Source organism: Leptinotarsa decemlineata, unplaced genomic scaffold, assembly GCF_025532065.1.
Source record: "Leptinotarsa decemlineata unplaced genomic scaffold, Ldec_3_MD MMD2_tig00000576_RagTag_RagTag, whole genome shotgun sequence".
NCBI classification, from domain to species: domain Eukaryota; kingdom Metazoa; phylum Arthropoda; class Insecta; order Coleoptera; family Chrysomelidae; genus Leptinotarsa; species Leptinotarsa decemlineata.
The window spans coordinates 6910275-6982363 of NW_027412551.1; the positions used below are offsets into that span (position 1 = coordinate 6910275).

The 72089-nt window shown below is 36.7% G+C and overlaps 1 protein-coding gene across 5 annotated transcripts; it reads left to right on the forward strand.

Annotated features, from left to right (window-relative positions):
• Positions 1-9765: 9765 nt before the first annotated feature.
• LOC111511444 (fatty acyl-CoA reductase wat) lies at positions 9766-57068 on the forward strand. 5 transcript variants are annotated; one of them, XM_023167488.2, is made up of 9 exons: positions 9766-9893; positions 28062-28272; positions 31944-32192; positions 43335-43477; positions 43768-43877; positions 50170-50374; positions 50430-50672; positions 55330-55587; positions 56797-57068. In XM_023167488.2, the coding sequence occupies exons 2-9, from the start codon at positions 28081-28083 to the stop codon at positions 56894-56896; spliced, it is 1500 nt and encodes a 499-aa protein (XP_023023256.2). In that variant the 5' UTR covers positions 9766-9893; positions 28062-28080; the 3' UTR covers positions 56897-57068. The 5 variants fall into 5 exon arrangements, with proteins under 5 accessions (XP_023023256.2, XP_074030417.1, XP_074030418.1 ...); XM_074174316.1 differs by lacking the exon at positions 9766-9893 and adding an exon at positions 18134-18668; XM_074174315.1 differs by lacking the exon at positions 9766-9893 and adding an exon at positions 18137-18675.
• The last annotated feature ends 15021 nt before the right edge of the window (positions 57069-72089 follow it).

Here is a 72089-nt window from a genome sequence, read left to right on the forward strand (position 1 = left end):
TCCAGTGATCAGATTAAAACGTCTTTGGTAATGGCTAGGTCAAGAGTCACTTCCTTGAAACCCATCACAGTACCTAGAATTGAACTACAAGCAACTCTTTTAGGATAAAGATTGGCTAAAAATCTATCCAAAAAGGGCCACAGCATGAAAATAGAAAAAAAATCTTTCTGGATTGATTCTATAGAGATTTAACATACTCTTATAGTTGAAATTGAATATACAGTGAACAGCGATCCCTTAAATTATGTGTCTTGTGATCATCAAGATGCGGAAGCTTTGACGCCCAACCACTTCCTTATTAGAAACTCCAATGAAGTGAATCCACTGATCCGCTGGGTATTTCTGCTGATACAAATTTACATCTTAGAAAACAACGGCGAGTGGCACAAAGATATGCGTACCTTTCTTGGAAACGGTGGATACGGGAATATGTACCCTCGCTGATAAAGAGACGCAAGTGCCAGTTCAACAGCAGGGATGTTGCAGAAGAAGACATCGTCATTATTGCGGATAATAGTTTTCCCAGAAACTCATGGTCAAGAGGCCATGGCAGATTACTAGTTGGAGGTGACTACAGCAACAGGAGTTTATCGTCGTCCCGTCACAAAAATCATTTTGTTGAAGCTAAAGGAGTAATTTGCGAGCCCCGGAGGATGTTGTGAATTATTTTCAGATCTAGTATTGAAGTTGAGATTGTTTATTGTTTTATATAGTTACCATTAGTATTGTCAGTTTTGTTTTTGAATGAAAAGCAGAAAGTCAAATAAAATCTAATTCTGCCGAAAATGAGCAGTTTGCCCAAACACGTATGTATCATCTACATGAATGTTTTCATGACTTCCGACTCACGATTCAAGACTGGGTGCATGAATACATCCTAAACATGATGCACTTTTGTATATTTTGATAATTCCATTTTTTTGTCGATTTTTTCTGTTTGATTATTAGTGAAATTGATACGCAATAATGAAATACGGAATTAATTCTAGAGATTTATTGAAAAGTTACATTGACGACATAAATACACAATGACAAAATTCATTCGTTGTGAAATATTCTGAAAACTAAGTGATAAGTCTTCAACTCGTTCCGACTCTAGTGATAGCAATAAAACGAAAACATACTCAATTTCGAAACTGTATAACAATTATTATATACGATGTTATAGTTGACAAAAAAGCAGGTATTAAACGTTGATTGATGCGGAAAAATCCAAGCACTGTAAGCTGCGGTGATAACTCTGTGACAAATTCTACAAGGCGACGAAGTTCCTGTCTGAAATATTTATCCTCAGTACCTGCATAAAGATAGTTGATACTTTTTGCTAGCTTAGCAGCACTTTTCTCCACTCCGTCACATGACATGATCAAAATTATACTCATAACCTACAAAAAATGAGAATATTTTAATAACAATGAAATATCTACAGTGGGAACGTAAAACGTTCCTTTCCCCTTTTTATTTCCAAACGGGGCAAATTATCAAAGTCGAAAAAAAATTACGTAGAGACATCATTTTCAGTTTTTCCCAATTAGATAACCAATAGTATAACATCACCGAGTGGATGCAATTAACTTTCATCTCAAATAGAATTTTGGATCTGATGATGACTCGTTTATGAGGTATTTTACTACTCTTCATCCAACATTAATACACTATTCATAAATTTGTAAACAAACGATATATATCATGATTTTGAAAAAAAAAGTACTCTACATCATCGCCATAAATTTTCAAAATGACTTAGATGTCTCATGAATTTTATCTTCCAACATCCAAAAAAAATTTTTTTTCGATATATATATTCTACTAACGCAGTTGTCGGTTGATTGGTCGAACCACCAACAATGACATAAAATCTTGGCACTTAATTTTATTAAGTACTTTTCTTGGTCATTCACATTTGGTCTTCAATCGAGGACCGCCTGCCCGGTACTGACGATGCCCAATAGGCTGAGACAGCTGTCTACCGGTGGCTCTTGAATTGAAATCGATATGGGAATGATCGGCATAGTACTTATCTATTTATTTTTTTATTTTCATGAAATTATTTTCTAGTAGCTTGACAGCATTAACCTTTCTCGATTTCATATCATTTCTAGAAACATGTGGATTCGTGTTCCGATGGCATTCTAGGTTAGCTTTCTAAATTTCTGCTACCGCAGTTGTCGGTTGATTGGTCGTCGAACCACCAACACTGACATAAAAACTTGGCAAGTTGACTTGGGAGTCAAACCAATAGGTGGTTCTACTTATGTCTCGCTTGCGTTTATGCAGTTATTTTTATTGAGTACTTTTCTTAAGTACTTTCTTGTCACAAAGCCTTTGCTGACACGATGGAACGTCAGTTCCAGCTTAACGTTGACGACGATGACGACATCGACCGCGATATGCTGAAGATCGGGTTCACCGAATCCTCAGGAAGGATGACGATGATGACATCCGTCCAGATTCTGTGGAAGAGCTGAAGGGATACATCAGGGCCGCAAAGGCCAAGAAAGCTACGGGGGTCGACTCAATAACTAACAGGTTATTGAAGAGGCTTCCGGAAAACTGCGTTGAATGACTGCTGAACATAATGAACAGTTCGTTGGCCCTCAGGCACTTCCCTAGAAGGTGGGAGCATGCGATCATCGTCATGATCCCAAAACAGAGTCAGAACCCGCTGTTCCCACAGATTTATTGCCCGATCAGTCTACTCTCGTCGGCGGCTAATCTGGCTCCTGCTGAACATAATAAACAGTTCGTTGGCCCTCAGGCACTTCCCTAGAAGGTGGAAGCATGCGATCGTCGTCATGATCCCAAAACAGTGTCAGAAACCGCTGTTCCCACAGAATTATTGCCCGATCAGTCTACTCTCATCGGCGGCTAAGCTGGCTGAAAGAGTTGTTCTCCAAAGGCTCAACGAAGAAGTGGAGGACCGAAATGTTCTGCCTGATGAACAATTTGGCTTCAGGAGAGAACACTCCACTGAATTACAGGCTCTAAGGCTGGTCGAAAATACCATCCATGAGCTTAACAACAATAAAAAAGTGCATATTGTGTTACTTGACATCTCGAAGGCCTCCTACCGTGTTTGGCACGAAGGCCTTCTGCACAAATTGAACGCTTTCGACCTGCCTTGGGGCCTGATCCGGTGCCACAGGGGGCTGTGCTCTCTCCGACGCTGTATTCTCTTTACACCAGTGACCTCCCAAGGCCCGAGCGTGTGCGGATATCCCTGTATCCGATGACACAGCTCTTCTCTCATCTTCCATGGGTCGAGAGCTCGGCGTCATCTACATGCAACGTGTATTGGATGAGCTCGAGCGCTGGTACCTCGATTCGAAGATCCGAGTGAACCTGGACAAGACTCAGGCGATAACCATGGGAAGATTGCTATCTTCTCCGGCCAGAAAAGTGAGAATCTGTGGAAGGTAGATTGAATGGCAAGCCCGGTTGAAGTACCTCGGCCTTCTAATAGACCGTAGGCTCACTTGGAACCCGCACATGATGTACGTCAAATCTGAGTTCGAGGGTCAGATCGTAAGTCTGTACCCTCTGATCAATAGAAAATTAAAAATGAATCTGAAAAACAAGATTACCATCTTCAACACGATGTTCAAGCCTGTCATCATGTATGCTTCAGGCGTCTGGGGACAAGCGTCTAAATATAATATCTCCATTCTGGAGGTATTGCAAAATGAACTAATGAGGATGATTGTGAATGCTCCTTGGTTCGTGCAGAATGAAGCCATCCGTAGAGATTTCCAGCTGCCTTTCATTCGGCAGTTCATTCAGTCGAGGAATCGATGAGTTTTTGAAGCTGCGGAAACTCACGAAAATCCGTTAGTTAGGACAGCTACAGACTATTCTGTAGACGACCCCTCCCGATATAGAAGGCCCCGACACTCTGTCGAATGAGGCCCTCATGTCCCCCGTTAACGGACGAATAGTTTTTCATCCATCCCACCCCAGCCAGCTGGGGGCATCCCTTGAAGGGCTGTACTGATGTCTGAGGACTTCATACCGCCATCCCCTCAGTTATGAACCCATTTGTCTTTCATCGACAAAAATCAGCCGGGCTCCATCCCGATTGAACTGAAGACGTTGGTCAGTTCTTGTCACAAAAAGGATTTGAAGCTTCATAACTTCCATCCATCATATGCGAGCGGTTTCGATAGGTGGCTGTGCTATCATCTTCTTAGCTCTTCTCAAATCATAAATCATGAGATAATTTGACAAAACTTTCAGACAGGTTTTGGAATCAGGTCAGAAACAAACCACAAACTAAAACAAAATGGAATTCAATGAGAATGGTGAAGACACCATTGTTATAACAGTGAATAAAAAATTGAAATGAACTTTTTTTTCGTAACTTCATGATATTTAGCTAATAGTGATCACCCTGCACCAGGAGGCATTAAAATACTCCCGCTGAAAAAGGTGTCATCTATGGGGCTGCCACCTGTGGAGTGTCACCCATTCTGATGTGTGTACGGGTATACCCGTATCGAGAAAATGCATGATTCTGTGCCCACTCCTCTATGCTACTAACAAAACCTCCGAAATACCATCAGGCGCTCTCTCGTTGTATGAATTGCCTTTTTTGTGATGCTGGGACCTTCTGTCATATACCTAGTCTTTCTAACTGTGAGATCCGGTTCCTTACTAATACAAAACTGAAACATTCGAACCTGAAGAGAATGACATGGATTAAGCGACTCCCATTGTCCTCACTGTAACATTGGATCAAAAGAAAGATCTTAGTTCCCATCTTAGAACAAACCCAGTAGGCTAAGTGGTGCAGTCAGGAAACGACTTGTCGCTTCTTCAGCAGAACATCTTGCCAATCTGCCTTTCACCAAATTATTTTGCAGCAGAAACTGAATATGCATTGGAAGATGATTCACCCTAAAACGTGATGAAAAAACCTGCATAACTGAATCTTATATCATCAGGTATATCTGATGTAAATATGCTCTCATGTGGAAGGTTCACTATGGCCTTCAAGTTGAGAATTTCGCACCTTGAACATCCGATAATTTCAATCTGGACCAATCAACAGGAACCTCTTCAGTATTATATTATTGGTGCTTTAGATAATATTTCAGGTGATCCACAGGTTCGATTTAAGAGCTATACACTTAAGCCTGCATGACCTCTTGATACCTTGGATGATCAGGAGAGTGTTTTTAGGCTGGAAAGTCCAGCGTTCTCTTGAAATGCTCCACTGATAACCATTGGGTCCACACTAGATCAAGGAAAATGTACAATGGTCAGTGAACCTTGGAAGAGATTATCCTTCTCGAAAAAGAGCACGTACTAGGTGTAACCCCCACCGCGGACCCGTTCAATATTTGAAAGAGTCCAACTCTAGCCAGCTGGCCTGAAAGATCATTCCCCAATTGAAGTTATCGGCTTTTTTAGGAAGCTGGTTTCATTTGTTCAAGTTTGAATATATTTGAGCCACAATGAACCTTCGGGAGTGGCGGTGAGTGTTTGAATAGACCCTTTATGCACTGCAATGTCGAAAAATTACATAGTAGCTTTCTTCCGCCTTAAAATTTCGTATATAGTGATTTTGGGAAAAATAGAAAGAAAACTTTTCATTTTGCTTTTGCTTTTGAAATATTTTCACTTCTCAACGACCAATTTCTCTATTTTTATGTTCTATTAGTTTCCTAATTAATATTTTAATGACATCGAATCATACAAAAAACAGAAATTGCAGCAATTATTTCTACAATCACTCAAGTGCTTCGATAATTTTTTCTTGCCATTTTCATAACTTTTTCTTGCTCGGAGAAATCTACAGCGTTTTTATGAGACGCATGTCAATGCCGACACGCGAGATCATATTTGGTGACACGCATCTTCAGAGATAAAAAAAATTATAGTATTATATTACAGTTAGTAGGTATTTTATATAGTATATATTAAAGTAATTATATTAAAGTATTCGTCTCTCATAACGGCAAAAGTTGGTCTACAATGATGATATTATCAATAATATTATTGATAATTATTATTTCAATTCTGTTATATAATTATAATGAACTCATTAATTCAAACAATTGAAAATAAAACTTTTCCGTCTACAATGTTTCTTTCATATCCACCTTCGTTTCCGAAAAAAAAAACCATCTATGGAAAACATGCACACCAAAATAAAAAATGAAAAATTTTGTGTTCGAAGTAAATGAACAAAATCTCCACCATCTTATAATATACACCACTGCAAATGATTTGTCATTGATTGTCTGACATTGCATTTTGTACATTATTCAATTCTTCAAGTTGATGCATGAGAGCCGGTAAATAAAAATCTAGAGGAATCATACCAGAGCTGCGAGCTGGCCAATTTTGAAATCCTGTATGTCCCAGCAGCGATCAGAAAAGTGATTTCGAAATGCTGATGAGCAAGAACACTGGAATAAGCTGGAGCTCCGTCGTGTATGAACCACATGTACAAGTGCGGGTGCTCTCGATGATATGGATGTCCGGTCTCACAAAAAGTGCATTTTAGATTCATCCGTTCAACTTGCTGGTAGAAAAATCTGCCAATTAGATAGTCACCAATGATTTCTTTCCAAACGTTCAGTGAAAATTGTTGGTGAAATTGATTTTCTGTCGTAACGGTGAGGATTTAATTGGCCCAAAAATAGTCATTGTAGAAGATGATCGTGAGAAAAATCAATAGCTTTGGCTGAAAATCCGAAGGCAGGAGAGGGTAGACCCGCTGTTTGTGATATAGGTATTAGAGGTTACTTTTTATAACTTTCCGAATGATTTTTGGGCTGATATCAAGTTGCAGAATAATCTTCCTGCTGTTGAAGAATTTTCTTCTATAGCAATAATTTTAGTTCAGACCTCATTACAATTTCTGATTTTCCAACACCGGCATTTTCAACCAAATTCCCAGTTTCACATAATCTTGCATGTATTGTTTCAAATGTAGCACTTGCAATAACTCTTTGAAGATATGTGTCCTGGTAAATTATCAGTGCTTCTTTTGCATTTCCATTTGCTAATACATCAATGAAGTGCTTGTCAGCCATTTCAGTGTTAGTGGAGTTATTCATGATGAAATCACTGCTAATTGTCAACTCTGATTTCACTGGCATGCTCTTTGCTGGTCTGCAAAGCAATTGAGTAATTACTTGTTTTGCAATAATTTTTCATGAAGAGTAGATGAATGTTCCGATAGCAAAACTATTGAAATCAGTGGCGTTACAGATTTTAACCCAGTTGCTTTCCAACACTCCCCTGAACTGAATAAATAAAATTTACTTATTGATTCGAAATAAAAAAACAATGAAGTGGGTACCAAGTTTGAGACAAGAGGGCGAAAAGTGTTTTCCTTATCAATGAAAAATCAAATTTTTTCATGTTTATATGCCATAGAGTGGCTTCAAAATTTTTCCTCGAAACTGAGGCGAGACATAATGAAAATATAGTTGAACAGAAAATTGTATTTTCAGCTGTTATATCCGAAAACGTAAAAAATTACGGATAACAAAGCAGTGGTCTACTTTTTTCCTCTATATTATTGACTGTGGTGCTCACTGAGACGCCAAGGTTGAAGAAAACAAAATCTGGGCTGGTAGGCCATGATTGAATGGAGCCTGTAGTACCAAACGTTTCGTTTGCTACTGCGACAGACATCATCAGTGGTACATTTTTTATTTATTTATTTATTTGAAAATAGGAAATCCTAATATAAATACAAGTCCGAAAAGTGAAAATGATATATAAAAAATATCGAAATAACATAAAAATTCTTCTAACAATAAAATACATTCAAATAATATATAAATACAAGAAGCTAAAATGCTTAAAATAGATATGTGTTCCTGAGAATGTTGTCTCATAACACAGAATAAATCAGGAGTATTCAGAATAGTTAGTTCCATATTACATTTATACTAGGGCATAAAAACAATAATTCGAGTGGGTAGGTAATGAAATATTTAATATATCACAATTTAACACGATGTAACACAGTGTATACAGAACACATAAAAGCTCGAACCAATAAAACAATTCGATGATGTGAAACATAAAAATTAAAAAAAATCAGAAAATTCATAGAATACGTGATGTAATATATATTTTCAACTGAGCCTTGAATGAATATAAAGTAACAGAATCTTCAATGTGGTATGGTAATTGGTTGAAATCATTCAATCCTCTGAAAAACAACGATTGTACAGATTGCTTTATTCTTGTCCTGGAAATGTGGAATTGATTGGTGGTTCTTGTGTTGTAGACATTCTACGTAATGAAGGAATCAAAATATTTTGGTAATAAATTTCTGGTTATTTTATAAATAAATATCATACTTGAGTAAAACAGTCTATCTGCCACATCATACCACTTGTGGACACTCAGCATGCATTGAATGGGAGTACATAATAATAATAATAATGTTCATTTCATAAGATTGAATACATTTACATATAAACAAAAAAAATATGCAGGAATAAACATGGCAAGCCACTGAAGCTCATAGAGCTTGTGTATGACAAAAAAAATGAAGAAATTAAAAGGAAATAATAAATTAAGTTGACACGTTTTGTGTGTGATGTCAATTGAAAGGGAAAAATAAATGAAGATATCATGAACATGAATCAGTGAACAAACATTACAAACTAAACTATCGGTCATAACATTCATCATTCATACACCATATACGAATATCAAATGAAAGTCATCTATCTTATATTTCATTCACTGTTCTGTTCTTAATATGTTCATTGTTCACTACACTTCTGTAGAGTCGCTGTCTATTCTATAAGGTAAGTCCTATTACATCTATTACATTTTTAGATGATACTCAAACCTCGATTTTGCAGTTTCTGTAACTTTGGTATATTGTTTTTACTTATGATGCACTGTTTGGAACCTTTGGTGTAGTAGTGAATAGTACTGGAGTTTTTTCCCAACACCAAATCGTTATTTTTAACACCTCGACACGTGTTTCGATCACCAAGTTATCATCTTGAAAGAGGAAGATTGAAATTTTTTTAATTTTTTTAATTTTTCTCTTTGCAGATGATCACTTGGTGATCGAAACACGTGTCGAAGTGTTAAAAATAACGATTTGGTGATGGGAAAAAACTCCAGTGATATTCATTATATTGTTTTTATCTAAAAGATAAAGCAGAGCGGAACAATAATCAAAATGGGGCTGTATAATGGTTCTGTATATTGTTATTTTCGAAAACATGGAAACTTCCAATGAAATTTTTTGATATCTTTTTACAAATATAGTCATAGTGTGCATTGAGTGTTAGTGATTCATCCAACACGAAGCCTAAATACTTGAATTCTGACAACCATTCAATTTTGTCTCCCTCTACTTCGAGTTGAAGCTTTTCATAGTCAATTGATTTCAGTTAATGTTTCTTACTAATTATCATTGATTTGGTTTTATTCGTATTGATTTTCCGTTCATTTTCATTTAAATATATTTCAATTTTTTTCAACAATGTGTCATGCGTTAACTATGAGGACAAAGATTATATTTTGAAGTTCCAGAGATTTAGTTATTGCTGAGACTTGGGGAGATGAACTTCGCCCTCGCAGTCAACGCATATATCACTGATGGTGTCTGTCGTAGGAATAAACGAACGTTTGGTTTCATTAGATCAAGGCCTACCTTCCCTGACATTCTCTTTAATAATATGTATGCAAATTTATTGATATAAAAATATTAAAATGAGTTCATTATATTGACGATTATGGAAATGTCTATAAAAAAGTAGTTAGTGGATGTAATGATTGTCAGTAGTAAATAGAAACCAGCAAATAAATAATCGGGAACTCAAACATAGCCCAATCGCAAGTTACTTGTGAATTGTGTATAGCAAAAGTGATATGTATAGTTTCATTTTATTCTAATACAAAAGGTATGTAGGGTTTGAATAGGATTCTTATCTGCATCAGTTGAATTTGAGAATCAGAACACTGAAGCAACAGTTGGTAATAATCAATTTTATTGATCATTTCCTAAATTATTTAGACTTTGATTCATATTGTACTCATCAATTAGCTGTTTAGTTGAAACTGTTAGTTGAAGAGCTGAAACAGTCAAAGACGTCGATGAATGCTCATCGTTTTGAGGTTCAACTCAGTATACCTCGAACATCATTGTTCAAGAACTCTCTTGCCGAGAACGTTTTCCGAATAGATTCAATTTCCAGCGATTCAAATTCAATGTAAATTACTACTTTTGCACAGGCACCGCTCTCGGAGCGCCTAGGGGATTTTCCTGTTGTGCTTGTGTTTTTTTTTTAATCGAAATAATGTCTTTTCAAAATTATATCATCAGCAATGTTAATATGTCCCTCACTCTCATTTAAAACAATCAATCTCAAGTTCAGAATTGAATTTTCCAGACGATTAGTATTGTTCGTTTCTGAATTTGCATTACACAACTGAAATATATTTTCCAGTCTTTCGATTGAAAACCTGGCCTTCAAAAGGGTCCAAATTGAACCCTGCTAAAGTTTTTTGCCCGCTCCACTATCACAACTCCAAAACACAACACAACAAAGTTTTTGTTTCGGGGTTGAGATTAGATGATTTTAATGTATTTCCACGTGTTAAAACCAAAAGTGACCATAAAAATTATATATTAGCTCTTGTTTTCAAGATATAGTATCATTATTATATATATATATATATATATATATATATATATATATATATATATATATATATTTATATATATATATATATATATATATATTTATATATATATATTTATATATATATATATATATATATATATATATATATATATATATATATATATATATATATATATATATATATATATATTGAGTTTTCAACAAATGAAATATTTCATCACCAACAGTTGGTACACATGTTTGTTTACATAACACCCCTCTCATCAGCTGTTCTTAAGTAGTAAACATAACCTATGTGAGTTTGTCAATTGTACGCACGTGGTTGCTATTGAAATTATCGTGTGAAGTTGATTTTTAAATTAATTTAAGTGCTGATCTGAAATGCCTCGAAAGTGTGTGAATTCTGTTTGCTATATATGTGGTGAAATAACATTTAAGGCTCAGAAACGTAAAATGACACCTATCGTTAAGACAGCCTATGAACATTATTTTGGTGTGAAAGTTGGACCAAGATAAATCATGGGCTCCTCATATATGTTGTAATTCTTGTTCCGTCATATTGCGAGAGTGGCTGAAAAATAAAAACCGGGCAATGGCTTTTGCAGTACCTATGGTTTGGCGTGAGCCTACCAATCATACAGACGACTGTTATTTCTGCTTAACTCCTCCCATTAAGCAAGGTTTATCTATGAAGAAAAGAGGAACGGTTAAATATCATAATCTCCCATCTGCTCTTCGGCCTGTACCACACTCAGACAATTTGCCAGTCCCTTCTCCACCCCAAAACTATGAAATTTTAGAGGAAGGTGATGAAGACTGTTTAGAAGGAGCAACTCATCCTTCTACATCCTATGACCCTGATTTTGAGGTAAGCGATAGGTCTAGTGATCCGCACAGAATTAGTCAAGCAGAGTTGAGTGACCTTATAAGAGATCTTCGCTTGTCTAAGGAAAAGGCTGAGCTGTTAGGGTCAAGACTACAACAGTGGAATCTTCTAAAACATGATGTGAAAATATCTCAGTACAGACAGCGTCAAAAAGATTTGCTTCCTTTTTTTGAGAAAAAAGAAAACCTTGTAGTTTGTTCTGATGTTAATGGTTTGATGGACTGCTTGAATTTGGATCACACTCCATCTGAATGGAGACTGTTTATAGACTCCTCAAAACTAAGCTTAAAAGCTGTACTTCTGCATAATGGAAATCAGCTACCATATATTCCTATAGGTCATGCAGTTCACATGAAGGAAACGTATATAAATATGAAAACACTTCTCCAATCAATCAAATATGAACAACACAAGTGGCACATCTGTGGTGATCTGAAAGTCATTGCTATACTCCTAGGAATGCAATTAGGGTTCACCAAGTACTGTTGTTTTTTGTGTCTGTGGGACAGTCGGGATAGAAAATCTCACTATAAAAAAATGAACTGGCCTACACGAGACCTAAACCCTAATGAGAAAAATGTAGTTCACGAGCCTCTTGTAGATCCTAAGGATGTTCTCCTTCCCCCATTACATATTAAGTTGGGACAAATGAAAAACTTTGTGAAGGCCATGGACCAGGAAGGACAAGCTTTTAAGTACTTGAGAGCAAAGTTTCCCAGGTTGAGTGATGCTGGGAAGCCTTTAAGGGGGTTGTACATGGGTTTTTAGGTAACAAAAGAGATGATAACTTCACAGCATTGGTTAAAGAGCTTCTTCAAGCTTACCACCAACTTGGATGCAACATGTCCTTAAAAATTCATTTTCTTCACTCTCATCTTAATTTCTTCCCACAAAACTGTGGAGCTGTGAGTGACGAACATGGAGAAAGATTCCATCAAGACATTGCCTTAATGGAACAGAGATATCAGGGCCGTTGGAATGAAGCAATGCTGGCAGACTACTGCTGGTCTGTGTGTAGGGATGCTCCAGAAGTGTTTTATAAAAGACAAGCTAAACGACAGCGATCTTACAATGAATCGGATGGACTTAATTGAAATTTGGTGGTACAAACTTCTTTTATTTGTCAAAACACTAAGAAAAATGTTTTTTTTATTAATTTTGTACTTAAAATATTCTAAAAGAAACATAACAATATTGTGTTATGTACTTTCACTTTTCACGTATAGTATAACTACTCTTTAAGATTAAGTACTGTGTATCTCAAAAACCAGAGGTAATAAAATTTTTTCATTGTTATTTTCGTTTTCATCACCCCAAAATTAGTAGAAATTGACTAATTTAGTGTAGGAAACATTCAAAAAATATTTTTTTGTTGTGTTGTGAAATTAGAAGGAAATAGACGTTCTTCAAAAATCTACAACAAAACTCACGCAGGACTGATGAATTACTTCTGAATCATAACCATTTCATACTCGAAAAACATTTGATATTACCTTCAAGCCAACCAGATGATGAATTGTAAGCTATATCTACTTATGAGAACAAAATCTCAGAAAGAAGGAGATATTCAACTCGGTTTGGTATTTTTCATAGATATTTCAAATCTTGATTTCCATACGTTACAGAAAATTGAGAAATTGTTAATGAAGAGTTTCTGATTCAAGATTAAACTTCCTCTGTAAGGTGATGAGTGGCATTCGTTAAATTCATCATGTCATGTCAGAGACTGAAAAATCATCAAACATTGATTCATTCGGGATAAAGATGGAACGGTAGCCTGGTGGGTTTGCTACATTCTCTCAATCGACCGCTGTGCGAATTGGTAGTTCGTACCTCAAGGCTGGACGATCGATTTTCATTTCCTATTGTCCAACCCCTGTTAGCTCGCATAATTTTTGACTTCTAAGAGTTATCGTTTGTGGGGGGCGGAAAAACATATTTCAACAGAATTTCTCAAGAAATTGTCGTGTGGTACATGTCCAATATTTTATATAAGTTAAACTGCCAGAAAAGAGCATATTAACAAATTTCAGGAAGAAAAAAATATTTCAACAAATGATATTCACTTTCTTTCAGAGGGACATGAGTTCAATAATCAATTCCTGGATAAGTGTTCGAAACTCAAACTTCTGGAAAGTATGGAAATTATTAAATTCAGATAATTCCAATTTCTAATGAACGAACGCATAGATTTGAATAACCTTCTGTTGCAGAATTTGTGTCATCCGATAATAATACTCAATTAACCTGCAGCAATGCGGTGTTGCTGCTATTAGAAAGTAGTTGCAACTTTTATTTTTCAACTGGAACATTCTATACCTAAATAATAACATTTTTGGAATCTACAACAATCATCCGACAACTTTTCTTGATATTTCCCTATGCCTATCTATTACCGTTTTATAAAGAATTTTAGGACCCAGTGGCATCTACTGCCTGATGACTTCGACAATTGCGGAACTAGCCAAATTTTACACCCATGCTCAATCCCTAAAGAAATGGGAGGGAATCAAAGGATGCCATTTTGCCAGGATCACCTTGGGTGACCCTGCGAAGCTGGCGCCGAAGAAATATCTGGCGATGACCAGAAAAAATCTATTCTTAACAGTAGGATTTCTGACTGGCCACTTTCAACTAAGGAAACACCTCCATAATGTGGGGATAGTGGATACACCTCTATGCAGGATGAGTGCATGTCCTATGCGAGTGCCCGGAGTTATTTATTTATTTATTTATTTATTCATCCAAACAGGCTGATTAGCCTAATTACATGGATATAACAAAAAAAACAAAAATTTTAGTTCAATACTAATACATATACAATAAAATTAATACTAAAAATAGCAATATAATGTTTACACAACCTTAAGTGCCAATATACCAGAATGACAGGGAGACGTTATTCAGAAATACTAACCAAATAATTTAATATCAATTGGCGAAAACTGTTTTGCGATAAAGTCCAGTCCAATGATATTAAAACACCTGTTTGATTAGCCAATCGAAGCATGTATACAAGAGAAGATCTAGATCCATATAAATTTACAGGATAGTTAAATTCAAATGATGAACGCGTGCGTCGCAGCGGTACATTGAAAGGTATTAACGATAGAATTTCCGGACAATTTATTCTATTGTTTAAGATTTTATACAAAAATATCATAATATTCAAACAACGTCTTTGCTGTAGAGATAATATTTTAAATTCTGCTCTAAGTGTTGATATTCGCACCGTTCTATAATCCGGCCATTTATGATATTTTTTGAAATACAGATATCTCAGCAATTTATTTTGCACTTTTTCTATATCACCTAATAGCGTTGCATTCTCGTTTGACCAAACTTCGGATGCATACTCAAGTTTGGGCCGAACTAAGGTATAATAAAGTAATTTAATAGTTTTAATACTGTTGAAATGTCTACTTTCTCTAATTATATATCCTAACATTCGATTAGCAGATTTGATGACATTGTAGATATGGTTGGCAAAGGAAAATGTGTTATTATAGGTTACCCCCAAATCTTTAACTTCCTCTACACGCTCCAATGCTTCATTGTCCATTGTGTAATCAAAGATAACTGGGTGCTTGATCCTATGTATAGTTAAGACATGGCATTTATTTATGTTGAATGAATGTTTGTTGTCGTTACTCCATTTCACTATATTGTTTACATCTTTCTGTAGGAGTATACAGTCCCTCACCGTTTTTACATTTTTAAAAACTCTAAAATCGTCTGCGAAAAGCGAACCGGATGAATAATTCAGCACTGAAGATAGATCATTAATAAACAATGAAAACAATAGAGGCCCCAAATTAGAGCCTTGTGGGACTCCGGAAGTTATAGGAAACTTTGAAGATATATTTTGATTGTGCTTAACCATGAAGAATCTATTTTGTAGGTAATTTGATAATAACTGCAATATCCCTCCTATTACTCCATACTTTCCCAATTTATACAGTGATACATCGTGATTCACCTGATCAAATGCTTTCCTGAAATCAGTATACACTATATCCAATTGAGACTTGTTTCCAAAACATTCAGAGACAAAATTACTGAACAGAAATAGATTAGATCTAATTGATTTATTAGCCATAAAACCATGCTGCTCTGGAACAATATATTTATTGGCATATTGATTTAACTTTGTATGAATAATTTGTTCAAATAGTTTTGCTGGGGAACATAGTATTGAAATAGGCCTGTAGTTCTCTATATCCTTTTTATCGTTCGATTTATGTATGGGAGTAACTATAGATGTTATAGATGGAAAAGTTTTGCTAGCTATTATTAGGTTGAAAATATAAAGCAATGGTGTTCTGAGCCATTCATGACAGCCTTTAAGTATATATGGCGGTATACCATCCACTCCAGATGACTTTTTTGGTTTAATTTTTTTGCCGCATTATCGAAATCAGATTCATCTAAACGATTTATTACAAATGTATCATTACAATAAACATCAGAATCTTCAGAGTTTACAGTATATGAGGCTTGTTGTTGGCAAAACGTGGAAGAGAAAAATGTTGCAAAGTATTCTGTAGTTTTATTAGCTAATACTTCATTTCCCTGGTAGTAGAAAGAATTTAGATTCGGAGAATTATTTTGTTTATTATCAACATAATTCCAGAAGGAGTTAATATCAGTATCTATATTATCCTCCAATCTCTTGAAGTACTTTTGTTCCTCTTTTTTTATTGAATTTTTCAACTCTTTCCTAATATTTTTATACTTTTCATTGAATTGATTGGACAAAAATCTCAATTTGAAACATCGGTTTTTTTCCTTTAGTAATAATTTGATTTCTTTTGAAAACCAGGAAGGGTATTTGCTCATTTTACTAGTATTAGTACAGTACGTTGGAACACATTTCGCAACAATTGCCCCCCATGTACTGTAAAATTTGTGTAAAGCTGTTTCTACATTATTATCATTCAAAACCTCGTACCAATCTGTATTTCTGACATTCGTACTTAAAGCAAAGAAATCTGCATTTTTGTAATTATATTTCACCTCGTTACACTTTTGTGTAGATTTCTTAATATTAAAACTTTTTGAAACATTGATATTTATATTCAAGGAAGGGTGATAGTTATCCTCTTTTACAAACGGTAATGAATCTCTTTCAACTGAACATTTACCTATAGAACTTTCCGGACCTAGTACCAAGTCTAATATTTTCCCTTGTGTATTCTGAATGTTATTCAACTGTGAAAAGTTATTAAAGTCTAAGAAATCTCGTAACATATTGTATTTTTGTAAATTACTATCATGTATATTGAATTCACCAATAACATAAACTTTTTCGTTATCATAAATTTGGTCTTGTATAAAATTAAATGCCGTTTCAACTATTTGAACTGTACTACTGGGAGATAAATAAATTACACATAAGGTATATTTCTGATTACTTACTTTGAAAGTGATTGATATTGCTTCAAAATCTCTCCGATATCTGTTAACATGCAGAACTGTATATGATTTTTTGAGCGCAATAAAAACTCCCCCACCAGTAGTCAAATTAGTGTATTGTAAATTTCTTTCAGATCTTATCAAATTGTACCGCTGTACGTCAACTATTTCACCATCTTGTATGTTCTCCTGTAACCATGACTCAACAGCTATAATGATATCAAAATCCTCGACAAGACTTCTCCCAAAAAACTCATTACTCTTTGTATTTAGTCCCCTGCAATTCTGGTAATAAACATTCAGGTCATATGTACCTATTCTGCTACGATTTTTATTGCATTGGAGAGCTCTAAATATCAAATTAAACTATTTCAAATTGAATTTGGATTCAACAGTTTGGATTCAACAGTTGGAATCAACAGTGTTACAGATATTTGAATTTCCATAATACCAAATTGAGTGCTACTTAATAAAATAAATGAAGAATAAAATAAAAAAAAATATTTCCGTTTAGAAATTCTAACTTCAAAGCAAATCAATAACAACTTTAAATTCCAGCGTGAAGAAATGCAAACATTTTTATCAATGACTTTTTACTCTACACAAAAAGTCCTATTCCATGTCTACTTCTCGGTTTATCAGTTTAACAGTGTTGTCAACTCTAGCATATATTTTGCCATTCCTAGACCATACGTTTCTGACTCCATATTTCGATTTGGCTTTTCCTTGGATTTTGTAGCGTGCATCAGACAGATCTTCGTTTATGAACATTGACGTTCCTTTCAGATATTTCTTGGCTGAGAATATCTCATTCCGTTTTAGACACGACACAAAGGTAAGCAGTACCACTCTAGGACTGGGCTTATTATGAGAATTAGTAATTTTTCCCATGCGAAATACATTACTTATATCATTCACCGTAGTTTCAACTTTCAGTACACTATTCAACAAATTGAGTACCTTGGTAAGTGAATTTTCTCTCATTTCTTCCTCTAATCCAATTATCCTCAGAGAATTTAGCTTCAATTTTTGTTCGATCCTATCAATTCTATCATTTAAGGACACATTTCATTTTTATTCGCTTCGACTGTCTGTTCCAGTGATGAAAATTTGTCGAATAGGGTATTTAACTTTTTGCCTATTTTCTCGAATTGTTTTTCAAATTGTTTCTCTAGATGTTCCTCAATCATGTTTGATGAAATCTGGGTGATAATTTATTTAGGATAGCATCCACCATACAATCGTCCACTTGTCCACTTCTTGTTTTGGACATTTTCTTGGAGATATGACAACAATGTACAGGTAATTCAAACCAAAATTTCAAATTGCGTTCTAATGTTATTCTTTTTTACACTGCAGTGCACTTTTAAAGGCTACACCAATGATATTCTATTCACAACAGAGGGTCAATTGAAAGTCACAAAAACAAACCACTAACTATTGAAAATCTCTGGAGCTCACCTTGATAGGTGTTCACAGCAGCACAGTCATAGCACAGCATAGTTAATAAGAGATTGTGTGTTCGGCGAGTCTTGGCCTACACCTGCCAATATAAAGGAGATGCCTCCCAGTGACCTGTCCACCTTACATTATTCGATTGCTGACCATCGAAGACTGCAGACGTGTCTTAGCGATATAGCGTGCGGATTTCTCAATGAATGACCAGTCGTGCTGTAGTGTTTCTGGCTCAGTGTAGTTCGTGCGTTCTGTTGTTTTGCGCAAGCGAAAACGTTTCTGGTGAGTACGTTTAAATATTTCTTTTCCGTTACTTTGGTGCTCAGAGCTAGTGGTTGTTTCAATACAGTGTTTCAAGTCACGGCAGTATGGAGGAACTGCTATGCAGCCTGGCTGGGAAGGAGAAGGGCGAGATTATTGGCCTTATAAGCCAACTGATCTCGGCTCTTGTTCTGACCCAGTCGGACTTGCTTGGCAAAGCATTGCCAAGCCCTGGGAACGACCGCCACGTGTTGGCGGACCGCGAACAGGGAGTGGCTAATGCTCCACCTACTCGTGACTATTTCTCCGAACGCGAGTTCAGTGATGCTGACAACGACAACATGAGCGTACTTTCCTTCGCTTCCTCCGCCTCCAAAAAGAGGCGACTCAATGACGGCTTTCCACCGCTGCCTGACGTCTCGAGACGTAGAATTGACGAATGGACCAAAAAAGTCATCACAGATCAACCAAAGCCAGCTGGGTGAAAAAGAAAGCGGCCTTGAATAACGTCAGAGACGAGGCTCGGAAATATTATTCAGAATCCGAGACTTCCTCTCATCAAATAGCCAAAAATCGGGCTAACGAGGTGGCCACTTCGAGCAAACCAAGTACTGGTGATGCAGAGATGGACACAAATGCCAAAGAATCAATCGACAGTGCCTCCGAAAAATCGGAAAACACCGTCAAAACTCTACATGATGAGGAACCCACCCCCCCTACCCCTCTGAAGCAAGACATCCCGTCTTCAGCTTCAAAGGCTAGAATTCCACCCATTCTTGTCCGACAGAAGGACAAATGGGTACCGCTGCTGAAACTGACGGCTCAAGAGAAGATCAAGTTTTCGAAAGCCGTCAATCTACATGATGGTATCAAAGTCCAGTCGGAGTCTCCTGACGACTATCGGCGTCTGGCAAGGCTTTTGGTGAAGGAAAAAATCCCTCACCATACTTATTCGCTCCCCGAAGAGCGGCAACTACGTGCCGTTATCAGGGGAGTGCCAGAGCACTTGGCAGTCACTGATGTGCGCGAGGAGCTCGAAGCAAAAGGCTTTGACCTCACCAGCGTCACGCGCTTGAAGCGCGCTGGCAAACCTATGCCTCTGGTCCTTGTCTTGGTAGACAGAGACCAGAAACATATTTTTGAGTTCAAAGACCTCTTAAGCGTGAAGGTTCAGGTCGAACCCCAGCCCGGAAAAACTTCGGTGGGTCAATGCCACCGATGTCAGCGCTTTGGTCACTGCCAACGCAATTGCTTGGCAGTGCCCATCTGCGTCAAATGCGCTGGCAGGCACTTAACCAGTGCCTGCAAAAAGGCTAAGACTGACCCCCCGAAGTGCAATAACTGCAAGGGGGCACATACAGCCAACTATCGCGGCTGCCCCGCGTACCCTAAGGTATAAAGAAAAGGACAGGCTACACCTAAATAACCAGCCTCCTCAGGGAGACCTGCGGGGTCTGGACGCGTCCAGGAGGGGGTCAGCTTTGCAAAAGCTGCATCCAAGGGCGCAAGTACTTCTGCAAGTACTTCTGCAAAGCCCACCTCCCCTCGACCTGAACCCTCACCTCAGCCTCAGGGGGTTTCAGACATATGTGCCGCACTGGACCTGATGAAAAAGTTATTTGTTAAATTCCCCGTGTTACAGACAATGTTCACGGTGAATACTAACGTGATGACCGGAACTGCCAATGTCTAGACAACCAACGTTGCCTAGATCTCTGAAGATAGTTTTTTGGAATGCTAATGGCATTCGTTCAAAGAAGCTGGACTTCGAAAACTTTTTAATTGAGAACAACATAGATGTGGCTCTAGTCCAAGAGACACATCTAAGGAACGAATCTATTGTCAATCCAAACTACAGATTCTTTCACAGAGAACGTGTTGGACGTGCTGGAGGGGGAGTTGGCATTTTTGTCAAGCGATCCCTGCAGTGTGTCCAATACGGCATTGACAGTGCTCGATTGCACGGTACTGAGGCCGTGGGGGTCGAAATTCAACTGAGAAGGGGTTGTCACAGAATAATCTCGGTATACAACCCTCCGAACATTCGTCTACTCCCAGAATCTCTGGATGAACTGCTGATGGGAAGCAACATCCCGACAATTGCTGCTGGCGACTTCAATGCCAAGCACAGACCTTGGAGCAGAGCCACAAATCGAAACGGCCAAGCGCTCCATGCACATGTTGACAGACATGAATATCTTGTGCTGGGACCAGATGAGCCTACGTACTATCGCGGGCAGACTAGGCCTGACGTACTAGACATTGCGCTTCTCAGAAACGTCTCTCTGACTAGCGAAATCTACGTTCTGTTGGAACTGGATTCTGATCATAATCCAGTAATCCTGGTACTGGTCGATGATCTGAGTATCGCGTGAGATCTAAGACGGACTGGGATGTCTTCACAGCCCAGTTCGAAGAGATGCACGCCCCTCCTGAGGTACTCGACTCTCCCGACGAACTCGACGCGGCAGTTGAGCGTTTCGAGCTTTCTGTGAATGATGCGTTTCGAGCGGCCACCTCCAGGGAGGAGTGTCCGCTGAAGAGCTACAACGAGTTTCCCCCTCGTATCAAAGCCTTGATACGAGAGAGAAATCGCCTGAGAAGGCTCTATCAGCGAACCCTTTTCCCAGGGGACAAAACAGCTGCGAACAGGATGGCCAACCGAGTCAAACAGGCCATCATTGAGCATCGAAACGAAAGGTGGGAAGAGCTCTTGGAATCCTTCGAACCTGGGAGTGACGAGCTTTGGCGAGTCACTCGTAGGCTCAGGGGGAAGAAGACTGCTCTCTCACCCATTCACGGAGAGCGCGGAGTGTGCTACTCCCCGCCGATAAGGCGTTAGCCTTTGCAAACACGATGGAACATCAGTTTCAACTTAACGTTGACGACGATGACGATATCGATCGCGATATGCTGCTGGAAGACCGGGTTCACCGACTCCTCAGGGAAGATGACAACGACGACATCCGTCCGGCTTCTATGGAGGAGCTGAAGGGTCATATCAAGGCTGCAAAGGCCAAGAAGGCTCCGGGGGCCGATTCAATAACCAACAAGTTGTTGAAGAGACTCCCGGAGAACTGCGTCGAATTTCTCTTGAGCTTAATTAACAGTTCGTTGGCCCTCAGACACATCCCTAGAAGGTGGAAGCATGCGAACGTCGTCATGCTCCAAAAATAGTCAGAAACAGCTGTTCCCGCAGAACTATCGCCCGATCAGTCTACTCTCGTCGGCGGCTAAGCTGGCTGAAAGAGTTGTACTGCAAAGACACAACGAAGAAGTTGAGGACCGAAATGTTCTGCCTAATGAACAATTCGGCTTCAGGAGATAACACTCCACTGAACTACAGGCTCTAAGGTTGGTCGAAAATACCATCAGCGAGCTCAACACAAATAAAAAGGTGCATATTGTGCTTTTAGACATCTCGAAGGCCTTCGACCGAGTATGGCACGAAGGCCTTCTGCACAAGCTAAACGCGTTCGACCTACCTCGGGGCCTGATCCGGTGGATCGGGTCTTTCCTGAAAGGCAGAACTTTTCAGGTCAGAGTAGAGGGCTCTCTGTCTGACAACAGAGAGATCCTCGCTGGAGTGCCACAGGGGGCCGTGCTCTCTCCGACGCTGTATTCGCTCTATACCAGCGACCTACCTAGGTCCGAACGAGTGAAGATATCCCTGTACGCCGATGACACGGCTCTTCTCTCATCTTCCATGGGACGAGAGCTCGGCGTCGTCTACATGCAACGAGCATTGGACGACCTCGAGCGCTGGTACCTCGATTGGAAGATCCGAGTAAACCCGGAAAAGACTCAGGCGATAACCATGGGAAGATTACTATCTTCTTCGGCCAGAAAAGTGAGAATCTCTGGAAGGGAGATTGACTGGCAAGCGCGGGTAAAGTACCTCGGCCTTTTAATAGACCGTAGGCTCACTTGGAACCCGCACATTATGTACGTTAAATCTAAGATCGAGGGTCGGATAGCCAGTCTGTACCCTCTGATCAATAGAAAATCCAAAATGAGTTTAAAAAACAAAATTACGATCTACAACACGATGTTCAAGCCTGTCATCATGTACGCTTCAGGCGTCTGGGGACAAGCGGCTCCGTCCAACATTTCCATTTTGGAAAGGTTGCAAAATAAGTTAATCAGGATGATTGTGAATGCTCCTTGGTTCGTGCGAAATGAAGTTATCCGCAGAGATTTGCAGCTGCCTTCCATTCGGCAGTTCATTCAGTCGAGGAATCGGCGAGTTTTTGAAGCTGCGGAAAATCCGTTAGTTAGGAAAGCTATAGACTATACTGTAGACGACCCCTCTCGATATTCTCTCTATCGAATGAGGCCCCCGTTAACGGACGAATAACTTTTTCATCCACCCCACCCCAGCCAGGTAGGGGTATCCCGTGAAGGGCGGCACTGATGTCTTAGGACTTCATGCCGTCATCTATCAGTTGTGTACCCATTGGTCCCTCTCGAGGCCAATAACAGCCAAAAGGGTAGGGGAGCTGGTCTCCAAACCTGGAAGAAGTGACGATGATGGCATTCTGACCTGTCCAAGGACAAGATGGACGATGACCAAGGAGTGAAACTCCTCGGGAGGATGTACAATGGGTCACATGTGGCCTGAGTGCCGTTGGCTTACCCTACAGATACAGATACCGTTTTCTGAATTTGAAATAGTTTCAGTTTTTTTCTTCGGAAATCATGACGTCTAAAAAGGCTGATAGCTTTGAGTTGAGGAATATTATGGATCGAAATTTGGTTTTAGAGTTAGGTCATACTCAAAGGCTTACCACACTTTAGCATAATCTTCGTTATTTCGTTACAAGTTGGTAAAAAATGCAGTTTTTTCGTTTGCTTGAAAACGTGACTGAGAGTTGATTATTTCAAATGAAGCACCCTATGTATTATAACAAATAAAAAAGTTAAAATTTTCTTCCTTTCTATGTATATCATGCGTATACTCAACCAGTCAAGTTCCAGACTTTAAGGCATTTATTTATAAAAATCTCCCTTCAGGTATTTCCATTCCCTATTACTTAAGGAGGCCATGATTATCTATTATCTGACAGTACCGTTGTGATATTCTCCTAATTTGTAATAATATACACGGTGTTCTATTTGAAATAATCAACTTTCAGTCACTTTTTCAAGCTAACAAAAAACTATATTTTTTTACCACCCTGTATTGAAGTAACGGAGTTTACGCTGAAATGTGGGAAGCCTCCAAGTATCACCCTAACTCCAAACATATTTTGCTGTACCATAGTATTCCTCAACTCATTTTTAGAGGTCATGATTTCCGAAGAAAAAATTGAAATTAATTCATAAAGGAAAATACCAAAAAAATTTGTTGAGTAATTGTTGTAGATTTCAAAAATAATATCATATACAGGGTGTTCTATCTAGAAAATCAAAGTCGCTACTACTTTCTAATAGAAGTGACAACACCGCATTATCCAAAATATTTTAGTAAGGTGTAGAATTTCGGAATATGTAATTACCGATACGTAATTATTTTATTGTGAGATTTTTACCGTTTAGTGGAAATCTCACAATGAAGTGTTTTTTTAATATGACATGTTTCAATCTGTTTTCAAAAGTGAATTTGGGATCATGAACGTTCTTCAAAGGTTGTTGAATCTAGCCTAGAATCAATTATAAGATTGGATCTTGAGTAATAAACCATGATGATGAAAAAACAGTGCCTGCAGAAAGATATCACCATATCAATATTAAATTCTACAAAAAGGATTTGAAGCTTTATATCTTCTATTAATTATCTGCGAGCGCTTTCGACAGTTGGTAGTACTGTCATCAATAAAGGAAAATTAGTTGCCTCAATCAAATATATATATATATATATATATATATATATATATATATATATATATATATATATATATTATATGATAATTATTCATTTCAAATAATGGTGGACGAGCGGGTTTGATGTCGTCGAGTGAAACTACATTTTTATCAAGACTCGTTGCTCCGATCGACTTTCCACACGAGTACTTTTATTCATAAAGTTGTCCAAGTGACCTTATTTTGTTGAAAAATATTGAAAAATATCTGTCATTTCAAAGTTTTGGGGTGTGGACCATCGGGGGTAGTCCGTTCCTGACTTTGTAGCAAAACAACTGACTCCTGCATGAAAGCTCATCGAAGGAATCCATTTGTTCAGTCAATTTCCAAAATTTGGATGATTTTGAATATTCACTTGAAAAGTTATCAAAGAAAAACATTTTTCATTTTGTAACTTCGAGGGCCCGTAACTTGGTTACGAAGACTTTTAGGAAAAAAAGTTATATGAAGTACTGGTGATATTTTGACCCCATCTATACATTCACGAGAGGAAAAGAGGAAGTCCAGGGACACCCTGTATATATATATATTATATATATATATATATATATATATATATATATATATATATATATATATATATATATATATATATATATATATATATATACTCTTAGATATATCAGGTTTCTTCACTTCATTTGCCAACGACACTACCGTTCTATGGCACTCTGAAGATGTGAACTTGCTTCAAAAAATGTTACAAGCTACCTACTAAAAATCAAGTCGTGGTGCAATGCAAATTTTCTATGTTTGAATTTCAATAAAACAGAATTCCTCATATTGGAATGTCTTGTTCCGGATATAGAATTAGGTGCTGACTTTTCATCATCTGACAACAATATAGAATTCTTGGAACTAAACATACCAATTTGGAATTCACAAATCATATAAATATGCTAAATAAAGCGTTATCATCCGGCTGTTTTGCCCTCAGGTTTAGGTTATGCTGCGGCAAATAACATCTATTTTGCTCTCATTGACTCAAACCACAGTTCTGGGGTTTGTTTGGTAATGAACTCTTCGAGAGTGTATTTTTGCTGCAAAAAAGCGAGCGGTGCGGTGAAACACAGATTACCGACACTAACCTCGTTCTACGTTTTGGAAGCTTTATGTATCATCTACAAGAATAAATCTCTTTATGAAAATAACAATCGCACTGCACGGAATGCAATGAATTCATCATTATTTATCTCGAAATCCACACTGATCAAAGACACAATAATTTACGTCGGTGTCAAAATGTATAATGAACTTCCTGAAGATATAAAGAACATGGACTCTCTTGAAACGTTTGTGAAAAAGTTACATGAAAGCCTACAATCTGACAGAATATTTTAATGACGAAACGATATGAAATTGACGGTGCTTATATGTAATTATACAGTGCTAGTCAAAAGTCCCCTCCCCCCCTCGAATCTTTGGAACGGGTATACTTATAATAATGAAATTCGGAGGGTGGAAATAAACGGATGTAGGCTTCTTAACTGGTCATAACAGGTGACGCAATAGTCATAAATGACGTCACAAGGCCACTGTGACCAAAAATTTTGAATGGGACCCTATGGCAAGTGACAGCTCGTTTGAAAGGTATTGAAAATACCTATTCAGTCATACCAATTTTGTTTGGGTTTCGGCTGATTTTGATTGATAAATTGAAGAAATACGAAAATTATTGTTTCGCATTTAATTAATAAAGATTTTAAAGTACGCCTCTGGTTCATTGTCAAAAAGGTTGACGTGTTTGAATTATCTACTTGTCAAAAGTGTTTATACCTTGAAAATTTACCTAAGCTATTGTTTAACGAGACGTTTAAGTGTTTACATAGGCAAAATGGTACGTACTGTAGCCGAAAAAGTAGCAGCTATCTTAATAATTGGTGAATGTAGAAACAATTTCCATGCAGCGGAACGACTGTTTAATGAGAGGTACCCCGATCGTCCTATATCGAGGGTTTATTTGAGGGAGCTTCTTCGGAAGTTTGAAGCATCAGGTAGTGTTCAAGATGCCAAACGATCTGGTCGACCAACAATTAGTGATGACAAAAAAATTAACATACTTGGAGAAATGGTAGTGAACCCTACTCCTTCCACAGCCCAAGTTGCGTCTATCTGTGAAGTCAGTCAAAGGACAGTACATAGGGTGTTGGCTAAAAACAAATTTCATCCATACAAATTAAAAATGGTGCACCAACTTTCAGATGATGACCCCGACCGAAGACTAGAATTCTGTGAAACTATGTCCGATAAAATGAACCAACAACCAGGCTACATACAGACACTTTGTTTTAGTGACGAAAGTACTTTCTTTCTCAATGGAAATGTTAACACTCAAAATGTGAGGTATTGGAGTGACACAAATCCTCACATCTTTCGTGAAAAACATACTCAATTTCCAGAAAAAGTAAATGTTTGGGCAGGTATTTTGGGAAACCACATAGTTGGGCCTCTTTTTCTCAATGCTAACTTAACCGGTGAATTGTATCTGGAGATGTTACAAAGTGATATTGAGGCGTTAATTCTTGAAATTGTAGAAGATAATCCAGATGAATTCGACAACTTGGAAATAACGTTTCAACAAGATGGTGCTCCTGCACACTATTACGGTGCAGTAAGACGTTACCTAGATGAAGAATATCGTGGTAGATGGATTGGACGACGAGGTTCGATCGAATGGCCAGCTCGGTCACCGGACCTTACACCATTAGATTTGTTTCTATGGGGGTACTTGAAATCTAAGGTTTACGCTACAGCACCTGACAGTATTGCCATTCTGAAACAACGAATTGTTGAAGAATGTAGGGCAATTTCCGCTGACACACTGGGACGAGTACGACAAGAGTTTAGCAATAGGATGCATTACTGCCAGGAAGTAGATGGAGCACATTTTGAACACTTATTATAAGAACTGGTTCTTAAATTTTTAATAATTAAATGCGAAACTATAATTTTCGTATTTCTTCAATTTATCAATCAAAATCAGCCGAAACCCAAACAAAATTGGTATGACTGAATAGGCATTTTCTATACCTTTCAAACGAGCTGTCACTTGCCATAGGGTCCCATTTAAAATTTTTGATCACAGTGGCCTTGTGACGTCATTTATGACTATTGCGTCACCTGTTATGACCAGTTAAGAAGCCTACATCCGTTTATTTCCACACTCCAAATTTCATTATTATAAGTATACCCGTTCAAAAGATACGAGGGGGGGAGGGGACTTTTGACTAGCACTATATATGTGTACTTTTACCTAGATGTGATTATTTATATGAACTATTTCCACGTAATTATGTAATAGTATATTTATCTGGATGTAGTTATTCATATGTTCCCTTTTTACCAGTGTTCGTCAATAACGTCCTGTATCTTGGATAATAATCACATCGGTACTCTTTCTTTCTCTCTCTATCTATTCACACCAATAAATACAAGCAGTTTATATGTATTTTATTCAAAAACACTCATTTCATATTTCATTTATTGTAAAAGAGAGGATCATACATGAATCATACGTTTTCATAATAAACCTGATTGAATTTCAGATCAACAATTCTCTGAAAAATGGAAGATTCTCAGATACAAAGTTTTTACAAATCACGAAATGTCTTTATCACAGGCGGTACAGGATTCATAGGGAAAGTTCTGATAGAAAAGTTATTGAGATCAACCGAAGTATCGACAATATATCTTCTCGTTAGAGAAAAAAAAGGAAGAACTGTTGACGAAAGAGTTGATAAAATGTTTGATGACGTGGTAAGTTGTCGAAAGCATTATATCACCAGTAAATACATCATTTCCATTTATTTTTTATCATAATCACCGGAATGAATCATATTCGTCTTTGTAATAATGACAATAATAATTATAACTTGAGATGTTTTGAAGATTGGGTTGATTTCACTGGATTTCAGTAATATAATGGTCTACTAAACTGTCAGCAAAGAACGCTGGATTTGGTCATCAGTTCTGAAAGTAACTAGACTTCTTGATACGTAAAAAGGGACAATATACTATTTGTTATGGAGGATACTTATCATCCTGCATTAGATATTACAATCAATATAAATACTTGTAAACATGAACACGAGAAAAACCTGAAGGAATTCAAATATAACTACAAAAACACTGAATTTTATAGACTTTGCGAAATGGTGAGGGATACCGACTGGTCCAATGTGACAACAGAAAAAAATGTTAATGTGGCAATCGAAAATGAAACAAGACCATCAATGAATATTTACCAAAGTACAATGTCTATAAAAACTCAAAGAAAGATAAGGCTCGGTTTGAAAATGAAATTAAAGAAGGTTTAGGATATTGAGATGTGTATCTGATTATATGCAGTATAGGTCAACAGTTTGAGAAAGAAGATTTAAACACTAAGGAGATTAGGGAAGAGGCTATTCATTACAAATTGAATAATAGTTTTTGGAATTGGGTGAATAATAGAAAAATCAATAATGGTATTATTGGGAACTATGAATATGAAAGGAAAAAATGAAGACAATGAAACAGCGAAAGCAATTGCAACGTTTCTGGCCTCTGTTTACTGAAATAGAAAGTTATTGTGTCAATTATACACTGAAAGTGTGAATTGAACAGCCTTCTCCCTTGGAGAAGAGTGTTCAACTTATTGATGGATATAGATTCAAAAGTTTCATTGAGTGCTTTCAAAGAATTCGTTACACAGTACCTTAGAAACTTCAATTAAGCATGTAGTGGATATTAGTCTGTAAGCCATACAAATTAGTGAATTCATATTGGAATTTTTTCATTCATACTATAAAGCCTTGTATGTCGGTTTGAAAAATAAATAAATAAATAAACAAGTAAATAATTTATTTATTTATTTACTGTCATTCATTTTTATAGAAAAAACTTCTTTCTCAATTCTAGAAATTACTTCAATAATTTCATTCATACTATTTCCAGCCAATCTCGCTACCAGTTGTAGCGGAACTATTTCCAGAAGCGAAAATTTGTAACTTTTCACCGTAGCATAAAGGGCATTAATTGAATAACTGTCAACAAACTTATGATGCACTATTTGGAACCTTTGGTGTTGTAACGAATATTACTGGATTTTTTTTTCCCAACACCAAATCGTTATTTTTAACACATCGACACGTGTTTCGATCATCAAGTGATCATCTTCAAAGAGGAAGATTAAAACTGTTAAAAATAACGATTTGTCAACAAACTGTTGATGTTTTTATTTCATCGTGTCTAAATCACTTTCTCTAAACAAGTCATTTTTAACGGTTTCATTTAGCTTGCCCTGTTTCTTTGTTCATTTACTGATCTGAAATTTCGTACACACATTAAGTTTTGATGACAAAACAATTCAATAAATTTTGTATCATTGTAAATCCAAGTTGGCGCAGCTACAAAATGGCGGATCACATGTAGTTTCAACTACTTCAATATGGGTATCAAATTACAGAGCTTAACTAGTAGAATAGTAGTATACTTTGAAAAAGATGCAATTTCAAGATGCCTGCAGGTGAAAATTGCCAAATTACATATTTTTTCACAACTACCACAATATGGGCATCAACTGACAGGATTTGACTAGCTGATTAGATGGAAATTTAAGATGGCCGCAGCTAAAAAATGCCGGTTTACTTACTTTATTTTTCACAACCACCCCAATATGGGTAACAAATGACATGGCTCGACCAATAAAATAGTAGTACACTTTGAAAAAGATGAAAATTCAAGATGTCTGCAGCTACGAAATTTCGGAGTATAGAGTACGGACTACAGAAATCAAAACTTGAAAATTTCATGTAGAACGGTTTTTTTGAAAAAAAGTTGATAATGATGTAGATGTATAGTAGAAATTGAAAAATTGTTTGTCTGATCAATTTCTACCACCTGATTCCAGTATCTACACAGCTGAACTTCACGCCATTAAAACTGATCTAGTACACTACAATAGAACCGAAGGCAACTCCGTGATATTCACGTACTCGCTTAGTTCAATACAAGGACTTCAACTTTACCCCAAAATTGCCATTCTTCTTCGAATCAAAAGAGAACTTGTAGAACTAACCAACAACAGAAAAAGAGTGGAAATAGTCTGGGTATCATCTCACACATGCATTAAAGGCAACGAAATCGCTGACGTAGATGCTAAAACTTCCACTACATATCCAGGAACATATCAAAACTTCCAGGTTCCACACGAAGATCTATATAACGACATAAAAAAAACTTATATTCAAACGATGGATACGGAAATGGTGGAGCTTCTTAACCCCCAATAAACTTAGAGATATCAATCCAAACCTAGTTATTAACAACTACCGCCCTCTCAGTCGTAGACAGCAAGTCATTCTCACCCGGCTACGCTTTGGCCACACCCGGTGTACTCACCTACATCTAATCAAGAAAAAAACACCCAACCGATGCCTCAACTGCAACGTTGATCTAAGTGTTTTAAGCACATTATCATGGAATGTCCCAGCTACCAAAACGAAATACGTATATCCGGCTTAGGAAATGAATACTCCAGTACCCTAGATATCAAAAATATAGACTCACTGTTGTGTTTTTTGAAATGTATCAAAATTTGTAACATGATATAGAATATAAAACACCTTATTGTTCTACCGCTAATAACCTAGCTGGTTGATGCGGTATAATTGAAAAAAAAATAACGTAGATTGCTGAGGAGAGTGGTTTGATGAATGCTACCTAAGACCCTCCGAATTATTTTTTAGTTTTTAGTACATCATCTACAGTATTATCATCTTTCATTTTCAACAAAACCGTTTCACATAAATTTTTTCACTCATTTCAATAGGTAATTGGTGAAAACTTTTGCTGGTTTCAACATCAGTGTGTTATTTCAATTTATGATTCCATAAGGTCACAATGGTTGTGGCTTTTTCTGTCGAATTTTTCAGTGTCACTATTTCTCGGGTTTGAAGGCTATGAATATTTAAAATTCCTTCCTAACGTTTTACTGGCTAGCTTCCTCAGAGGTTTCCCAAAACAAAATATGGATGAAAGTATCAAAAAACAGAGCAGAGCAGAGATAGCGACTAAATTCTGGTGGAAATGACTCCATCTGGGTTCCAACTTTCTCAACGAATAATAAAAGACCACGCTTCCTCTTCTTCTAGTTTTGACACTACTTGGTAGCCACTGTTCGAAAGCCAAATAATTGAAGTTTTCATTTTGAAATTGCTTATAATTAATATCGACCACTAACATCTCAAAACACTTGAAATCGAAACCATTTTGGAGTTGAAATATTTTCATAATATAACTTAGGAAATGGTGTATCAGTTGAAAAACGATGTTTGCGACACTTACCAGAATCATCAGCCGATTCCTTACGCCCACATGACTAGACATACTATGAATTGATTGGATTTCTTTTTCTGCAAAGCATGTTCATTATTACTCTCTTCCAGATTTTCAATGTCCTTAAAAAGGAATGTCCAAAATACAAACATAGGATAGACGTTATCTCAGGAGATTGCACGATGCCTGATTTGGGACTGTGCATGCAAGACAAACAGACTTTGATGTCGAAAATCGATATAGTATTTCATATAGCAGCAAACGTGAGATTTAATGAATGTTTGAAGCTTGCCTATATGATAAATGTGAATGGAACCAAAGAAATCTTGAAATTGGCAAGACAAATGACCAATCTGAAGGTAAGTGCGAAATCACCCAACCTGTTCTCTTTATTGAAAATTCAGGATGACAGTTTCTAAAAAGTTTTTTGAATTCAATTATTAACAAAAAAACTGATGTAATTGTTGCATCATGAATGATATATCATTCGCAAATCAGTTCCCAACAGAATGATTATAGAAAATCGTTTTCTTCATGTTAGTTTCTGAAAATATTAAAAACATTCGATAATTTTTGGCATCTGAATCTAACCAAGTTTATATATACGAGGTCTATTGAAAAAATAAAATGAATTTCCATTTGTCTCAAAAAATATATATTTATTCATCAATTTCTATTGTGTCCCTTTCAAAGTTTTTCCTCTTTTTTTCCAATTTTCGAATCAGTTCTGATATGCACTTTTTGGTATGTCCTTGAGCTCTCTCAGCGTTTGGTACTTATCTCCTCAATCGTCGCAGAACGCAGTCTTTCCATAGGTTGCTCCAATCTTGGGGACAAGAGAAAGTCGCAGGGAGCCAAATCAGGTGAATACGGTGAAGGAGATAAGATTACGGCCAAGTAATGACGAGCGAACGGGTGCAATATCGTAAAGCCAAAGCCATGAATGGTTTTTCCCCAACAGAGGATGTTTTTTTTGTATTGATTCTCGCAAGTGGTGCATAACTTCAAAAATATACGGCCAATTTACAGTACCACCATGTGGCAAGAACTCCCGATAAACTACGCCACAATAATCGAAGGAAACAGTGACAAAATCTTCACATTTGATCGGACTTGGCGTGCTTTTTTGGTCTGGCTCTCCTGGTCTTTTCCAGTAGGACGATTGAACTTTGCTCTCGATATCATATTCATAAACTCATGATTTGTCACCAGTTATGACTCTATCAAGCATATTGTCGTTGAGCGAACTAAGCTGCCACACGCTTCATGCCCAAAAATGTCCGAAAAATTGTCTTCACTTTCTTAACATTTTCATCGTTGGTGATGTGCTGAAGCGTCCAGGGCCATCTGTGTCATTCACATTTTTTTGACCTTCCGTGAAAAACTTGTACCACTTGTTAACATGCTTCTGTCTCAGAGTACAATCATCCTATCTGTATGCTATCTTGCAGTTTGCAAGGCTTATTAAATTGAGACCTCAAAGAAATGAGCGGATCAATATTTTTACAGACAGCAAGAGCGCACTAGGGGCTCTGACAAACCCGAAGGTGACATCAAAACTGGTCTGGGAATGCCATGAAGAACTGAATGAACTTGCAAATAGGAACAAATTAATTTTGTACTGGGTGCCAGGGCATTCAAGAATCACAGGTAATGATGAAGCTGATGAATGCACCAGACGCGGATCATCAATTTCATATATAGGTCCTGAACCAGCTCTGGGGGTACCAAAATCATTGGTATGAAACCAGATCATGACATGGACCAATAACAAGCACACAGAGTACTGGACAAAAGTACCTGGCAACAAACACAGTAGAACCTTCATTAGGGAACCGTCCGAGAAAAGAACTGAAGAACTACTTCAATATAATAGGGATCGGCTCAGAATAATTACAGGGTTACTAACCGATCATTGTCAGCTTAGAGGACACCTGAATAAAATGGGGTGTACAACGGAGACCTCAGCTGCAGATGATGCAACGAAGGGATAGGAACAGCTCGCACATCTTATTCGAATGTGGGGCACAGAATCACAGGAGGCAGGCTATGTACGAAATTACGTCCAGAAGAATATGACGAACATCCAACACGGAACCTGTACAAACTAGTACAGGGAACGAGACTGATGGAATGGGTGTCATGAGAAGATGGGAGAATAAACGCAATAAGTCCAAGAGGCTGCAGTGTTTTCTGGAGACTTGGACTAAATGGACAAGTCAGACAGCTCCCAAGGAAAAAAAAAATTAAATCATCCTATGCCCCTGGCAAAATATTTCACGTGTTTTTGAGCACTCAATTCTATTTTTCACACAAAAATTCATAAAAACTCTCTGATCCATATTTTTCTTCAGCAGAAAATCATCGAATATGCAAAATTCCTAACTTTTATGCCTCGCACCAACAAATAAAACGTGCTAACAGCTGAAACTGTGAACATTTGTTCGAAATGAGTGAACCAACATGAAAAAAAAAAAAAATCGCCAATCGAATTTGCGTAGTCCGCAAAATTTGAACATTTACTTCATTTGTTGAACAGAGCTCGTAGTTTGTATACCAGTAAAACAAAAAACTGTTTTTTTTTTCCGAAAAAGCTATCAGTTTCTAGTGATAAAACCATTTCTTTTCAAAAGAGTCAGATGGTACAACTGAATGGTTAATTAAAACTAAAACTTCTGGCGTAGAACAAATTCAAAAAACGGTTTTATAACTCCCTTAGTTGGAAAAACCTACGTCGAGAAGAATATTGCAATTGTGATTACTGGCTGAAGTGCTTGTTTTTTGAAATGAAATAGAGTACACAATTTAAAATTTTCACAATAAGTGGCTTTTGGCTTATTTCCCATCGTGGAAATTTTCTTCCTCTCTCTTATCTTCAGACAATAATTGCATCTTTGAATAATTTCTTTCCCGACATATCTTAGCGGGTTCGCTTCAAATATCTGCTACATTAAGCTACACTGAAGACCACTGTGATAAGTTTCTTTATTCATTGAAGAAAAAAAAATTTGTTGATAGAGTTTTTATAAGCAACTGAGACATATTGTCAGACTTATTCTCATACCATATTGGTATGGTTATGGAGTAAAAGTTCAGGCATCAAGTTACAATTTAGAATTTCTCATCCTTATAATTGAATATTGCAAAATTTCTGTTGTAGTCATCGATTACATCTTTCATCAGGAAGCTCGCTCTGCTACCTATTTGAAATTAGATTCTGAAATTTCCTGATTTCCAATTTTCTTGACGTTGAAACTATTTTCTCTTCACAACATGAAGTTCGTTTGATGAGGTGGGGATATATTCTGTTACCAATAGATCAATATCAATATGACTGTCCTTCAATTACAAAAGTGCGCTTATTACGTAATAATGAATTTTATACAAACATTCAATCGCTTTAAGTATACTGAACAGAACCGTATCTGTTTATTACGTAAGTATATGAAGTTATGTATATGGAGAGATACTAGTCTCCCCGATCATTGATCTCAGTAGAGAAGAACATTCAACTGACTGCTTAGAACATAATTGCTTTCAGTTCAACAACTGTTTCTTCTGTTTATGAGCAAATTTGATTTGGAAGCAAATAAAGAGTTCAATTCCTTTCCAGGTGCTAGAATCCGGTTGGTTCATCTCTTAACAATATATGTAAAAATATTAATTTCACATATGAAATCAGCAACAACAAACATACCATTACTGGGGATGTTTTGGGGATGTTTATCAGAACTAGGTTAGGTTAGGTCCAAAGTGAGTGGATATATTCGACTCTCCACCGCAACCCGCAAGGGTTTATTGTGGCTCACAACTATTCACACTCGACCAAATAAACCCAGCTTCTTAACGAAGCCGATTAGTTTGTATGGTGAGTGGTTTTTCCGGTCAAATAGTAAGAGTACGGCTCTGCCGAACTCTAAAAACCAAAGTATGTGCCTGTTTTATCATTTTCCAAACAGATGCGATACACACTGTCTTCCGACAGTTCGAGTCTCTGCATATGATAATGCAAATAACAGTGATCTGTAAGAAGGCCTGTTAGACATCGTAGTTTATCCCTACTGTAGTCCAACAAACTTCGGAGGATGCATAAACGCCTTGGAGTGAGCCAATCCTGGAAGATTCTGCCAGAAGTCTATGAATCTACTTGTCATCCAGGTGTTCAGTTTTTGTTTGGCAAAGCTTAAAGCGATGCTGATGGCAGGTTATGGTCCAATGGAGCTGCTTGCAGCACCCTCCTTTGCAAGTAAGTCAGCAGCCTTCCAGGTCAGTATGGCCAGGAATCCAGACCAGAGACAATATGTTAAGTCTTCCTACTGAGGTGACTCGTTTTTGGCAATTCATTTTCAATTTAGACGTTCAATCAATCAATCTAAATATACTTATTGTCGAAAAAACTCTTGTTTTTTAACAAAGTAGAATATATACATATAGAAATAAAATTCAGGCGAAATACACACAATTATGTAAAATAAAATAAAATAAAATAAAATAAAATAAAATAAAATAAAATGAAATAAAATAAAATAAAATAAAATAAAATAAAATAAAATAAAATAAAATAAAATAAAATAAAATAAAATAAAATAAAATAAAATAAAATAAAATAAAATAAAATAAAATAAAATAAAATAAAATAAAATTGTTATATAAACAAGCAGTATATAAACATATACATTTATCAATTATACATTTTATTCAATAGAATAAGTGTCAACGAATAAATAAAATATCAATCATAAAATGTAATTTGAACATTTTGTCAATTTTACGACTTATAATTTAACAGTCTAATCGAGTATGCTATACAGTACCCGCAATAAATTACAGATGACAGTTCACAATTCCACTGGAAGTTGTCATTGTAAAATGCTTGCAAACTATAATAGGGTCTGCTCGCGAGGAGTTTTTTTTGTGTATTTTCTAAAGCTGTCGATATTATCGTGACTATTTATAAAATGAGACGGTTAATGATTATGCATTTCAACACCGTTATAGAAAATGGAGTCATTTACTAGGGATGAAGAAGGCAATGGTAATTTAAAATATTTTTAGATTTCAGGCGAGTGCTATGACACGACGAAATATATTCAAATTTTGACCTATGTTTGTGTATAAGACACGCAGTTTCCGTTACAAAGAGAGGCACAACATATATTTTTTTTTGCACATAACTGCCTACATGAATTACGCGGTCCTAGTTTGAACACATATCTAATGGCTCTCTTTTGCAGTTTAAGTGCTGAATCTAGCAGACTAGAGTGACATACCCCCCAGAAAGGAATGTCATATATCAGTTGAGATTCAATTAATGCATAATATGCGTTCATAGCCGTGGCAGTACCAAGTTCCTTTGAAATAATTCTCATTGCATAGCACCCTGAGGGGATTTTATTCTTCAATTCGTTGACGTGTGCTTCAAACTTCAATTTACTGTCAATATAAAGGCCCAAAAATTTTGTGCAATCTATATTTTCAATCTTCCCATTTTCTAGAGGCATATCTTCTAAAGTACATTTGAAAGTTATTATATTTGTTTTGTTTTTAAATTGAAAGAGAGAAAATTCGAGTCGCACCAAGACTTGATTACATAAATATCTCTGATTATCTCATTAATAAGATCTTCAACAGTTTTACTATGTCATCAAATGGTGGTGTCGTCTGCAAATAAGGTAATTTTCCCAGAAGTGTTTATACACAGTAAATCATTGATATACAGAAGAAAAAGAGGGTACCAAAACAGATCCTTGTGGCACTCCATAATCTATATTAATATATTTTGAAGTTATATCACTTTTTACGACTTGACTGCGCCCAGTTAGGTAGGATTCGAACCAATCCAAAGTAACTCCCTCACAGCCGTAGCAATATAGTTTCCGCAAAAATATTTTGTGGTCTACACAGTCAAAAGCCTTTTTTAGTTCACAAAATACTGCTGCAGCTACATCTCCGGCATTTATATCTGAATATACCTCATACAGGAAGGAAAAAATTGCATCTTGGGTGTTTTTTTTAGCCTGAAATCCGAATTGATTTTCTTTGGTGATTTTATGAGCAATAAGGAATTCATTTAGCCTTTTTTTCACTAGTTTTTCAATTGTTTTTGCTAGGGTCGGGATAAGTGATATTGGACGATAGTCAGAGTGATCATCTAAGTTTCCGCCTTTGTGCAAGGGAATTATCACAGACTTTTTCAAGAATGAAGGAAATGTACCGTTGCGAAACGAAAGATTCATTAATGCGACAAGAGTTTCAAGCGCTACTCTTGGAAGATTCTGAAATATATTCATGAAGATGTCATCGTATCCAGATGATTTTTTATTCCTAATATCCCTAAACACTTCGATAATTTCATCTAAACTAGTATCGTATAATGTAAAAGTATCTCCTGTATGACAGTTATGAACATTGATAAGAGGGTCGTAAGGGACAATTATGTTATTATTAAGCTTGCGAGCAATTGAACAGTAGAACTCATTGATCTCGTCTGCACTGATTGAAATTTTAACACTGTTCCTTTTTTCATTGCTCGGTAGGAGCCAAGAGCTTCCAACGCTGCTTGACTGTTCGAGAATATTTTTATTGACTTGTGTGTGAGGTTGGATTCTTCCAATCTCTCCGCATACATGATCAGAACTAACCAGGTTCTGAAATTCATTGTCTATAGAAATTGTGATATACTGCTAGCGAAATATATTCAATCACCCTGTATATACATATCATTCAATTCTGCAAGGAATACCAATGGTTTTTATATGTATTGCTATCTATGTTTTTATATAGTTGAAGAATCGAATGTTAGCAGTCGATTGGAAACAATTTATATGAATAAACGAATTTGAGTTTTTATTTGCAATTTTCGTAATATCATCCACTCATTTCCAAAACATAATAGGAATGATAACAGTACTTTCAGGTATATTACTGATCGCTCACACTATTTTCCACGAAAAAAAAAACCAAACTTTCCTACGCATAGGCTTGTTTCGTTTCCCTTGTCTCAATGGAGATACGATATTGAAAAAACAACAGAGACATAATAGAAAGCAATAGGTATCCTTGAATTTAGCAAAAATTTTCGATGAATCTTCTACCTTTCAGAAAGGTACTAATTCAAAGTTCATCGTAATTTCTCCTCGACCAAAATACACTAATGAATTATAATTAATTATATATTAAAACGTTGAACGTTGAATTGACCTTCAAAACTGCTTTTCGATTCAACAAATGTTGGGTAACCCTAATGACAAAATGTTGACGAACGAAAAGTCAGAAATTATGAAATGAGCTGTGGGGTCTATAATAAATAGTATATCGGTTAAACATACATACCCGATTTTGTAGACCAGAATAATCTAGTGTTGCTCAAAATGCTTCGGAAATTGTTGAGATTGGTACACGAAACTAAATTTTTGAATTCAAGAAATACTTTTATGTGAGATTTTTACCACGCATAGAAATAAATAGATTCAAGAATTCGGGTCCTTTATTGAATGATCCAATAGAAATAAATAACTCCTAGCTACTGAATATTTCTTCAAATGTAGAAACTGGTAATTAACTGATACATAAACTCTCGGGTCATTTCATTCTTTTCATGTTCATTTAAATAAGTTTGAATATGTATTGTAACGAATTAAAGAATTAAATGTCTTGAACAAATTTATTTTTAACAATACTTCACTATCACAACTAATTTATATACACCATCCAGCAACTGACTAACGTTTAATTTATCTCTCTGTTTGTTAACCGCTCGATTCGCTTTCTAAATAGAGCCTCCCTCTATGGAATGAATGAATGAATATCGTATATTTACAAATTATTTACAGTTGTTACAATTTTTTGTGTGTATGTGTTTGTGTAGGGCCCTGCTATAGGCTTATGCCTCTTCAGGGTGAGTGAGTTATGTGTGTGTTTTGTGTTTTATGTTGGAGTTTGTGTTGTGTTGTTTTGGTGTTCCAGTTTTCTTAGTTGGTTTTTATGCTGTTCCATGTGATAGTCCGGGTTCATTACGGTGGTCGGTGGTCCTGATGTGACTTGGTACGGGGTTTTGGGCCGGGTTTTGTGTGTTTAGGATTTCGGTACTTTCCGGGGCGCTGCTGTCAGGTGTCCGCTATCTGTATCCCAGTGGGAAATCCTCTAGGATGTCCTGGATCGGCTCCGGTGGGTCTTCCATCGCTCCCAGGAGTCTGGCTGGGGGAAAGGGGAGCTTTTTCCTAGGTTTCCTTCGGGATCCTACACGGGGGATCCATGGCGATGTGAGCGTATCGATGGCATCGGTGTTGTTGCTGCTCATCGTCCTGGTCGCATATCGTCCTCGGAGTTCCTGAAATCTTTGGTCGATTGGTGTAGTATTTATGAGGTTATATAAGTGTAGGGAAGGGTATCGGTAGTGCAGGTTGTGTATGTTGCGTAGTATTCGTCGTTCAGTCGCAAGGATACGGTGGGACAGTCTCGGAGGGAGCGTACAGTATATCATTGCTTTGTAGTCGAGAACTGGTCTTATATAGGTATTATAGGTATGAAGCAGAGTTCTACTGTCGCATCCACCAAGTTTTCCTCTCAGAGCTTTTAGAAGGTTAGCTCTCTTCCGGACTTTGTCCAGTGTCTCTCTCAGGTCGATTTCCCAATTGAGGGTCCTCGTGAAGGTGACCACCAAGTAGGAAACCGAGTCCTGGAGTATGAGGTTTTCCCCCAAAAGTCTGAGATTCAAGTTGTCCGGGTTTAGTTTGGGACAGGTAGAAGTGTTAGGGTGTCGGAAGAGGATTGTTTGGGTTTTTGTGAGGTTGATTTTGATACGCCATTTGTTGCACCACTGCTCGAAATGGTCGATCATATTTTGGGCTTGAATTTGCAAGCGGCGGGTGTTGGGGGCGGAGGAGTATAGAATGGTGTTGTCGGCGTATTGGAGGATTTTGTGGGTTATGGGAACATCATGTGCGTAGATGAGGAATAGGGAAGGGGCGAGGACTGATCCCTGGGGGACTCCGGCTTTAGGGAAGAAAGGGATGGATAAAGCTTCACCGACTTTGACGCGGATAAGTCGGTTGGATAAGTAGGATGCAACTAGTCGGATAAAGTGATGAGGCAGATTGATTTGGATAAGCTTCCAGATCAGGCCCGAGTGCCAGACCTTGTCGAAAGCCTTTTGGATGTCTAGGGAGATTGCAATGGTGCAAAAAGAAGCGTTGATATTTTGGGATATGTGGGTGTGAAGTTCGACTAGTGCGTTCTGGGTAGAATGTTCGGTCCTGAAACCATGTTGGTAGGGAGGAATAATGTTGTGGAGTGTGAGGGAGTCGTTCAAACGGTTAGTGATCAATCGTTCCAGCAGTTTTCCAAGGCAGCTAAGCAAGCTGATGGGTCTGTAGGAGTCGGGGTTAGTAGGATCCTTGTGGGGTTTAGGGATTAGAATTGTGTTAGCCTGTTTCCAGGCGTTTGGAAAGTAGGCGTGTGCGAGACACGCATCTAGTATGTGTTTGATGAATGGGATTGCTGAGGCGGGGAGGTTTTTCAGAACCTGGCGATTAACCGAGTCTGGTCCAGGAGCGGTATTTCTACCACTGTGGATTGAGTTGAGGATGTCTTCCTCGCTGAATGGGGATCTTAAGGGACAGTTGGCGTCGAGGAGGATTTGACCTGGGTCAAAGTTGAGTTAAGTTAAGTTAAGAAAATGGTTATCGAATTGTGGGTCTATAGGAAGACGGAAGGTTTTTTCGAGATTTTCACGGAAGGCTTCGGCTTTGTCGGGAGGGGTGGAAATGATGTTACCGTCAATCACCAGGTGACTGTCGGTTTTCCGTTTTTGTCCTGTCAGGACTTTGAATTTGTTCCAGAAAGCCATTCCATCCCGGTAATCTAGTTTTTTGGTCTCCTCTATCCACCTTTTCTGGGTGAATTGGTTGATGAGGAGGCGTATACGAGCGTTAAGACGGTTCCACTCGATTTTGAGGACAGGATCCCTGGTACGGACAAAAGTTCTATATAGTTTGCGTTTGTTTTTGATGAGGTTAATGAGGAAAGGGGGAAGTGGAGATTGATCTATTCGTCGGGTGGTCGTAGGAGTGGATAAGTCGTCGGACTCTGTGATAATCTTTTGAATTGATTCGATTTGGGAGTCAATTTGTTTGGAGTGGTTTAGTGGAGGATTGTCAAGAGTAGATAATTTTTGGGTAACGAGAAGTTGGAATTGTTTGACGTCTGTGTATCTATGGTTTTTGTAGGTAATGGTTTCAGGAGTGAAAGGAGTAGGGAAGTTTAAGGAAGTTTTGATTATCAGGGGGAGGTGATCCGACGTGATAGTGTCTCCGATATAGGCCTGTTCATCGACCGTCTCTATCAGGCTCTCAGAGCACAAGATGTGGTCGATGATAGAGGCCCCCCGGTGACTCAGAAACGTCGGGTCGGGGCAGGGAATTCTATAAAGGTTGTATTCTAAAAGTAGGTTGGCTAGTAGTCGGCCGTTGGCATTGGAGTTGAAATCTCTGAATTGGGTGTGACGAGAGTTGAAATCGCCTATTAGGAATGCTTTAGGGAGAGAAGATACATATTCAATTAGGTCTCTGGAAAGAGTTTGTGTTGGATGATTGTAATGGGCTATGATAGTTATGTTGCCGGTGTTTGATAGAAGATCTATCGCTAGGCAGTCGAGTTCGGATAGGTTAGGAGGAAAGGAGTGTAGTTTGTGGGGAAGTCCACGTTTTGTTAGTATAGCGATGCCACGAGAGTGAGGGTCTTTAGGACGGTGGGTTGTATTAAAACCGGAGAAGTTGGGAGGATTTTTGGTAAAGGTATCGGTAATACATAGGATATGAATTTTGTGGATATGGAGTAGTGTTTTTGTGTGATATCTTTTTCGGTTGAGGCCCTGGGCGTTTACAGTGCCGAGGATGAAACGCCCGTTATCCCGTGAATTTGGTCCTTCAGCCATTAAGCTCGGATATCAGATTGGTGAACGTGTAGTCCACTCGGTTGCCACTGGCTGTGGCGAAGAGGGAATGACCAAGAACTATCTCACATAGTTCGTTGGTGAGGGACAAAATTTCTGTTCTCATGGCAGGCATGAGGTTGAGTAGTAAGGTTGTCTGTATTTTGATGATTGCCTCTATCTGTTGTGTGACTGGGGTGATTGTTTGGGGGTTTTGGATTTTGATGGGAGCCACCTCCTTGGGGTTTTCGGGGGTGGTAACCCTTTTTGGGCATCCTCTATGGACGGGAAGCAAGGCTTATATACTGGTAACGATCGTTCTAGATTTATCTAGAGGTCTCTGTAAGTACTCGCCTATTCTTTTCGCGGCTGTTCGCGATGAGTCATGTGTTTGCTGGCTGAGATATCGGTCACGGCCGGCTTCAGATTCGTTACAGTATATTATAGATATACCTGAAGAAGTTATTGTATAGCGAAACATGCGAAAAGAAAATAATGTGTAGTGTTACTTAGTGTTAGTGTTACTTGAATACTAATTTTCATCACAAATCATAAATGTACATTATTTCAGTCTCTCATCTACGTATCCACTGCATATGCAAACTGTCCTTATAATGAGATAGAAGAGAAAGTATACAACTCGATTCGATATGATTATGTGGAAACTTTGATAGAAAAAATGGGTGATGAAGAGGATGTTGTATTGACTTCAAGGTGAGCAATAATTAGTCTATGTTTGTCATCTTAGTAACGCTTTTTACAATATTCAACATCATAACATTCAATGCATGGCGTCATTTTCTTTGAGTTAATTTATATTTATCAATTATGAAAATCTGAATTTCAGCTGATGAATTCAAACACTTTCGAAAGAAAATAAAAAAATATTTGAAGAGTTATAATTAATCCAGAATAATGTTATTCAAAGTAGATATGGTAATGTAATTATACTCTCAAAAAATCCAACTCTTAAAACAATCCAATAGAATACATATTTGTTTCAGAATACTTGAAAATCATCCGAATACGTATACTTTCACCAAATCATTAGCAGAGTCGCTGATCAAAGATACAGGAGGTGGCCTGCCGATAGGAATTTTTAGACCATCTATCGGTGAGTTTGTTTGAATACATTCAAACGGGAAAACTAATATATTTGGCTCAAAAATCCGAATTCATTACAAAAGGATAATTGTACTTCCTCATTGAATATTGTCATCATCGATGTGAATTCAATATTGTTCATATATAATTCATAGTATCAATAGACTCTTCATTGTAAGATTTTCAGAAAACATTTTTACAAAAAAGCAAAAAGTTTTTCGCGTGCCTTTAGGCGTGTCTATACTCAAGTATCGGCTGATTCAAACACATTTTTCAATTTATAGTTTTACTTGTGGAACAATATGTTCACTAAACTTGCTAGAGTATGCAACTTTTTTTTTTGTTAGCAATGTTCGTGACCAGCTTTTGACAAAACAATAATTTTTTTATAGGTAAGGTTAGGTTCGGTTGAGTTCAAAGTGAGTGGGTCTATTCGACCCTCCACCGCAACCCACAAGGGTTTATTGTGGCTCACACCTATTAACACAAATGACAAATGTAAAAATGTGGTACAGAAAATTACCAATTGGTGTGGAATGAATTCTTTTTTTCTCAACGCCGATAAAACGCAATTGATAAGATTCCACAATCGCCAAAAACAATGACCTGATATGCGAATCAGAAAAGGCAACCTAATACTCGAAAATTCAGAAGAAATAAAATTTTCAGGTGTCACTATCGATTCGTGCCTGAATTGGAGGAAACACTGTGAACTCCTAATTAAATTCCTTGTGTTATCTATTGAGAAATATAGGGAATTTCTTGACGAAACAACAACTACTTTCTTTATATCACTCACAGGTTACATCCAGGCTGAGATATGGCATATGCATGTGGGGTAACTGGCTGGAGTTAACAGCACTTTTTCTTGTAGGAGTTCATTCAGGCAGTTCAGGGTTATGACATCTTGAATAAAGATAAGTTTTTACTGAATTCAAATGTCCATAATGTGAATACGAGGTAAAAATCAAATTTTCATATTCCGTACCGCAAGTACAAAATTTCATCAGACTCGCCGTCTGTGATGGGGAAAATAATTTTTAATAAGCTGCCAAAATACATGAAGGCGGCACGCACCGTTGATGAATTCAGTAGAGAGCTGAAAGGATTTTAAATTCAAGAATGTTTTTATAATTTGGCTATGACGATTGAAAATGTATTTTTACGATTGATACTTTTTTACTTATGATCTGTTGTTACTTATGATCTTGTGTATGTATCCTTATTTTATTAATAATTTATATGTATTAATTTATATACACATATATGTACATTTATAGTGCGTGTGCTCATGATTTTATGTGTGAAATTTGACGATTCCTATACATGTATATGTCTACTAGACTATGAAGATTATTATTATTATATGACACACCACCAAATAAACCCAGCCGGTTAGTTTGTATGGTGAGTGGCTTTTCCGGTCATATAGTAAGAGTAGGCCTATGCCGAACCACCTTTCCAACAATTACCCATCAACTACACTCCAGGAATATACCCCTGGTAGTAGGAGAATATATACTCCAGATGCTCTCTAGCAGAGCAATGAGTATTGATGTAGAAGACATGACAGTGAAAGGACTGGTCATGAGGGGATGTCCACAGGGAGGGGTCTTATCACCCCTTCTCTGGAACATAGTTCTGGATACCCTAATTAATCACCTTAACAAAAATGGATTCTACACAATTGCATACGCAGATGACATAGTTATCTTGCAGACCGGCAAATTTGTAAACACACTGTGCGATAGAGCGCAGGATGGGCTCAAATTAATAGAAACATGGTATAAGGAACACTCACTGTCGATCAATCCCAAGAAGACTGAGATGGTCCTTTTCACCAGGAAAAGAAGTTTAACGGACTTAAAATCTCCCGAAATCTTCGAAAGCAAACTAAACTTCTCTAAAGAGGTGAAATACCTTGGTACTATCCTCGACAAGAAGCTAACATGGAACTCTCATCTACAGAGTAGAGCGAAAAGAGCATACGTGGCTTATGAGCAATGTCGGAGGACAGTGGGACGCGCATGGGGTCTTTCACCCCGTGTGGTCACCTGGATCTACACTGCAATAATGAGACCTATGTGAACGTATGGAGTCATTGCATGGGGACCGAAAGTTCTACAAGCAACGGCCATCCAAAGATCATATTATCAAATACAGCGACTGGCTTGTTAAAACATCACAGGAGCCATGAGAATAACATCAACTGCGGCAATGGAATTAATCACGGGTCTGACCCCTCTGGATCTGTACGTTGAGGAGGTTGCGTTAATGACCATGGTACGATTGCGCACGGCTGCTGTAAACCTCGAAGTAGAAATGGGTCAATTGAGGCTGGGCCTATGGCGGAAAGCGCTCACTGCGCAACCTCTGCTGCAGGCAACAAGTGATGCGATTGAACCCAAGTTTGTGTTTAATAATCCTTACAAAATATAAATTAAGCAGAACACAGAGTCAGATGCTACAAATGCAATACGGATTTATACAGACGGCTCAAAGACCAAAGAAGGCTAAGGATGTGGAGTGTACTCCAGGTCACTAAGCCTGAGGATTAAATGGGGAATGGGAAGAAATACCGGCGTGGTCCAAACAGAACTGGCTGGTATCTCAATCGCCACAAAAGAAATAACCAAGAAATGAATTTCTGGCAAACACATAACAATCTGCACTGATAGCAGACAAGCACTATTAGCCTTGAACAGACAGCGTGTTACCTCAGGGCTAGTACTAGAGTGCCACCAAGATTTAGCCAAAGCCTCGGTGGATAATAACATTATCCTGAGGTAGGTTAAAGGGCACGACAAGAGTAAAGGCAAGGAAGCGGCTGGACTAAGAATTTTAGGACCCACTGGCACCCACGGCCTGATGACTTCGACAATTACGGAACTAGCCAAATCTTACACTCATGCTCAATCCTTGAAGAGATGGGATGGAATCAAAGGATGTAATCTTGCCAGGATCACCTTGGGCGACCCTGGGATGCTGGCGCCGAAGAAATATCTGGCGATTATCAGGAAAAATCTACGCCTCACAGTAGGATTTCTGACTGGCCACTGTCAACTAAGGAAACACCTCCATAATATGGGGCTAGTAGACACACCTCTATGCAGGATTTGTGAACAGGAATATGAGACTGTCAGGCATGTCCTGTGCGAGTGCCCGGAGTTTTCGTCAATGAGAGAGTGTGTTCGGCGAGTCTTGGCCTACACCTGCCGATATAAAGGAGATGTCTCCCAGCAACCTGTCCACCTTCCTGGATAGGACAGGATGGACGATGACCTAGGAGGACAACTCCTCGGGAGAATGTACAATGGGTCACATGTGGCCTAAGTGCGTGGGCTTACACTCACCCTTCCTACTCTACAGATATAGATAGTTTGTATGGTCAGTGGTCTTTCAGGTCAGATGGTAAAAGTACGGCTCTGCCGAAGTATGTGCTCGGATGTTTCATCATTTTCCAAACAGAGGCGACACACACTGTCATCCGACAGTCCGAGTCTCTGCATATGATAATTCAAATGACAGTGACCAGTAAAAAGGTGTGTTAGACTTTGTAGTAGACTGTTTGGTATCAAGCTTCGAAGAGTAAATAAACGTCTTGGAGTGAGCCAATCCTGGAAAATTCTGCCAGAAGTCCATAAATCTTCTTGCCATCCAGGTGTTCAGTCTTTGTTTGGCAAAGCCTAAAGCGATGCCAATGACAGGTTCTGGTCCGATGAACCTACATGCAGCACTAAATTTATTATTAATGTAGTATTAAATAATACTCAGTAGTATATTCTGGGTTCTGTTCTCGGCTCATTTTATCCGTATCGATATATTAGCTCAGTAGATCTTGTTAAAAGTTCAAAGTTACTTTTCCTAACTATTATTTACTTTCAAACTTCTCAGGGTGTATGTCTCAACTTCTTTATTTGTGCTAATGCATCATTATGACAAAATCATGTGAATCAATTAATCGTGCATTATTGAAGGAACAAAAAATTGCGTTAAATTTCGGTTCAATCGATCGAAGTTGACTTCTTTAGAATTCAGTTTCACATCTACACTAACGTACAACCAGTCAAGAATGAAAAAGCCTGTAATCAAATTTTTGATGAGTTTCGCTTGAAATCGTTCATTAGAATGGTGAGATGCAAATTGGAAAGGATATATTTCCAGAAGAGATCAATTTTTTGAGAAAGTTAGGTTTTGGCTTTCTACTTTTTCATCGTTATGAGAAAAATTGTGAGAATCTTCAACAAAAACAGAAAAGAAAGCAAATAATTTGAAAATAACTCTTCACAAAGATGGGTAGGTCATGCAAAGAAGTGAATTTCAGACTTAAACTAAAAAAACCCTTTTTGAAAGAACTACTTTCATATAAACATCGAATTACACGAAAAGAAATACTTTAGAAACAGTGACTTATATATGAACTTTGAATTTCCTATTCAGTCTATAACCCAAACATTCCTCATGTAATTGAATCAGATATCATTCACAGGATTGCTACACAATTCACATTCACAAAATTACGACTTTATGTCACGAACAAGTTGAATCTACCCATGTCATCGATGACAAGATTTCTATGGTTCTTATTAGTCAGTGGGCTATGCTTAAAGACTGGCAGTAAACAAATCTAAAGCAAATGAATTTTAAACGTTCAATCCAATCTCGATATACCTACACAGTAGGTTTAATGGACTGACGTCTGTCAGAAAACAACTACTTCCCTGGCTAATACCACGAAGGGCGTTGGATTATATACGACAGGAGTCAGTGCAGAAACTTCACAGAAAATTTCCTGCATATGCAATTGGCAATGCAACTGAAAGAGTCGACCTTCAATTTTGGGACGGGCACACAGATCGGTTTCGGGCTCATTAGCCACTCGTCAGAGCAAGATAGTGGCCATCATCGACCTAAAGTCAATTATATTCCATATTTGAAAATCGGAAATCTTTCAGACTATTTGATTCCGCTTCCTAAGTTGGAGCGAACAACAAAATGTCACTTCATCTACTGGACGAGGTACTAACTAACTGCATATCCGAAATTTGCACTGACGAGTGGCTAAAGAGCCCGAAACCGGTCTGCAAGTGTGCCCGTTCCAAAATTGAAGGTCGACTCTTTCAGTTGTATTGCCTATTGCATATGCAGGAAATTTTCTGTGAAGTTTCCTGCACTGACGCCTGTCGTGGTATTAATCAGAGGAGTAGTTGTTTTGTCCATTCAACCTACTGTGTAGGTATATCCGAGACTGGCTTGAATGTTTGAAGTTCATTTCTTTAGAAGATTTCTTTGGCTGGGATCAATGACATGAATAGATTCAACTCATTCATGATGACAAATTCGTAATTCCATTAATGAGTTGAGTGCTTCATGTCATAATATTATCCAGATTGGTGGTAAATAGGCAATAAGGCAGATACTCTATTCCGAAATCGGATGCCCACCATTTAGGATGACAGTGTTCCATGTAAGTGAAATTTTAGTTCTTTTATATACTACATCGTGTAGCAATCCTTTAAATGATATCTGATTCAATTCCATAATGAAGATTTGGAATTCATACTGAATAGAAAAAAGAGCTTAGGTGTATAGAGGTAGTTCTTTCGAAAGTATCTTCCCTCTCGTGTAATTCGAAGTTTATACAAGAGTATTTATTTCGAGAGGGCTTTTTGTTCCAGTTTCTGTCTGAAAGTTACTTTTTGCATATACACATCTTTGTTAAGACATTCCTTCGTTTCTTCTGAAGATTCCCACAATTTTTGGTATGAAGATCAGGTAGTGGAAAGCCAAAACCTCTCCCAAAATGGTAGGACATTTTTTTTTCTCAACTCTCGTCAGTTCCTGAAAGATTTAGATCTACTCATGGGAGAATTGAAAATTCTCCTCAAGTGAAGGCGATAACGTCTCCACTTGCCAACATGCGATGTATGGGATCAAGAGATCCAAAAATGTTATACGGGACTATCCAAAGTGATCTATTATCAAGTCAAGCTTCAACATGAGCCTTGGATAGCCTCGTTTACCTTTCATATTCTTAGATTGATTCTTCTGTCGATCTCATAGATGATAATTTGGTAAGGGCGGACGTCACCTTTTCTCTATCAGTCTTGTCTTCTAAAGATAGTCGAGTCCAGCAATACATATGTGATTTAGCCTAGCCCTAGCACCACTGATAATATTTATGAAGGGTCGAAACAGCGCTTTCTGGTGTTGAATTAAGAATGCTGTTTTTGAGCTCTGACTTCAACTATATTCCTTCTTCTTTCTTTACGATAATCAGTACCAGTAAAAATTATTTCCAGTAATATCCACCTATAAAGAACCTCTGGCAGGTTGGATAGATAATTTGTATGGTCCTAGCGGAATGATTGCTGCAGCATTTTTGGGAGTAGTCAGGGTAATATTTTGCGACAGAGAAAATATCCCCGACCTTGTACCAGTAGATAGCTGCGTGGCAGGCCTCATTGCCACTGCTTGGGACATTTCCACCAATGAGTCACTAACTGAGTACGTGCGACTCACTTCCGTTGTATAAATTTTATCGAATCCTTCAATTTTTCAGAACATCCAATCATCTTCCTGTATATAATTACGTTTCTTCAGTGGAAAATCCGATAACGTGGGATGAATTCGTAGAACTGAACATGATCAGTTTGAAGTCATTTCCATCATCGAACTCACTTTGGGACACTTTCGTCATAATGACTCCTAATGTTTACTGGAATAGAGTTCTACAAATTTTCTATCACACTCTACCTGGACTCCTCATAGACTTCGTAGCCATATTGAGTGGAAAAAAACCTAGGTGAGTAATATAGTGTTTGAAAGAAAACTTGAGTTTTGATGTTACTTCGGATGAGTTAATTCAAAGGTTCCCACTAATTAGTACCCATTCGAATATTTTAGACCTTGACACGTTCAGTATCACGAGTATAACCTTTAGATTTAGTATAATTCGAAAATTTGTCCAATACGTTTATGTCTATGTGTCTTCATGAACGCGATAAACTCAAAATTTTCGAAAGAAAGAATGATCCAGAAAAAAGGTATACTGCATATTTTTCATTTATTTTAAGTGAACTAGTTGGGGTATAACAATTTTTTTTTATATTAAACGAGTTCAAATTCCTTGACAAAAGTTGTGGCTATCTCGTTCATTGCCAAAATTATTATATTACTTTTCTCTACGACGGGGAATTGAATACACCACGGTCTCCTGCGAGACAGGCGTGGATACTATCAATTATTTCATTGTTTGATGTTTTTTAACGTAATTCACTCGTTTTTCGAAACTACGTCTCGTTTTTTTAAACCGTTCTTATCATTTGTTTCGAACATATGTTCCTTATTTTGGATCCACATTTCTCATTTCGAAAGAACATCATGTGGTTTGGAGTCACATGTTTCATTTTGGACCCAGGAACTTTCAGAAAGAGTGTATTTGAGTGTGATTCCCTCAGTCCCCTTCTCTTCTGCATCTCACTATTGCCATTATCCGTTGCGCTCAGAAATACTCGAGGGTATAACTGTGGCACCTCCGGAAACCGGAGGCACAAGGTCACCTATCTGTTTTATATGGATGATCTTAAACTTTATGCCTCTGGAGAGAAGGACCTCCATCAGTCCTTGAGGGTGGTGGAAGAGTACACGCATGCTATCGGTATGAAATTCGGGATAGACAAATGTGCAATGGTCCATCTCGAAAGAGGACGATGCGGGGACTACGGAGAAAATGTGCAGCTCGTAGATGGAAGCATCCTACACCATCTGGATGCCGGAGAGACGTATACTCACCTCGGGTGGAACAACACCACTCACAGGAGGTAACACCATCGAAAAAATCTCCGCGGCAAGTATCAGCACAAACTTCGACAGATCTGGTCATCAGAACTGTCGGGTTGCTGCAACAAATATGCTTGCCGTTCCAATCTTACTCTACTCGCTTGGAGTAGTGAAGTGGTCTCAGGAGGAGCTGTATCAACTCGACGTGAAAACCCATCTCTATAGGAGTTTGCATCCCAAATCGTCCGTTCCACGGTTGTACTTCCCCCGACAACAGGGAGGCCGAGGACTTTTGAGTTTGAAGTGTCTACATGACAGAATGGTACTGGATACAGCCTGTAAAGTCGTCAGGAGTTCGGATCCCCTTCTCTGCTTGGTCTGTGACCATGAGAGAGCAGGAAATGGAGCATTTCTCCTCAGGGCAGCTGCCCGAGCAGCTGATGAACTCGGTTTAGTTTTCGACTCTGAACGAGGTGACCACAACTCTGTAACCGAGTTGGAATCCGTTCAGCAAAAAGCTCAGATAAAAACCTCAGAGATCACCTTACTTCTGCGGAGACACGGGGAGAGACATGGGGTCTTCTTCAATAACATTGGAGACCTTGGCTTATCAAAGCATCTGACGTTTGCTTTTCTCAGGTCGAGTAGGCTGAAGTCGGAAACTGAGGGGTTCATCATGGCTTGCCAGGATGGTGTCTTCAACACCTTAGTCTACCGCAGTCGCGTGATGGGTATAGAGGTTCCTGACACAAGGTGCAGGGCCTACCGCGAGGCGCCCGAGATCCTAATGCACTTGCTATCAGCATGTCCAGCATATGCGGTCTCGGCCTATATCCATCGACATAACGCGGCCCTAAAAGTGATATATTACCATCTACGGCACTCTTACGGTATTGACGAGACACCGGTGTTGCCCTACTCTTCGGGGGATATTGAATCCGTTGTGGGGAACGAGAAGTGCCGAATTTATTGGAACTATTCGTTCCCCACCCTCAGCTAATAAGCTTTTAAGCCTGATGTAGTCCTTCTCGATCACCAGAGCAAAACGATATTTGTCGTGTAGTTTTCAGCTTCTGGCGAGACGTATATTGTCAGAAAAGAGGAGGAGAAATGAATAAAATATCGAGATTTTCTCTTCGAACTCCGCAGACTCTATCCAGGTCACTCTGTCAAGATAGTTGTTCTGATTATTGGAGTCCTTGGTGAAATGATGTCCTCTCTACTCTCAAATCTTAAAATTATGCCGGCTAGCCGCACTAAGGCAGAAATCTTAGCCGCACAGATGCAGAAGGCTGTCATTCTTGGCTCACTGCGTTTGCTCAGGGCACAGGATTCTCGGACCCAATGATCACTTACTCCACAGTGTGGGAAGTGGTCATTGGTTGATAATGCTGGCGCGCCCTCCCGAATGTATCGGGGCTTCGGGGATAGGGCCTCACCAGTGCACACTACTATGGAAATAATAATAATAATAATAATAATAATAATAATAATAATAATAATGATGATACGGTAGTGACGGGACACCGGTGTTGCCCTATGCTCCGGGGGATATTGAATCCGTTGTGGAAAACGAAAAGTGCCGAGTTTATTGGAACTATTCGTTCCTCACCCTCAGGCTCATACAAGCTAACGAGCCTGATGAAGTCCTTCTCGACCACCAGAGCAAAACGATATTTGTCGTGTTTTCAGCTCCTGGTGAGACGAATGATTCCGAGAATCATGTGCCCTTGCTCAGGGCACATGATTCTCGGACCAATGATCACTTACTCCACGGTGTGGGGAGTGTTCATTGGTTGATTATGCTGTCGCGCCCTCCTGATCGTATCGGGGCTTCAGGGTATAGGGCCTGACCAGCGCACACGACGGTGAAATATATTAATAATAATAATAATACTAATAATAGTTGTCTTTATTATTCTCAAAAAATATGTAAAAGAAAAGAAGATTGAGAAACTACATCAACAGAATTTTTTTTCTGAAAATAAAGGGCGAAGTTCAGTTCAGTTCCTGAATAAATTCAACAACTGGACTGTTTTTCCACTTAACACTTAAAAATACCTCTCTATTGAATTTTCTTTAAACAATTCAAAAACAAAGAAAAAATTTACAAATTTCTCCACGCTACGGCAAGTAAGTTTACAGAAGTAGGAGCAAAACGATGTGAAGTTCTGAAATCATATAACTGACGTGTGTAGAATAAATGGCTAAATAGATTATAATTCAATTTTTGGAACCCAACTGTAAGTAATTCAAGGGGAAGGTCATTCATCACATGGCATATTTGATAACTGAAACACGTGCGGAAAAATTCAGTTTTAAAAGAAGGTGGAGTAACTGTTCCCCTGAACCTGATATTGACGTTATGTACATCCGTTCCAAAAGAAAATTTTTTATGAAGATAACAGGTTTTCTGGTAAGAATAATTTTATGGAATAGGTTGGCGGCATCTTTGAGCTTATGAGAAATTCTCTGACAACGTTTTATTGCATAAATAAGTCTAAAGCATGAGTTTTGTACTTTTTGAATTTCACGTTCATACTGCTCACCCAAATGTGGTCCATAGACAGTATTAGCATAGTTAACATGTGATAAAACTAGTGCATCAAATAATACTAATTTCAAATCTTATGGAAGATACTGCCTAACTCCGTTATATCAATTTTAAAGAAGAACATGCACGACGTATTAAGTTAATCAAGTTTTTTTCAGATCGTTTGGACTTTGGTCCAAATAATAAAACATTTAATTTTTGAGAGTTTAGGAGTAAACATTGTTCTGTTGCACCCCTATAAAAATTATCCAAGTCTCCATTAAGTATAATGCAAGAATCATTTACATCTAGAGGGGAGAAACTCTAATAAGTTTGGGTGTCATACGCATAAATGTGCACCTTGTAGTGATTCAAATTTTTGATAAGATGGAGGAGTAAAGACCAAACAGGATCGGCCCAAGTATAGAGCCTTGTGGCACTCCGCGTTGAAGAGATAGGAGAGATAAAAAAGTTCCATCAAACGTAACTCTTTGACTCCTTCCATTAAGATAATTGGCAAGCAAGGTGATATCTGAAGTTGAAGCTGAAGATAATCTCAATTAATAGCAGCATATCGATGAACTGGGTTATAGGTCTCCTTCTGAACCTATAACCCAGTTCCCGAGCTGACCAGTCAATAGCCGATAAATTTTTTGCTTCGATGTTGTGATTCTCCGACGTCGCGCGAAGCTTGACGTTTACATTTCTTAATTAAAATGAATCTTTCTGTTTTTGAAAACAAAAATAGAATGGATCATTGATATGAAGGATACTATCTATCTTGTAATCTCACTTCCCAAGCTCACTTCACTCCTGCTTTCGAGAAATGAAGGGATTTTGTCTCTACCGAAATAGAATACTGAGATATTTTCCCACCTCCATTCAAGGGTACACTTGTTTCAGTTTCCATATGTCGGTAGCTAGGCTGTTCGATGTGTGAGTCGGTTGTTCAAGCCGCAGGCTGAACGATCGATTTTCACTTGCTATCATCCAACCCGTGTTAGGAATCATACGTTTCGACTTCTGAGGATTGTTTGTCGTTCGTAGGGGTGCGACAGCTGGTTAACGGAAAAACATACTTCAAACATATTTTTACACAGATCCGGACTTCTAATAAAAAAACTACTAGTAACATATTGAATTCCAGAATGATGCGGCTATATAAAACCACAAAAAAATCCTCAGATGCCATCTCTTACTTCGCCACAAGGAGTTGGAAGTTCTCGAACGACAATATTCGCAATTTGTGGCAGAAAATGAATCGAACAGATCAGAAACTCTTTCCTCTCAGCATAACAACAGTGCACTGGCTCATTTATTTCAGAAGTTACCTGAGAGGAATCAGGTTATACTTACTGAGGGAGCCTGAAGACACTTTGGAAGCTGCCAGACGGAGATATGTGAGGTGAGTTGAATCTGTCAAAAATATGTGTTGATTCCAGCAAGAAGGAAATATAGTAATTCTCGATATTTTTACTTTTCGAACATTAAATTGACTTTTCGAATTGTTACAAAATTTATACTGATATAACAGAACTTGCTGGAGCAGAGAGTTGGTTAACATCCCCCTTTTTTAAAATCAGCAGTTGATTACTTTCAGGACATGATAAAAATTAGTAAAAACTGAAAAATAATTTCAACTACGAATAATTTTACAATGAGGTGTCAATTATTGATTCAGTTAGTAAGTATCCTTTTTTTAATTGTATTACAATAATTCACTCAATAATTTTAAACCGGAATAATATACAGTCTGCTATATAACTATCTCTAAAAATTTTCAGGTTGTACTTCTGAATTCAAAATGAGACATTTTTTTAGGTACATTTGGCTTTTCAAACAAACAACTTTTTTCTGATTTTGCTATAGGGGAAAACCAGCAGTTAGATCGAAGACAAATTTCAAAGTGCAAATATCGATAATCGTTTGATGAGTATTTCATTCAAATTCGTGGATTCAGTGAGAAAATATACAGGGTGCTTCAAATGAAGTCAGCACCATTGCCAACTCCGTTATTATTGATGCTACGAATTCGGTTGAATGGGCAAACTATTATTACTTTTAATAGCCTTCTCGATGCCGAAAACAAAAAAAAAATTGACAAATGCGTTTTTGAAATATTTCATAAAATGATATTTTTTTAAAAGGAACACCTATATTTTATCATGCATTTCCATTCATAATAACATTCTCAACGATAAAGCTCATGTGATCTTTCTTCCTGATGTTAAAAATGAGCGACTTTGTTTTGGCGAATAAAGAGCTATAAAATATCGAGTAAATATTCAAAAACACATATTTGTGCCCTTCTTTTAAAGCTACGCGTTTCAATATAATTTTTCAGTTCATCTACATTATTATGTTTTATTTTGTACACCTCATTTTTCAGAAATCCCCACAAATAAAAATCTAGACGTTTCATGTCTGTTGAACGAGGAGGCCAAACTTACTAGTTTGCCTATTTAACCGAATTCCTATCAATAATAATGGAGTTGGCAATGGTGACGAAATAATTTGGATACCCTATATAGTCTAACATGAAGAATTTTGCTATAGATTTTTTTGTTATATGGTCATATTGTTAGTAATAATTAAAGATGTGTTTTTTTTTCAGGATGAGAAGATGTAATACGGCACTCAAATGGTTTTTGATTTATATCATCTATGAATTCGCTTTAAAATTACTTTCTTATTTTCATAGTTATATGTTCTGACTTTGAATGGGATGTTTGCCTAGATTCTTAGAACTGTATAACATTTTAGAGGCGAGGTATATTTTTGGTTTGAAGGCATTCAATGTTTTTTCCTGTTAACTCATTAAAAAATCACAGTTGAAAAAATTTATTTCATTAAGTGGTTGTAAATGTGTAAAAATTTTTTTAGAAAGTCATTGTTTTTTTTTCTTTTTTTGGTATCTAACCTACTACAATCTGAGGAAAGTTACTGCGTAATATATATCACTGAAAAGTCCAATTAATGGGTAATTTTTGGTTATTAACAAGATTTGTGTAAAAATTGAATAATTTGTGGAAAAAAAAATTATTTGAATATTCAACTTTTTTTTTGACAAACCTACCTGTTTTGTCTGAGGTGAATTTACAAGATAATTTTTTGGGGTTTGAGGGGTTCTTTTGCTCAATATAATTGTTATTTTCAGCTATTAATTTTAATTTTATTGATTCATTCAGGGAATTCAAATCATTTCATATCATATTAGACAATGAATGTCCAAACTAATGAAATTTTCCATTTCGTCATTAACACGCTTTCATAAACATCACTTGTATGTTTGTTTGTAACCGACTCTTTTGGACCCGGCGACCCGACGCGAAGCAACGGCCTCTCTAGGAGTGACTTCAAATCCCGTCAAAAACTGGAAAGAAATATTTGTTTCTTTCTTAGACTACCCCTCCGGAATCGGAATTCCCCTTAACCCGTTACCTACAACTACGATATACATAAAATCTACAATCGTCAGTTGATGAAGCAGACATTTGAATTACCTTAATACTCCAGAATTACCACAATTATCTAAGTTAACGTGGATAAGACCTGAGGAACCATAAATAATTTAATGAATCATTCGCGATTTCACCTTAATATACACAAATCAAAACAACTTTGAGTACATTGTCAAGTGATGTACTAAAAAATGTGTTTCTCCATTGCTATACAATGAATGATTTCGTATTGAGACTGACAGATGAAAACAATATATATTATAGCTTGAAAAATCAAAATAAATGGACTTGAAATAGCAAGTGGAAAATAAATAATAATTTAAAAAATACACTTCAATAGCAACACAAACTAATTTAAAATTTTATTCAGCATCGATAATAAGTTCTATAGTTTGATGTAACTAACGACTTGTAATAGGTCTGAAATCAGATTGAATCTATTTACAGAAAAATTAATTTTGTTGTAGAGAAGCGTAGGGGGCTGAATATCCATTGTTATGAATACTTGGTTAGGAGCTGTTTGTCAGATTGAAACCATAATAAAAATATAAGTTGAAGCATCCTCCGTTTTTTTACAACAAAATTAATTTATTCGTGAAAAGATTTTTTCTGCTGGAAATGAAAATGATATTAACTAAAAAAACCGAAAATGAAATAACCGTGATATGAAACAAAAAAAAATAATAAAAGAAACCCCGAGTCTGGTGGAGATACGTGGACGATACCTTCATGAAATGAAACCATAGTAATACTGAACTAGACGTCTTCCTGAAACCCATCAACAGCGTAAGACCAAGAATTGCCGAGAATGGCAATTCTTAGACGTATTGGTGAACAGGACAGACACTGAGTGGGAAACATCTGTATACCGAAAACACACACCCACTGAACCACGAATCCAACCACCATCAATTGACTAAAAGAGAAATCATCAAGACTCTATGAGACTATGCTTTCGGGCTCTGTAATACGAAGGAATGTCTCAAGAAGGAACTAGACATCATCAAAAATGATCTTCAACGGAAAGGCTACTTCAAAGCGATGGTGGAACAGACCTTGGCTTAAAGACAGCAGGAGCCTCGCAAGGAAGACAAGCCGTCACAACCAGTGCTTGCACTTCTCTACATTAGAGAATTATCGAAAAGGATAAAAATAATTGGGTCCGAATACAACATCAGAAACTGCTTCATATCCGGAAACATTATCCGTAGCAGCCTCACGAAAACAAGGTCACCAAAGGCTGACTGTGATTCCAAGAATTTCATTTAACGGATACTGTGTGAGTACCGGAAATCCTATATCGGTAGAACTAAGAGGCCATCAAAATGCCGAGCACAAGAAACACACACAGCGAGGGAAAACTAGCAAATCAGGAATAGCGTACCATATCATTAACATAAAATCGAGTGGTCCCAAGCTGAGATCATAAACAGGGAGGAAAATTAATTTAGGAGAAAATTCAAAGAAGCTGCATACATGCTGTCCAACAATGTATTCAGCCAAGTTAGTAGAGATACGCTAACTTGGCTGAATACGCTTTAAATCGGAACACGAATAAGGAAATGGTATAAGAATTTGTGGCCGCCAATGTGTGGGGCCAGATTTTCCATTATAGACCAGGATTATCAGGGGGTTCACCTCGGAATGAGAGATAGCCAGCTCTAGAGTTATATAAATCTTACTTCAAAATCGGTCTCAAAACCACCTCGTCGTAGGGTGTCCGCGACTACAGATATTCCAAGGTCAAAGGTCGAAAAATCGATTTTTACATATTTATTGCAAATATCTCGTTTCCTATGTGTGTCTCTCATGCTATTTCTTTCTATCACGAATATTAAAGAATATCAAATTCTCTACAACATTTGTTCGTAGATTTTTTGTATCTTGAGTCATTCTCGAGGTAGAAGGTAGCGCTCGTACAGTGTTCAACTATTCGAGGTCACCCAGTATGCCTGATAAATTATTGATAATTATGTAATTCTGAATAATTTGCATTTCTTTCAACTTTTACGTTATAATTGATATTTTTTTCAAGATGCTCCGGATAGTGGTTTCACCGAATAAACGAATACTACTTGAATTGAGTAGTAAGTGAAAAATGAATGTTGATTCAATCAAAAAGTTAATGTCAATATCAGTTTTGTGAAGAAATGTTGAATTGATTGAGGTTGAAAAAAATATTGATTTTAAGTTTAAAAATTAATGTTGATTCAATGAAAAAATAAATGTCAATATCAGTTCTGACAAGAAATGTGGATTTGATTGAGGTTTGAAAAAAAGCTGATTTCAAGTTTGAAAGTGAATGTTGATTCAATAAAAAAATAAATGTCAATATCAGTTTTGAGAAGAAAGGTGGATTTGATCGAGGTTTAAAAAAAGTGGATTTCCAGTTCAAAAATGAATGTTAATTTAACCAAAATTTAAAAATAAATATTGCTTTCGCTTGAGGTTGAAAATAAATATTGATTTTATATTTGATTGCTTTATTTCATTAGCTTTATTCAACACATTCTTCATAGGACTTCTTTAACTTACAGTATACAGGCTGATAGCTAATTTGCAAGCGGAGAGTAAGAAAAATTATTGAAATCAAATTTGGCTATGAAGTAATTTACATCAATATAGAAAATTGTAAGTATCTTGAAAACGATCACCTTGAGCGTTCTTGAGGTGGTGTACCTTTTTTACTCGGAAAAGGACCAAAAGTTTACTGTCAAAAAAGTTAGGGCAATTTGAAATAAATAATGACAGCGTACGCAGCGCCCTCTAGAAGTTACATGAAAATTAATACGAAATTACGATTTCCTACGTAAAAAAAACCCCGGATACCGAATTTCGTGCAAATAACTTATGTTTTTCAAGAGTTATTTTCAGAAAGCGAACAAAAAAATTCTATTTCAACACCCCGTATCTCCGAAAAGAAGCATTTTCGGACACAAGTTCATATAGACTTTTTATCTTAAAATTGTCTCAGGAATACGTCACTTGAATATTTTAACGAACTTATGTTACACCCTGTATAGTAGATCCTTCAGTTTTTATTATTATTGAATGTATATTACTTCTTCTTACTTCGATAGCGCAATAAGCGACTCTGAGCGATTGAAATGTCAATTTTATCCAATGTAGTTTTTGAAATTCGGTGAAGTCTCTGCATTTGAATAGGTGTACGTACCTACCTCTTTGTTCGTTTGAATCTATCATCATTTTAACGTAATGTTGTTGAAATTGTAAGTTCGTAACAGTATGCATGAGAAAGTTAGATGACGTGTTAGAAATGAAACATATTATACTCACCCAACCAACTATTGAATGTAGAATTCTCAGGAAGGAGAGAAAAGAACCTAAATGTTTTATCATCGGTTCATCCCACAGCATCAAGGTATTCAAGAAAGCATTCAGAAAAATCCATGCCATATATTTTCCCATAATGGAATTGAGTTGATCCACAGTTTTGTATAATATCAGATACATCAACTTGATTTCTCTAACTTTTATTCTGATATCACCTATCCCGAAACGATCATCTAAAGTGGCGTCAACAATGGTTGTCAGATAATTGTAATATCTCTTCAAAGCGCCGCATATCTCATAAATGGTCAGAGAAAATATGAACATTTGGCAAAACTTACAGAAAACTTGGAAATAGAATGATATTGATGATGTCATTAAAATAAATGCACAGATATATATTGATGAAACGGATGCGTAACAAATGGCTGTGAGTAGAATATGATTCCGCAGTTTGATGTCTTCAAAATATATTCTCTGTTTCATATGTGCCTCAAAGTTTCTTGAATATTCAGTGAGTCTCATCCAATATGGTCCAGTTGTCCTCACTCCTGAAATTCCAACCATTGTGTAGAATAAATTGAGGGCCACCTTCATACAATAAAGTGGCAATTTTTCAATAACTGCATTTTCTGAATTAGAAACATTTAATAAATAAGATATATATAAGTACGCTAACAACACTTGAACGAAATAACCGTACAGACTGAATAGCACTGCTAGTCGAGGATGGTTTTTCGAATAAAGTCCAGCAATGATTCCCAAATTTCTGCAAAATATTATCAGTTTTCTAGTATTTGTTCCTCTCATTGATGATATCATCTTGTCTGACAAATTCGTTGGCTGTGTAGTCTCTGTTTTAATAATGGATTTGAAACTGGGTAGTGACTGAATTCGTTGTTATGGTTACTCAACGTATATGTATGAACACACTATATCTTCGTTTCATCAATTATTAATTTTTCATTCTAGTGATGACCCTTGAGGGTATTTGAAGAGAGTTAAAGACTTGATCATATTGAAAGGAATGATTGTCTTTCGGTTAGTCGTCATTATTGATTATATTCTAATAGATCCCGAAACATTTTTTAACGTAATGCCACCGCTAACTTCAACCCTCTCCGAATGACAGCTACAACCCCCAATTTTTTAAATGGGAAGTAGAGGTTTGTTATATTTCGTTTGAAAGGTCTCTTCATTTTCTATTCGCAACAACGCAACAATTAAGAGTGAATAAATTAAATTTGACATGTTTCGGGATTTCGTTAAAATATGTACCGTAACCGAAATAATTAATTTATTCCCTTTGGCTTTCACACACTGTATATTGTTGCAAGCACGATAATCACGGAAGAACTGAACAAGTTCATGGCGCTTGCAACAATGACATATATATATATATATATATATATATATATATATATATATATATATATATATATATATATATGTATGTATATCTATATATATATATATATATATATATATATATATATATATATATATATATATGTATGTATATCTATATATATATATATATATATATATATATAAATATACTTCAAAGCTAACTCAACAATTGAAATTGTTAGATCTCTGATACCGTCATTTTCAGTGGTTAAAAATATAATAATACAGAAAAATTTTGATATTTTCACAGTTTGCGAGTCTTGGTTTAAAGCGGACATACAGGATCATCTGATCAAAATTAATGGTTTTAAGTTATTTAGGAAAGACAGGCAGAGCCAAGGAGGTGGCGTTTGTATATATGTTTCGAATAAATTGAAATGTGAAGTCATCAGTCGACTGAACCGTTTTTGTGAACAATTGTGGCTAAAAATTTCTCTTCAAAGAAAATCTTTTGCATTGGGTGTAATATACAAGCCCCCTCAAAAGGATGAAAAACTATTTTCAGAAGAATTCGAAGATACTCTGAGTTATTTTCATCCAACTGTTGATGAAATTATATGCACTGGCGATTTCAATATCAACGTCCTAGATTTCGGAAATAAACACGTAGACAATCTTTCAACAGTTTTAAAAAACTTTGGTTTGATTCAAATCATTGACTTGCCTACTAGAATAGGTGAAAACAGCCAATCACTTTTGGATTTAATTATAGTTAACGAAAATTCTGAGATAGAAGGGGGTGTCATCGATAATAATGGAATTTCAGATCACTTCATAGCTCAATGTAAAATAAGAGTTGTTGATAAGGAGCAGATTAAAAAAATGTGTACATACAGGAATTTTTAAAATTTTAATGAAGAACTTTTTCAGAGAGACATACAATATGCCTTTCTTCCAGATTTACGATCAAGCATTGATGAAAAAATTTCTTTGTTGATAAATATCCTTCATAATTTATTTGATCGGCATGCTCCCATCTACTTCTAGAGTCACCAAACCCAAAGCACCCTGGCTAACGTTTAACATGAGGCAGATGATATCTACTGGGGACAAAGCACTGAGAGCATTGGAAAGAAATAGAAGCGAGGGACGGCTGCAGTATTGTAAAGACATCAGGAACTATCTAAATAAGGCTATTCAGAGAGAAAAAAAACATATTTATTTTATCAGTTAGAGAACACTGAAAACAATAAAGAAATGTGGAAAACACTAAAATCAAATGGAATCTTATCTGAGAAATGCAATGCAATTCCAGATTATTTGAATAACCCAAATGATGTAAATAACTTTTTCATTAATTCTATACTTAACATGCAGCCAGCTCAAAATCTAGTAACTTTTTACAAGGAAAACCATCGAGTAGAACCGAATTTTGCTTTCCAGGAAATAAATGAATTATCCGTAAATAAAATTATATGTAACATAAAATCGAATGCTAAAGGTTGTGATGATATAAACATTGAATTAATTGAAATGTGTTGTCCCCATATTGTGCAATATATCACCCATATAGTGAATTTTTGTCTAATCCATAGTGTATTTCCAGCGATGTGGGGGAGAGCAGTGGTGAGAGCATTGCCCAAAAAAACTAATCCAACCGAATATAAGGATCTGCGTGCAGTTAGTGTGTTACCCACTTTATCAAAAATTTTTGAACGACCAGTTGAAGAGCAGCTGAGAAATCATCTCTCTCGGTTTTCTCTACTTCCGGAAGTACAATCTGGGTTTCGCAAAGGTCATAGCTGCGCCACTGCTCTGCTGCACATCGTGGACGACATTATTAAGGCTACAGATGAGGGTTTTTGTTTTGTACTTGTGTTTCTTGATTTTAGTCGAGCTTTTGACACTCTAAACTATGATCTACTTCTCGCCATTTTGAACTGTATGGGATTATCAGGTAGTGCTATCAGACTTCTTGAATGTTACATCAAAAACTGGTAACAAAAAGTGTGCCAGGGTGGAATCTATTCAGACTATCTGAAACTTAAGTCAGGTGTGCCACAGGGTTCAATATTGGTCCACTATTGTTTACAATTTATTCATCAAACATGTTGCGTAGTCTAGAACACTGTAAATTTCACCTTTATGCTGATGACACTCAACTCTATCACAGATTTCTCTCTCAAGATGTAGAAAACGCATGTACGCTCATCAACAATGATCTCGAGTCATTTGTTGAGTTGGCAAGAGAGCACTGTCTACTACTGAATGCCACTAAATCGAATATCATACTTTTCGGATCAAAAAAGAATCGCCAGAAAACAAGTGAATCTCTTACAATCACGATTGATAATGTTCCTTTACAACCCACAAATGAATGCAAAAATCTTGGAGTGATAATCGACTCTGACTTGCGGTTTGAGAAACATTTACACAAACAAATACAACTGGCATATTCTTCGTTGAAACTTGTTTATGGACACAGACACATACTCACGAAGCAGACGAAAACAACTCTCTGTGATGCACTGGTTTTATCGCGCTTCAACTACTCGGATACTTTATATGGGCCACGTTTAACCAAACAGTATGCTCAGAAAATACAGAAAGTACAAACCTAGTGTCTACGGCTCATTCACGGAATTAGGAAATATCAACGAAAATCCCATAAGTTACGGGATACGGGGTGGTTCACAATGGAAAATAGAAAGATATTGAATGCTGCTAATTTATATAACAAAATTATACAAACCAAAACGCCACCTTATCTGTACAGAAAAATCACTTTTTGTACTGATGTTCACAATCTGAACATCAGATTAAAGGGTACTCTTTCCTCACCTAGTTCTAAAACTGAATAGCTACAATATTTGCCAAGTGATCAACCTGTTACCAAAAGAAATAAGAAACTCAGAACTTTCTGTTTCACGGAAAACATTCAAAATTCTTCTGTTCGAAAGCCAATTTTGAATATTAATTGCCCAACCCTATGCACTTTTCATCATTATTAGACCAGAATAAATCTTAGTAATGGACGTCCTCTCCAGCATCCAAATAGATATTGGAACAATCCCAATTTTTTTTTTTAATTTTATGTATTACTTTTTTTTTGTTTCAGCTTAGGTAGAAGGTAGAATCTTTTTGAGGAAGAACAACTCAGTAGCACTTGTGCTAACTGAGTTGAACTTCGCCTTTTGTTATGTCAACAACTAGCTCTCTAATTTATTTAAATATTTGTATGTAACTACAGCTGGGTAACAATAAAGACGATTATTATTATTATTATTATTATTATTATTATTATTATTATTATTATTATTAAATATCCTGACGATTCATATAAGTTTGACAACAAACAATTATATTGAAAACTATAGTATGTTGAAAAATAAAATGAATATATTGAATTGATTCCGCTTTCCGATATATGTTTGAAGGTGGTTGACAATGTTTCGTGGTGCAGTTTGGACTCCCATTGTCTAATATGATATAAATTGATTGAAAATCCCTGAAAAAAATAGAAAGATTAACCGAAAATAACAATTTTATTAAACGAAAGAACTGAAATTACAAGGAAATAACATACAAGCTACAACTAGAAAATAAAAAATTTAAATATCAATGAAAGCTGAAAATGAAAAAATATTATCAACAAAAAATGAAAAATGAAAATAAAAATTAAAAGATTCAAAACCAAGTTACGTCTCTACGTTTCGATTGTTGGTTTCCACAATCGTATTCGGGTAATAACTGTACTTATTCCTCCGAGATCTGACTATTTATAGGTCATTCATGTGCTTTCACCTATCCCCTCTTTCCTCTATCCGTTTCATTGATTTTAGCGGGAGATGACCGTTTGACGGGAATTGGTCTTTTTCGCTTGATTAGAGAATTTCATATGTTACGTATCTCTACGCTAGCTTGACTATATGCGTTGTTGGACAACATATACGCGGCTTCCTTGAAATTTCTCCTGAACCAGTGTTCCTCTTTGTGAATGATTTCAGCTTGAGCCCACTTGATATTATGATGATGATGCTCTGCTATTCCGGATTTGCTGGTTTCTCCTCGCTGTGTGTGTTTCTTGTTCTCAGCAATGCGAACTTTCAATGGCCTCTTAGTTTCACCGATGTATGATTTTCCGCACTCGCAGGGAATCCGGTAAATGCAATTCTTGGAATCGCTGTCCGCGTTTGGTGGCCTGGATTTTGTGAGGCTGCTACGTATAGTGTTCTCAGATCTGAAGCAGGTCCTGATGTTATACTTGGACCCAATCCTTCTTATCCTTTCCGATAATCCTCTCATGTAGGGAAGTACAAGTACTGGTTGGGGCGGCTTCTCTTCCTTGTGGAGCTCTTGCTGTCTTCTAGCTAAAGCCTGTTCTACCATCACTCTGGAGTAACCATTCCATTGAAGGTCATTTTTGATGATGCCTAGTTCCTTTTCGAGACCTTCCTTTGTATTACAGAGCTCGAAAGCACGGTCTAGTAGATTCTTAATGATTCCTCTCTTAGTCGATTGATGATGGTTGGATTTCTGGTTCAGATACTGTCCTGTGTGAATGGGTTTTTGATATATAGATGTTTCCCATTTAGTGTCGGTCCTCTTCACCAATACGTCTGAGAAAGGCAAATCGTTGTCGACTTCCTTCTCCATTGTGAAAGTGATGGAAGGACTCACGTTGTTATTACGTTGGTATTATGAAGGTGTCGTCTACGTATCTCGGGGCTTCTTGTAGACTTTCTCAATGGTCAGAGTTTCAAACCACTATATATATATATATATATATATATATATATATATATATATATATATATATATATATATATATATATATATATATATATAAATTGTTATAAATATATAAAATTAGAAGAGTATAATTTAATTAATTTGATTCTTGATTGTTATTCTGTTAGTTCAAATAATTTGAAAATTTTCTGTGATTTCAAAATTCTTAGTGCTCCGGCAGATACCTGTCCTTACCTCTAAATCTTACCTCTATTCTTCAAGGTTGCTCAGCTCAATCGAAGCTCATGCAGCTCTCTTTCTCAGAGTAGAGTTCTTGGAAAGGTGTTATAAATAAAATTTTGTAAGTCTGTGTTTTTGAAAATAAAACTTTGTCTCAAAGTTAAAAAATATAATGAATGTGAAATTTTTGTAAATGTTTTGTCAAACCAAACTTAAATTACCCTAAAACTGCGCCAAAATACCTTATGCTAAGAATTGTTACAGTAAATGGTAAATTTGAAACAAAAATATTGTTAGAATTGTGTTCCGTACAGTTAAATTCACGTGTAACGGCAAATTAGTTACTTGAAAACTTAAGATGTCTGTGGTTCGTGCGTGGGAAACGATTCTAAAAATATCTGTGCTAAATGTCAGTGAATTTTTCAAATTTTCTTGATAATAAATCCAATAATAGTTCATGTAAATAAAATGATGAAGTTCGTTGATAAATAAAAGTTCAGAAGTTGTGATTTTCACACTGGAAGTTCCTTGTGACCGGAAAACTTTTGATTCGATTGGGAGGTTATGAATTGTTCAAGATTTTCAAAAAAATGTATTCTTCTTATGGATTGGGAATTATAAATAATATTGTAATACCTCAAAACTGGTACAGCTTCCCTGGATTGGTTTTCCCTTGATTGGAATTTTGAATTCTTCCAGACACTCTAAAATCTCCAGTAAGTATCCTTTCTTGTTATTATTATTTATACTCTGGCTCCTATTGATGGATTTATGTTGATAAGAACATGCAAAACGGCCTTTTCTCTTTCTTTTCCCTTTTTTAATTTCTAACAGCTCTTCAAAAAAAATTCGCGTCTGGACAATTCAAAAGCTTCTCTCCACTCTCCTTATTGATTCACCCCTGGCAACCAGACAAAATTTTTCTGCCTACTGCTCTTCCTCACAATAATTTTGAAATTTCTTCAATTTTGACACTTTTCACTGTTCACACATATTATATTTACGATTTCTGTTTCCCAATTTTCACTAATACTAATAATGATTAATTTTGATTACATTTCATCACATTTTGTTTTGAATTTTTCTAATTTTGAATCCAAAATTCATCATTTTTCAGAAGTTAACACCTCCTTTTCAATTTATCAATCTGATTGGCTACTCTTTAGTTGCATCCAAATCATGTACTGAGTGTTCTTATCATTTTTCAGATAAAATTCCTAATGTCAGTGTTAATTGAATTTTTGTTATTAATTTGTAGTGTAAATCTGTTTTATTGTATGTTATTATGTTGTATTAATGTCTTTACTGTTTTCAGTGTATTTATCCCGATGATTGATGGTTTCTGGTTAGTTGTGCTGTTTGGAAATGATCTGAAATATTCTAATACTGATAAGTCACAAATTTGCCTGATCTGGGCATGAACATTACTCCAAATTATACAGATAAGAATTTGAATAAAGGTAAAGTATCTGGCTTTCTAATAAAATTAAACATCTAAGAATAACTTTGATTTTCACAAACTTTCAACACTGAACTAACAAAATATGTGAACTTTCAACATCAAATTAATAATAATATGAAAAACTTTTAACATCGAACTATCAAAATAAATACAAACTTTTAACTTTCAACTACTAAAATAAATGTAAACTTTTAACTAATTAAAATTTGAAAATCTTTAACTTTGCAATAATCTTATAAAAAAACTTATCTTAACAATATATATATATATATATATATATATATATATATATATATATATATATATATATATATATATATGTATATATATATATATATATATATATATATATATATATATATATATATATATATATATATATATATATATATTAGCTATAATCGGTGAAAGTGGCGATTCAATTAAAGTGGCGATTCAATTGGCAGTCCCTCATCTTGCGTAAAAAAATCGTCCGTCAGTTGGAAGTAACAGTTCCGTACACAGCATCCTAGTAATAACATGATTGCTTGTATCGGTAAGTTTATTCTATCTTTCAGGTCCCCATCTTCGGATAGCTTCTTCTGTATGATTTGAAGTGCTTCTTCGACAGGAACGTTGGTGTAGAGGCTCTCCACGTCGAAACTGGTCAGTTGATCCTGCTCTTTGACTTCGATTTCCCCTAGTAGTTCAACGAATTGTCTTGAATTATTCACAAAAGATGATGTTTTACCTTGCAATGGTTTATTTATTGGTATTAAAAAACCTGGACGAATTCTGAATGGCTGAATCTCTGGAGCTAATGATCGGTCTGAGCGGAACATCCTTTTTGTGGATTTTGGGGAGTCCATACAAGTGAGGGGACTTACTGTGGTGCGGTGTCAGCGATGATATCCCTTTTTCTGAAAAATAGACTTGGTGTTTTTTCAAAGTCAGGTACAACTTCCTTTCAGTTGATGCAGTAGGGTCTCTTACAATTTTCGTGTATTTTCCTTCCTGAAACACCTCTTCGATCTTCTGTTCGATCAGTATCCATCACAACAGTAGCGTTTCCCTTATCTGCAGGTAAGATCTTGATCCTTCCATCATATCCTTCCATCACTTTCAAAATGGAGAAGGAAGTCTACAACAAATTGCCTTTCTTGTCGTATTGGTGAAGAGGACACTAAATGGGAAACATCTGTATATCGAAAAGTCACTCACACAGGACAGTATCTGAACCAGAAATCCAACCACCATCAATCGACTAAGAGAGTTCCAAAATTCCAAAAACCCACGGCTTTCAAACTCGAAAAGCAACGACACTACTCAGGTAAACTTTCACAAAATACTCAAAATTATTTCTCTAAACACAAAATTTCAACAGCTTTCAAAAGTAATAATAATTAAGGTAGAACCCTGTTTAATGCAAAACCCAAACGGGATAGAATGAAAAAATCAGGTATATATAGAATAGATTGTGGCGAGTGCTTTGCTGTATATACAGGCCAAACCGGTAGAAATTTTGAAATAAGACTGCGTGAACACGTCTGTTTGTACAAAAAATTTGCAACGTACGAACATCTTCAAAAATCAAACCACAAGATAAATGATCCTAAATCCTACATATATATATAATGAAGGGAGAAAAATTAATCTGTTGGAGGCCATGGAAATTAATAAATCAATCAAAAACCAGAAACATATACCCCTAAACGAGCAACCTGATTTATGTAGGTCTCCTCTCTTGAATTTATGAGTTTAACAACCCCTAAAATTTTCAAGATGGTATTTCAAGCGAGCATCCTGTCTCTCAAATACCTATCCTTGCAGCATACCTGTAAATTCTAATGAAATCGATATTTCAAAATTCAGATTTCAGTTTTATATTTGATAATCGGGTCAAACCCGAAACCGGTTGAATTAATAAAATTTACCAGTGGTATTTAGACAAAAATGTTTTTATTTATTTCATTTAAGTGATCATGAATTACCATAAAGTAAACAATTCATCAATCACACATAAATGTTGATATGGATGACATTCATTTTGAACGAATACATCGAAATCACGAAAGAATGAATATAAAATATTTCACTTACCAGAACAATCACAGAGTGAAAGATTCTCATATAGAAGATAATATCATCTGCATACATGGCAGCATTATCAAATATTCTCAAGGTGATCAAGAAAGCATGCATAAAGAGCCATGCTGTATATTTTCCAATAATTGAATTCAAGTGTTCAACAGATTTGAATAAAATCGCATACATCAGCTTAATCTCTTTTGCTGTTGATTTGATATGGGTGATTTCAAGTTGAGCATCCAGAGTAGATTCGACAATGCTAATCAAATAATTGTAATATCTATTCATTGCTCCACATAACTCATAGAAATTCAGAAAAAACACGAATATCTGGAAAAAGACAAACATGAATAGGAAACTGAATATGTTTGAAGAGGTTCTTAGAATGTAGGTATCTATTGATAACGTAATTGCGTAACAAACAGCAGCAGGTAAAATATGATCCTTCATTTCTAGGTCTTCGAAATGAATTCTGTGCCTCATATTTGCTTCGAACTGTACAAAACAATTCGTAAGCTTCATCCAATGTGGCCCATATGTTGCCAACCCAAATATTCCAATGAATATATAGTAGAGCTGAAGGATCATCTGTAGGCATTCAATCATAGAAAATTTTCTTGTCTCATTACTGGTTTCATCGAGAAGGTGATATAATACACGAGATGCTAAAATGTATATAGAAATCGACTGGATAGAATAACTATACAGGTTGGACAGTTTTTTGAGTACAGAATATTTTGTTGGCATTATCGGATAGAGACCAGCAGTTACTCCCAAATTTCGATACAATATTAATAATTTTCCACTGTTTGACCTGTTCACAGGAGCGGCCATATTGCACGTCACGTTCTACGACTTTGTTGCTATTTATGACAGAGCTATTGATTTGGAACAGGAAAAATGGTTTAACTACTGTTTGTAGTGCGCTTTCAGTTCAAGATTACGTCATAGTCTTATAGTATTACTTATTGATCAGTAATTAATTTGATGGTTCTCCAATTCAATTAGACGAATTGCTAGCTCCGTCGAGTTAGGAAACGTTTTGTTCTATTTGAATAATTTATTTTTTTATCGATTTGTAGTAAGAACCGCTGTCGAACGCCGTAGATTTCTAAACACGAATGGATCATTGGGAAACAATATTATATAATATGGTGTGACTAGTAAGAGCTGGATCGTATAGGTTTATTGGTTCTGAATTTAACTCTGATATTAATATCTGAGAAATAGGTTGGGTTAGGTTAGGTAAGGTCCAAAATGAGTGAATCTATTCGACCTCCACTTCAACCCGCATCGCTTTATTGT

What these genes read in the sequence shown, in the direction of transcription:
- LOC111511444 (XM_023167488.2), top strand. Translation starts at nt 28,081, where the DNA reads ATGGAAGATTCTCAGATACAAAGTTTTTACAAATCACGAAATGTCTTT. An exon ending in ATAAAATGTTTGATGACGTG is followed by an intron (nt 28,273 to 31,943) that starts GTAAGTTGTCGA and finishes ACTCTCTTCCAG; the next exon opens with ATTTTCAATGTCCTTAAAAA. An exon ending in TTGAGTGGAAAAAAACCTAG is followed by an intron (nt 50,673 to 55,329) that starts GTGAGTAATATA and finishes ATTGAATTCCAG; the next exon opens with AATGATGCGGCTATATAAAA.